At 42.0% G+C, this 64,246-nt stretch overlaps 1 protein-coding gene across 1 annotated transcript; it reads left to right on the forward strand.

Moving 5' to 3' along the window:
- Positions 1-43,513: 43,513 nt before the first annotated feature.
- On the forward strand, positions 43,514-59,153 carry TMEM233 (transmembrane protein 233). The gene is made up of 3 exons (XM_071445501.1): positions 43,514-43,874; positions 51,551-51,685; positions 57,346-59,153. Exons 1-3 carry the CDS (start codon positions 43,686-43,688, stop codon positions 57,355-57,357), a joined length of 336 nt encoding a protein of 111 aa, XP_071301602.1. The 5' UTR covers positions 43,514-43,685; the 3' UTR covers positions 57,358-59,153.
- Positions 59,154-64,246: the final 5,093 nt, after the last annotated feature.

A 64,246-nucleotide genomic window follows, 5' to 3' on the forward strand; every position in this document is an offset into this window, starting at 1 on the left:
TATATTCTCTTCCTAAATGACTTCCAAAGCCACTCTTTGCTGCTCTATTTGGTGCTGATCAGTTCAGCCAGAGTGAGAAATATTTATGGCTTTCATGCAGTGCACTTATCACATTAGCAAGATAATTAAAGCTCTATAGCAACTGTCTTGTAATTAAACCCCAAACATATTCTAGTCCGATTCCATTGTGATGGAACTGATGTCCTTTTCCAATGAGCAGAGACTTGAAATAAAGGATCTCTTCTTCCACTCAGGAAGCCTCTCACACACGTAGGACCAACACAGTTTTAGCTTAGAGCATATGGCTAAAAAATTTTGTCCTTTATGCTGCTTTACTTTGTGGATACTTTGCCTTGGGTAGGGTAATGTATTTATGTGCTCAAGAAATTGAGAGCTTTTGTGCTGTAACAGGAGATATTTAACTTTGCTGTCAACACCTGCAGTAGGTGATAGGTTATCTACAGATATCTACCATGCACTGCTTCCATTTTTTTTTTACTAGGTTACCCTGAAATGTTAGAAATTAATTCCTGGAGTCAGTGTCAGCTAAAATGACAGTGGATCAAAGCTGTGAGACAAATTGCTCATCACAGTTCAGGGAGCTGACTCCTCTGTGCAGGCAGCTGTACATCACTGGAGGCTCCTCATCCCCCCAAGCTCTACTCCACAACTGCTGCCAGTGCTGGGGAAGATCATAGGTGGATTTCTGGAAAATAAGCTCATTCTAAACACTCATCAGAGGCATAGCTGCATCTTGGAATTGTTATTTGTTTGGTTGGGTTTGTTTCTTGTCACCCTGTTTAGAGCCTGTGTCACTATGCAACAGCCTGAACTACATAAACAATGATGTTAATCCATGAAAAATGAGAAATTAAACCTTGGCAAGATTCTAGTGATCCCTGTCCAGGTTCATCAGATGAAAGCTCTAGTTTTATTTTTTTTTCTGGCTTTTTCTAAAAGCTCAGAAGCACAAAATTCATTTAGCTTTGTCTGCCAGTCAGAAATCACTCTTGCTGATAGTGAGCTTGCTTCATCTCTTAGGGAAAGCAGATAAAAACATTTTTTAAACCCCCCCCAACCCAACCCCCTAAAAACCTTTTCCAAACAGTCACTTTGTTTCCATTAGCTCACCAGTAATGTTCGAATCCTTCCCTTTTGAGAAGCTGCTCTCAGTGAAATACTGTGTTTGTAATTTTTTCCCTTCAGGTATTTCCACTTTGAGCTGTTCTCGTAAATTAATGTTCATTTTGATTATCTGTGTGAGATCTGGGTTGGTGTGTGGTGAGTCAGAGCATGTTTGCTGTGTGAGCTGGAGGCTCTCAGCACCCCTGGCTTGTCAGAGAAAGTGAGAGAAATCAAATCTTTGTGCCTTTGCTCTGAGGTCAGCTGGGAGACACCGCTGCTCGAAACCAGCGATTTAACGGCACTGTGACATCCAGCCTTAAAACGAATGGGACACGAGCTAGGAAATCAAAACAAAGGCAATGCTCACAGAGAATGGGCCACAGATGCAAGGCAGGCTGTGTGTGCAGCTGGCAGGGCCATCACAAACTGCTGCTGAAAATAGCTGTCCTTCAGAAAGGCAAGCTTGACTGGGGCTTATTCCCTTATTTACGTGTCAGACCTTTAGCAGTTTGGAATGAGTGTCACTTGTGAGTGGTGTAGGGTAGAACCTAAATACTAATATTTTTTAAAGTCACAGGTAGGGCTTTGTTTGCAGTAAACCAAACAAATCTAGACCAGAATGTTAACAAATACAAACCTGTGTCCAGCCTGGATGTGTGTGCCTGAATGCTACTTTTAATGTAAATTACAAACACATAATAAAGAGAGGTCATTTTGAGTTCTGTATGTTACATTTAAATTGTGTTCTGTGTGTTGCATTTAAAGCACATTCTGCATGCATAGCTGTAAAGGGTGATTTGGAGTTTGTATCAGGATTAAAGGATGCTCTGTAATCTTGCATAAAATGTAGCCACTAAGATCTTTTTCTTGACATGTTCATCTGTCTCATGTTTACTGTGGATGGAGCTGGTGCCAGCCAGTCTTTGGATACACACTCATTCTGCTGTTGCAATATGGATCATATTCATCCCTGTCAAAATACATATTCAATCAGGATTTTTATTCCAGCACAGAACTTGACCCTTTGACAAAAATACGCTTGAGTGAAACTAAACAGTGGCTCAGAATTTGCTTATCTTTTGGTTTGCAAACTCTCTATTTTCACTTTACTTAGAGAATGTAAATATTTCTCTACAAAGTGTTATTGGAAAAATATTGTAAGAAATATTTAAGCATTTTAATATTCTTAGTCTGCAACTTACCTCCCAAAATGTACATTTGTTTTAAGGAGGCAAGAGGAGTGGATGCCTGGAAAAGTAACAGTGGAACCATCAGACCCATATTGGGATGTGCACGTGGTGAAAAGATGACTTTTTTAGGGCTGGCAGATGCACTCACTTTACAGGTCATTAAATTTCTCATTATACAAACTCAATCATCTGCGTTTTTGAAATAGGTTTAGAATCTCAAAAAGATTAGACAGTGTGAAAAATAAATGTAGAAGTTGAAGTTTCGATAGACAAAACATAATTTGATAAATTCCATAATGATCCTACAGAGGTTTATTCCTGTTGTCTAACTCCTCCATATGGAGGGTTGCAGTCTGACCTTAGGTATATCACTGCATGCAGAGTAACACCAAACAAATTTTGTATTTGCCAATCTGCTGAGAGATTCTGATTCATCTGCCTGTGCTCTTCAAGGAGAGAACCTTGTAATTTGTGCATGAGGATATTGTCTATCTGGATGTGATGAGAAAACTGCATCCTTTTAAAAGGATGTCTCTTCTGCTTACAGGGCTGGTTTTGCACCCCTAGTTCCTTCCAGAGGTGAATTTAACCATAATTAGTTGCTTATTCTACCAATAGCTTTTCTGCCCCTAAGCCAACTGAAAGAACTTTTCTTTGGATCAAGGGAGTTCTGAGATCTGGGTTTGAAATGATGTCTGTTACAAAGCACAGCCAGCTCTTTCTTCTATGTGAATCTGTCATACTTGGCCAGCTGTTGTTTGAGACAGTTATTCCAGGAAGCCTGTCATTGTATCTTTTTAATATGTTTTTCTTTGTTGTTGGGGGTTAAAATGATTTTTAGTTCTTCTGAAAAATGTTCATTTCTGTTTGCAGAATGAGTTTTTCTATTTATGGACAGTATCAGTGGGGTGGTTGATGGTTGCTCCCAGGACCTCTCAGGGAATGCTTTTCTGTGGGAATGGGCTCAGTGATGACAATGGCTTTGGCCAGAAATCCATTTACTCGCTAAGTGGGATACAGCAGCTTACAGGAAAAAGGACTCCAAAGCTCCTTTCTTTCACCTCAGGCTACATAGCAAGTCTCACTGCATTGTCTGTATTGTGTTGGCACTTGGATATTTTTTTTCCCATTATATGTCTGATAGTGAAATAGAAAGTAGTTCATCTTTCTGAGGGTTTTTTTTTCTGGGCCAAGGATAGTACTTGTAGTAGAAGTCAGCTCTGTTTCACTGAAAAATTAATAACATTTTAGGCATGCCTGTACTTTGGTAAGACCTATGCAAAAACTGTAAGATGTATACTCCTAGGGGGAAAAAATGTCTTTTAATATTAAATTTTCAATTATTTTAAAATTCTGGTAACTGTGACTGTGGTTTTTGGACAACAAAGATGCTCAATTTGCAGGTTTGATCCCTGTGTGAATGACCTATAAAAGTTGGTGCTCAGTTACAGGCCAGCTTATGGTGCTGTAAAACTCAGTTTCTGCTAGAATTTCATCTCGCAGCTATACTGTGAAGAGGATAAAGCAGATGATCACTGTCAGACACCTCGTGAGGAGCTGGTGAACAGATCAGCTGAGCCAGCCATCCCAGCATGTGTGCTGTGAATGTAGATGCAGGATTCTGGAGATGGAAAATGACCACTCTGCTCCCCTTCAAGGAAAAAAAAATGCAAGCAAAGGTCACATCAGAGTGAAATTTCATTTACTCAGCCCATAAAATGAACACATTTTCCTGCTCACATATAGGTGCCAAGACTTTTAAAGAAACTGTTTGAAACACTGAAGATCTTAAGGTCCCCAAGGAGTTGTGATAAGAAAGAGAAAAAGGCAGAGGGCGAGGTGTCGACAGCACATCTGAAATCTGCTTTAACCCCAGTGCCCAGCAGCCACATGAAGAACAGTTGTGGAATGTTAAACCAAAGCATGGTTGAGGAGAGGGGAGGAGGTTCAGCAATTTGCCTCCTCACACATTCCTCAGTGACAGTGACAAATGCTGGAACATTCAGCCAGGCTGTGTGAGGGGATCCAGGGCTTCCATGCCGAGATGGAGGTTTTGGGTTCACTGCCCTGCTTGGAATTGCCAGGACAAGGCACTTGTCCTGTTCCACCCCCATTCTTCAGCGAGACAAAGAGGAAAATGCCACACTGCTGCTGTGAGGATTAATGTCTTAGAAGTGCTGAACTACTGTGGGAATGGGGACCATGTATTATAAATTAATTATTAAAGATGGGCTGTGAGCCTTCTCTGCTGCTGGATGCCAGTGCAGCCCCTCCATCTCTGCCATGCCAGAGGGCTCTGTCCCATCCAGCCCTGCTTAGCTACACACACATGACCTCTGGGTGTGAGTATTCCTGCTCAGTCCTGGGAACCAAGCCAAGGGAGAGGTAAGATCTTGCTCTGGTTTATTAACACACTGACAAGAATAAGTGCTTGCCTTGAACTCAAACTGTAAAGAATTCCTACACTGGTGTTTGGTAAATAAAAGCCAGCATGGGAGAAGTAACGGAGATTCAGGAGGAAACGAGAGGTCTTGGGGATTCTTCTTTCTGATTCCTGAGTCATGATGGGATATTTTGGGAATTGAGCTAATACCCTTCATACCCTTCACACTCTTCTTTCCCTTTTTTTTCTTTTTTTAATTTGGTAAAAGGATTGCTCTGATTGTTCTTACCACAGCTGTGTTTTAGTTTTGTGTTACTTTTCAACTTTGGTGTTCTTAGTCCTCTACCAGGTGGCAGCCATCATGCTCTTTATTCCATGCTTCTTATTGATTTGGTCAAAAGTAATTAAAGAGATAATTTGTTCTCAATTACATTTCCTTGAATTTCCTGAGGCTGGAAACTCTGCTCTCCAGCTGTGTCTTCCTCCAATTCTTTCTCAAATTAACTTTGCTCTCACTCTGAAATAAAACAGAATAACATGTTCTTTTTTTGTTTGCTGCTTTTGGATTGAATAGAGAGTCTGTGCTGTAGCAGATATCGATCTGATAATTTTATTAGGTACTCCTGCCTTGGTTCATGAACTCTCATGTTTTTAGCATAACATTGCAATAAGAAATCCTGTGTTAGACTAGCAGAAGTAAGAAACCAATTTTTTTTTTAAGATGTTTATGGATGTTTCTGGTTTCTGAGTGTCCTTTGTGCCTGAAGGGTTCTTTTCAGCACTTCTGTAATCTATTTTGAACTCTAATAGCAAGGGGGAAGTGAGCAGTATTATGGTGCAGATGAGGTTTTCTTCTTTTCTGTTTAACAGTGATTGCATTAATTTCTAGTAGAATGGATTTTTGGCAATTGAAAATGGCTTTGGGACATTTGGTGTTCTGGGAGATTTGGCAAGAACATTTGTAATTTTGACTTAACTGGGGGGAAAATATCTAGAAAACATTAGCTAATGCTGAGCAACATTGTCATTGCCAGTAAGCAACCAAAAATGTGCATAAACGGATTTGGGAGGCTTGCAAATATCTAATTACAGGCACAATGTCCAAAGACCACAAAAAGGACAGAAACAGATGACAAAGGTGGTACAGAGAGATGTCATACCTGAAAACAGAAGGAAACTTTTTTTTCCTTCCTTATTTGTATTGTATCTTTCCAAGGATGTATACTTCCAAGGACACGTTTTAAGATTTTTAAATCATCTGAATGAAAAGAGTTTTTAAAGACTATAAAGATGGCAGATCAAATTATGTAGTTGCTTAAAGGGTTCTAAGTTACTGTAGGGTAAATGCACTAATAGCAATAATATTGCAACTGTGATTCATTTGATCCAGTTATTTTACAAAACTTACCAACCTTGCCAGAACTAGTAAATAATCCTTGGAGACAAGAAAATAAAAAGATTTCTCACAGGAGTATGAGAAATGGAGGCAAATGGATGGAATAAACAATACCAAACTATTCAAGATGGTTTTACTATGAAAACAGGGGGTTTTTCTGTACAGGTGCTTTCCATGATATCCATAATATCAGAATGCTTTTTTTGATATCCATAATATCAGAATCCTTTGTGGATGTTCATGGAAGTGTTTTAATTCCCATTCCAGGCACAGGAAGTGGAGGCACGATGAGCTGTGGAATTCATCACAGTCAAGAAAAGGCCTCTGCTAGCTGGGATAAGGTGCTAAATGTTTTATTTAGGGTGTCAGAGGAAATTCCTGACAGAGATGAAATTGAATCTATTTATTCCGAGTTTCCTCCTCGTGCTCTCACTAGCAGGCAACCTTTGTCTGACTCCTGAGCTGTCTCCTTCCATTTGGCTGATGTGTCTCCACTGACAGTAACATGTTCATTGGAGTGCAGAGGGACACCCAACAGGACTGGAACTGCTTTACTCATTAAAACTGCCATGGAAAAGCAGTGGGTGAGGCCCCTTTCTGTGGGTGCTGGCACCATTCTGACCAGAGCAGCAGCGTGGGAGCTGCTGCAGCAGCTCTTACCAAGTGCTCCCCTTGGCAACTGAGATCCTCAACTACAAAGTGCTTTGCATTATTGATATGGCACAGCCTTAACAAATCAGGTGTTTTGTCTTTGTGCAGATTTAGCTGTGGCTTTTCTCCTTTTTTTCCTAAGCACTAAGATAGTGTTGCTCTGAAAGAAATCTAAATTTTCTGCAGTCTATTCCTTGTCACGTCCTTTGTCTTGGAGCCTCTTGTGTTTAATTGAAAATTCTCTTTTGGTCCTGATGTCTGTTCTGTGTTCCCACTTTCTAGTGAGAGGGCAGGATGGGTCAGTATTGAGAAGCAGCAAGAAAAGAGGAAATAGGGGGGAAAAAAATCCTGAGTGCTTGGCTAGAGCACTGTCTTTAAAATTCAACATTTAGAATCCTGCCTGCAGAACTGCAGCAGCCATCTCTGTATGTAATGCTTTACAAAAGCTGCCTAAACATTTTCATAAAATCAAAAACCACATTTTTTAAGGTCAATCTTGCATTTGGGTGACTAAATATTGTCTCGTGATGAGGCTGTGCTGATTTATTTTCAAGAAAAACACATTGAGTTTGCAAATGTTATCATAATACTCCTGATTGAGTGATATATTGTCAGGAAGAAGAGTGCAATAGGTGTGTCAATCTGCTAGTGTTGACACTACATATAAACTTAATGAGTTACCCAGAATGAAAAAACATCATTAATTCAGAGGAAAGAGGTTCTTTCACCAACTTAAACAAACAAACAAAAAAATTGGAAAAATCTCGAAACTTACAGAATGACATCTGCAAAGATGACAGGTGTGTGACACAGGGATAATGTTAACAAAAGGATGGATTTGTCAGAATTGAGCAATTTTTAACCTCCAGAATTATCTAGAAGAGAAAGTGGAAGTATTTGGGAGTTGTTAGGGTGAAATTTCGAGTCTACAGAAGAGGGGTTTGACTGAAAGAAAGAATTATTTTTTATTTTAAAGAAAATTGCAGGAGCCTGCAATTTTCTTTCTGGAGATGAGGAGATCACGGGAGGAGTGGTTTGAGGCAGGGAGCAGGAATGCCAGGGGTCCCTGTGAGCTCTGGTCGCCTGCAGGTCCTTGGGAGGGCATGGAGCTCCACCTGCTGCAGCAGCACTGCAGCCTGGCTGCCTTCCTCCCACCTGCAGCTGCTCCATCCCAGCTCTCAAACATCACCATCATCATTCCCACAGAAAACTTTCGGGTCATTTCCTTATGTAATCTCACTTTATGATAATGTCTCCTGTATTACTTTATGATTTTTTTTTTTAAATTTATTGTTTCTCACATATGGAGCTGTACAAGCTTTTTCTTTTTTTTTTTTTTAACGTCAGGAAATGATCATTGCAACAGGCTTGAAGCAAATTAGATGAGCTATAATAAAAGTCTTCTTAAGTTGAAGACACTTTAAGTTGAAGACACTAAAAAAAACCCCACCAACACCCAAGCTGCAAAGACTGTTCAGATTGTCACAATAATGTATTGTTGAGTTTAACAAACGAGACACTCCAGCAGTGTTCTCTGGCTTTATAACTGCACGGCAAATTAAAAAGAGAGAGTTCTACTGTTCTATAATTACGTCCCATTTTAAGCTCGGATTGCACCTTTCCAATTCATGCTGCTGTAATGACAGATAATATTGAGGAAAAGAAGTTTTTCCCTTCTGTTTCCCGAGAGGAAGGCGACGGAATCACCCCCTCAGGGCCTGAGGGAGGGCACGGAGCGAGGGATCCCTCCCTGAGGGAGGCCGGGGCTGTCACAGCTCTTTCCCCTTCCTCTGGCAGAGCTCACTGGCCAGAGGCAGGAGAAAAGGAAATATTGAGCCTGAGAGAACAAAATTGCGATCTTTGTGGCGTTAAACACTTTAAATAATTGCGGTTAAACGTCTCCAGCCTGTGCCTGTGGTCGCTGGCGCTTTCCCGCCATTGAAACCTGAGGGCTCCGTTGCTGCCCACCCTCGGCCCCTCAGTGGGGAGCAGGCCTGACAGACTCAATTTGTATTAATTGTGTCATCAGGGAGAACTAATGGTACCTGGCTGCTGGCAACACTTCACTGCTTCTGGAAAACAAAACAGAAAAATGGGAATAAACCAAGTAGGTGTCTTTAACAGAGCAGACTGGAAATTCCCTGTTCCTGGAGTATCCAAGTCAGGCTTCTTCTAATATTTTCTTTAAATACAAGGTGTGTAATTAAAAAAAAACAAAAAACAAAAACCACCCAAAAAAACCCGTAACAGAATAAGCAGTTCTGTGAGTGTCACTCTGTTCCATGCTGTTTGTGGAGCAGAGGTGATGAGAGAGCTGGCACAAGTTCATGGATTTTGGGGGTGTTGTTACATTTTGTGCTGTGGGATGGGGCTGAGAAGGCGCTGTTCCAGATTACAGATGTGCCAGGGAAGACAGCCTTAAGGAAATGGTAACTGAAAAGGAGAAAAAAGATCAAAGGGTGTTCAAATACTTAGAATTTATTGGATTTTCGACTGAACTCTCAAAAGCCATGTCCCTTGATAAAAGTTGAATATTACTCAAAATAGGAAAACTTCAGTTTTTAAAACCAATTTGCTTCTGAAGCAACTTCTCTGAAGGTGTTCCACCTGCAAAGTCTGTTCCATCCATCTGGCACCTTTCTACCTTCAAAAGTGATGTGAAATTTAGAAAGGCTTATCAGAGGAAATCATTACTTGTCTTTTAACATTATTTATGGGTAGATCAGTTGTGTTCATGAGTGTACAGGAATGCAAACATTTATGTTTTTATGCTGGAAATAATTTTTAAGTGCTTTGTCTAGTAACTAATTTCTAAAATCCAGTCTACTTTTGAAAGCCTATTTCCACAGATTAAGACATTTAATATTCTAAACCTGCTTTTTATTACAAATTGTTACAATAAATAACTTTGATCCCTGGGGAAAAAGAAAAAGTCAAATTGTGATTATTAAATTTATGTAATGACAAATATTTAATTTTTATTTTCCTTACACAGTTCAGTGTTAGACAATCTCCATGCTGAATGTGTCCAGTAATCTCTGATTGGCATTTCCAGCAGGTGAAGGCTGGGTACCCAAGCCACTGCTCCTTACATTTTGAACCTTTTCTGCTGAAATCTTAGATAGGAACATGATTTTTTTAAAACTTTTATGCCTTCTTAAGTCAAGATTCCAAAAAGCATCATGTTCTCCATTTTTTTAAGTACCTGAATGTTCTCAGGCTTTGCTCTGTTGTGCAAAAGCTGCACAGCAGAGCAAGTGTTCCAGCCACAGCTGTGAGTCTGCTGGGCCCCTTTTTTGTGCATTTGCTCTACCTGGAGTACATGGACACAAATTCTGAGGGCCTGGAGCTTTGGATTGCTTGGAATCAGTGAATGAGTCCTTTGATCTAAAACTAGTGCAGGAAGGAATTACTGTTTTCATGGTCTTTTTAGCCTGAACTCTAGACACAGCTGAGTGATCTGAACTCTTTTTTTTATTAATCTACCTATATAATTTTTTTTAATAGGCAGGAATATGTCTTTTTTTTTCCACTTGAAGAAACTGATGGTTGAGGGAGTTCCAAAATTGTGCTTGTGTCTGACTTAAGGGCTTTTTATGGGTCTGTGCCTTCCTTGGGGGTGAAAGCACAGACCTAGAATAGAGGTTTATGACAGAGTGTACCTTCAGGGAAAAGCAGCTACAAGTAAGTAATTTTGTATTCCCAGGTTTGGAAATTGGATATTCTTTTTATGTCAGACACAGTAGTCTATATAATAGACTCCCAAGAGAAAAGTTACATTTCTTAAGCATTTAAGCATAACAATTTATAAAGCATACATGCATTTTGCACAGGTACTTCCTATGTGAATCTATTTGTGCACCAAAGACACTTCCTGGCATACAAAGTTTTTCTACACCAGACTGGTGGAGACACTTTTTCTCTAGTTTGCATCTCAGTGGAAAAATTTATTTGCACCACTCGGTTTTGAAAATTATGTGTAACTTTTGTAGTTTGTTAATCCATGAGCACTCAGAGCAGCCATTCTTTAAGTCCAGGCCATTGAACAAGGTCTTCTCCCTGCCTGGTATTTTAATGAAGGTCGTGGTTGCTCAACTTCCTGCAATCTCTGTCAAACTTGAACTCAGACTTGTTTCCATGCTGGTGAGATGACACAATGCTGTCACAGGTGATGACCAGCTCAGAAAATATTTGGAACCCTGAGACTGCACATACCTTCTCTGTGCTGAGCTGTCCTTAATTAATGCTGTAATGTTTATTTTCAATTTGGTGACTTTCAGTCTGATCCACAGGAACCAGGGAAGATGCTCTTCCCCTTAGAGAATTTGGAATGGATCTGAGTCAAGGGAAGGAACCCAAAGCACACAGAAACCTTAGTCAGCCAGGGCTGTACAAGGTTTATTCTTTTCCTAGAAACCATCTTCTATTGCCACTAGACACAAGAAACCTCCGGTCCAGCAGGACATTTCTTGTGGTCTCATTTCAATAAATAAATAAACATTAGAAACCAAGCAGACAAAACAAAACACCCACATGCAGCAGGGGTCTGTCGAGAGGGGCTTTGGCAGAGTAAACTCCCATTTAAGCACTGGTACTCTTCATATGTAAAGTGTGTTGTCACCCAGGTGTCACCATTGCCACTGCAGGTGCTGCCTAACCTGACAGCCCTGAGGTTTCATTCTGCTTTTCTGTGGCACTCACAAGTCCTGCTTGCACTCCAAACTTGCCTACAGAGACCACTCCCTCTGTTTTCTCAGAATTACCTTAAACACTTGCTAAACTGCATAATAAGCCTAGGAGTAGGTGACTCGAGGGTTTTCTAAGTTTTTCTGGAAATTTCTGACTCCCATCAATGGATGGGAGAGTTAATCTAAGGAAAGAGATTCATTTGCAATTGAACAGCAAAGAGTACAAAAAGATGATTTACATCTGGCAGGGTTTAGTTACAGCCTGCTGCAAATAAAACTGACAAATTACCCCTGCCAGCCCCAGCAGGGTACAAATTACACGAGTGTTTACAAGCTTCTGAGACTTTAAGTCTTTGAAGAGCATTCACTAGGGGGAAAAAAAGTTGAATTAAAGCAAGCAGCAATAAGACAGACATCTATATAAAGGCTTAATAATTAGGTTAAATCTAAGCAAATGTGGCAGTCGAGACAACGTGGGATATTGTAGCAGCACAAGTTGGAGAAAAATTGAGCTCTTGCATTGTTTGAGATTAAGTGCATAGAAGTCAAGGAAGTTAAACCAGTTTCTTTGCATGTACTGCTGTAGAGAAATCAGAGCTTTACATTTCACAATAAAGTGAAATTTCAGTGGTTTAAATGTTCCCAAATTTCTTTGTGAGAGCAATTTCAAAATTTTATACCATTTACTTGTGGTAACATTAGATTTCACATACTTCCCTTTCCCTTCTCTGCCCCCAATTATTTTTATTATTCACTTAGTCAACTGAATCAGTTTTAGTGGATTTTCCCTTGATAAACTTAACTGAAAATAGTAATAAACTGTAAACAAAATAATAAATCCTATGTATTTTGAAGGCTGGATAAGCCATTTTAGTAAAGCATGACTTGGTTTTGCCATAAATGCACTGTTAGTTATGTTTGCCTTCAGTCATTATTCTCTGCTAAGTTTCAGAGGGATTGTCTCCTTGAGGACAAGTTAAAGTTCTTTTGATGATAACCTGCCAAAGATCACTTTACTTCTTGATCTACGAGTTGCAGGTGCTTGGAGCTTGCTTTTGGTTGCTTTGCATTCTTTATTTTCAAATTAGTAGGAATAGAAATAGCTGCAAGTGTTCTGTAGGATGCAACTTCCCCTCATTTAATTGGTATTAAAAGACCTGCTCAGCTTAAATAGTAACACATTGATTTGTAGGCATTTAGATGAAGCAAGATGGAGCACTCATTTCAATGCAAGTTACAGGATTTTTTACACATAGGTAATATTTGTTCTTACTATTTTAATTGAATTATTTTTCTTTTTAAAATCTTATTACCACTCTCAAACTTTTATGAATGCTAATCTGATAAATCTTATCATGCCTAATACTCAAGTATGTGCAGGCATTGTTCTGTTCACCTCTGCAGCACTGACAGGTATTAGGTGGATAAATATTATTAATCTCATGGCTAAATTATGGAAGTCAAATTGGGGGTGTAAGATTAATTGTCACTTTTTTACAGCTGCAATTGGAACTTTGGGTGTCTCAGGGAAGTAAATACCCAACTCATCTTACTAATTCCTCTGTACTCCAGTGCTGCCTCTGCTTCTCTGATTTTATTTCTAATTTCAAAGTTGCCCTACTAAATTAGAATCTCCAGGGAAAGACTTTTTGTGAGCTGCAGCCCATTATTCTGGGGGAGTGCACTTGTTCTCTCTAACAGCTGGACTGTTTAGCCTGATTTTACTGAGGACATTTGTTTCCTGGGCCACATTATGATAAATGCAGACTCTCCTTCCACTGAATTTTTAATGGTAATGCAATCTGCAAAATTATGTTAAATGTATATTTTTTAATGATGTGAATAGATTTGATCTTAATGTGTTTTGATGTCATCTTTTAGTCCATATTTAATGGGCTGTGGTCCTTTATGTACATTATCAGCAGAATTATCTGTTCAGTCCTGACCAGACCTGTCCTCCAACCCACAGAAGACCGTGGTTTTTGTGAAACTGTTCTTGGCTATAAAATTTGGGTTGTAGAATCCCTTTTATTCCTGATGCAGAAGATGGAAAGAGCCCAATTTAATTTTAACATCCCAAGCAGAGTTTGAAGGGCTGGTAAGCAAGAAACCCCCTACCTGTTAAACATCCCTTGGCCATCTTCTTCTAGTCCCACAAATTTAACTTGCAGCTGCATTCAAAACTAAGTTCATGTGCCTGGGTGGAAGCATTGTCACAATGAAATCATGTTAGCCATTTCATCTTAAGGGTTTGTTACTTTGGCTAAATCTAGAAAAAAAGAAACAGTAAGAATGGCAAAGAAATCAAACCCCACAGACATTTTAACCAAATATTGAAATAGGAAGTTGCAGGAGAAGATAATTTCAAATAAGAATGACTATGCTGCTGGTTTGGATCAAAGGCCATGTCAGCAATGCTTCTTGTAATAATTTCAGACATTAAAAAAGGAGAATGGAAAGTGCAAGAAATAGAGAAGAAAACTGGAGTTTTCTTCTCCAGGGCAGCAACTTTTAATCTCAATTAAAGCAGTCAGGCTAGCAGAGCAGCATGCTAATACTTACTACAGAGAGTCAGTGAATACAAATGACCTTTGTGGATTTGGTTTTTGCTGCTTTTCCTCCTGATTGAAAAGGACACCCAGCAGTTGTCTTAATTGGATGTTAATTGATACATATTCACAGGAAGTAGAGTCTGTGATCTTGCAGCTTGTTTGTATGAAAGAGTATAATGGAATGAAGTGTGAGGAAGTTTTTTAAATGATCACAGTGACATAGCAGAGTAGTAGGAATTTTAAAATTATCTCAGAAATGTTTGAGGAGTCATTACCGGAACAGACTTAGCTGCATTCGCACAGCTTTAATATTCTGTCTTACACATTAAAAACATAATTAAACTAAAGATAAACCTTATAATTATGACCTCATACCTCCTGTCAGTAATATTCTCTTACAGTTTCTTGAGTCCTCATGATGATATAAAAGAGGATGATGAGACAGGATGCAAACTACTCATCTTTCAAAACCATCAGTCACTATTCCCAGGTATGAAGTGTTCCCTGATGATGGGCACAGTCACTCCAGAGACCCCTGTTCCCTCCTGGACATCCTTCTACCCCTACACAGCATGGAGACATGGGAAGGAATTTGCTTACTACTTCCCAGTGTTGGATTCAGTGGGTTGAATACAGTGTGGCAGGAAAGACACCACCTTTGTCCTTGAGCATTCAAATATCTGTGGCTTTGAGCTAAGAATTATGTTTTCATTTCTATTGCTATTTTTACTAGAACTGAGTAAACTCAAACAGCACAGCCCTTCAAAATGCCATTGAGCTCTGAGGGGAGATCCTGTCTTATTGCTTTGTTCCAGTGACACCTGTAAATGGATACAGAAATAATGTTAAGTAATCCCTGCTTGCATGAGGATGTACTGTATGAGAACCAAGAAAGTAGAAGTCTTTCTAATTAACAAATTGCAGAAGCATTAAGAACTGCTACACAGCAAGAGAGACTACAAAACTATTGGAAGCTTGTAGTGGTTAATCCATAAATAAAAACAGGTTGCCATAAACCACTTCTGAGACCAACTCAGCCCACTAAGACCATGCAAGTGTATTGGACATACTCCTGTTCACAAAAAATTGTATTTAAAATGAAGCATATTGCTTCAAATGAGACTGGCTGAAAACACTTTTTTTGTGTGTGTAACTGGAAACTTTGCAAGGACAGTCATCTAAGCACAGGTGCCATGTAAAAATGACAAATTGTGGTCATCCTCAGTGCCTAAGAATTGACCCCTTTGAGCTGCAAGCCCAAAGGGGAAGTGTCTGTGCTATTCCATGAGCCAGCCAAGCTCTGCAAAGGGCACATGGAACCTCTGCATGGAATTAGCCAGAGTCAGGGAAATGCCTCCTGTGCTCCTGTTTCCCTGGGCTGTGCTGGTTAGATAAAGTGAAATGTCAAACTGCTGGAAGTTCAACAGTGTTCAACCGGCTGCTTTTTCTGGTTTAAATTAGGAACTGGATTGCTCTTTAAAATGGTTTAAGTTTCCTGAAGGCAGATCTCTAAAAGTCACTCTGCATGCAGAAAGCCCAGCCTCTCCTAATCCATCCTTTCTGCCTGGAACAACAGACTGACTGTAACCTGAAGAGCAGTTTCTCCTATTTCCTTTCCTGATAGTGGCTGTGGATCTCCCTTTAGTACAAAACCATTTCAGTGTGATTGAAATGGCAGCCTGTTCTGACAGATTTTAATGTGTTATTTTTGGAGTTCTAGTTACGACCTTGTCTGTCCTTACCTGTGAATCTGTCCCAGTGCTACTCTAATATATGCAGACAGAAGATGTTTAATGTTTAGGAGTGTGATAAGCTGGCATCCCTTAGTGCATATATTTGCTGGAAGGTACAGTGGAGTCTATAGGAACAGGCAGGAAAGCAAAAGGGAGAGCAAGGCAGTGCTGAGAAGGTGAAGTGTTTATCTGCCAATTTTAGTTTCCAGTGTATTTAATACTTTATAATGTCAGTTGCTTGGAAACCAGTGTTTTGTGCCCTTTTGCTGCTTGGCAGAAATCACTCTAATTGGCATGTTTCTAGCACTGTCACTGCTAGCAGTTTGCAGCATTTTTTTTTTTTCTCCAGAAGCAAAATTTTTCTTTTACATGAATGATGGCTCACATTAATTAGACAGCAGTCATGGGGAAAGACAGCCATTTAAGTGTATGGATGTATGAACCATTATCTCTATCATCAATCACTGGGAAAGACTGCTATTCCTATCAGCATTTCTGTCTTTCCAGAGGCTGTTCCTTTGAGTCTCAATTCCTTTCCTTTTAGGCAAAAATACTTGTTTATGTTTGAGATTTCTTGAGTGGAAATAGTTCATCCTTATTAGATTTCTCTACTTATCTAAACACAACAGTGTAATTCCACATTTCTGGTACCCCAATGACACATTGTCACTGGATGTTAGAACAATGCTGACATGTAAAATGAGGTTTCCATTATTTAGCAGTAAAATGTCATTGCTCTGTAAATACCCTAATGTAGTAAAGCAAGACATTAAGTCATGAGAATTGTTTCCTATTTTCACATGAAAGTCTTGAAGCAGCATTATTTCCTGGTGGAGGATCAGGGTCCTCACTGAAATTCTGCTTAACAAGAAGTGAGTTTTTTTGGTAATATGAACATAAAGTCACTATTGTACATTATTACAGCTAGAAAATGGAAACCCCAGAAATTGCCACGTGATTTTTTTTTTCTTTTGAAGTTTTGGTAATAGCTTACCCACAGCTTTTTTGAGAAAAAATTATAGCAAAGCTCTGAAATCTCACAGGTCTATTTTTATGCCCTTCATCAATATAAAACTGATTTTTTGGTGCTGCTCTGGAAGTACTTCACCCACTCACCTTTTTATGTACTCTTCCTGAGACAGGGTTTCTGTAACTCCTAGAAGCCAAATGTGTTTGGGCTTCTCAGTGGTAGAGAACCTCCTCATTTTCCAGTGAGAGGTTCTGTCTTATTTCACAATGGAAGCAGCATCTGTGTTTTAGCATCTTTGTAGTTAATTGAAAACCACTCTGAGACACTTTAAATATGCAGCACTACGTGAATACATCTACCTGTGACATCTCCTGTCACAGTGTGGGTGGTGTTTTGACTATTGAAGATCTTTATTTCCTGCCACACAACCTTCTGTGACTGTACCACAAATTTGCTCATGTCTTATTTGAACTTGTTTCTTGACTTATTTCCCAGTCAGATTTCCATGGATAATGTGCATCTTTCCCATTATGCAAATCCTGGTTTTGTTTTTTAAACAGACACTTGAGTACAGAATATTGTACTTATCTGCAGGAGAATAAAATGGGAATCAACATCTGAAACAATGTGGGTATTCCAGATTGTTTGTCTGTCTTCAACTGCTCCACACAGATGTTGATGTGCTGCTACTTGAGTTCCTTGGCAGAATCATCAGTGGTTCAGCCTGGTAAATGATCACAGATGTCTGAGTTTCTGGGGCTTGATACCTGCATTTAATAGATTTTAAATGTCATTATCATCTGGTCTTCACTGAATTAAAGAAAAGTGGGTGGATGAATGTTTACCCATTTGGTTCTTAGTGTGTAATTCTTCAAGCATTGAATGGGAGCAGTCCCCACTGTGTTCCTGATTCCTTGTGTGGGCATCTCTAACTTGGCTGTGAACACCACTAAACCAGAATTTTAAATTAATTTGCCTTAGTATCTACATTTGAACTGTGAGTAGTTGCAAGCTTTTTCTGTCCACATGCTGAGCTTTTAGAGCATGGCCCAAATGCAGAGCTCAGTAGTAGGACTTGCTGGCTGAGGCTCACTGCCACATAAATTCAACTTCAGGGCTTTTGGTAATTTCAGAAATAAATTTCAGGATAATGTGTGTGCCCTGTAATAACTCACTGAATAATTTTAAAGTGAGCAATGCCCTAATTCTCCTTTACAGTGAGACTGCCTTACACTGCTCAGGAAAGGTGATAGAACAGTCCTAATACAAATAAATTTGGGACATACTGGCATGGATATAAATTACAGTGCTGAATGTAAGGCCCTGCAGTACTGAGTGAAATGGTCAGCAGCTCCAGTATTTGCTGATAAGAGAATGGAACTGGTGTAAATCAGTCACTGTTGACAGCTTACAAGAAATGCAGGGTTTGCTCTCCCATTGCTCTGTGCATGCTCTGTAAATAAGAAAAGCACTGTGTACATATGGATTTTATTTTACCTTGGCAATTCCTGCAGTTTCATAATTATTTGCTATCTAGCTGTTACAGCACCTTGTCAGAAAGTTAAGGGACATGGAAGAATTGTTTTAGCCATTAGAATGCAGCAACAGCTCCACTGGAGTCTGATGTGTTCCAAAGCAGATACATTCAACATATATTTTGGGGACTGAAAGGATTTTTTAAAAAGTGTCCTATTAAAAGTGAAACAGCAGTGAGGGCAGTGGTGTGTAATCAATTGAAATCTGATTAATGCAGTGTTAACACTGTGCTCCTGCAGAGAATTGCCGTGACATCCTGAATCCTTCAGCTTGTCAGAACTTCCATTTTACTATATGTTCAAAAAAACCAGACCCTCCAGTACCATGGTGCCCCCAAAAACAGGTGTAGATTTCAAGTTTAATCTAAATGAAGTCAGCTTCCCGCTCTCCCTGCTTCCTTCACTGGATATGGCTTTGAAATCTTCAGGGTCCAGATGCTCACTGTCCTCATTTGAGATTTGTGATGGGATCACAGCTCATGATGGCACGGCTGCAAATGATGCAAAATGCTCATTTAGAAGATTTGTAATGGGTTTTAATACAGTTTTAGTCAGCTCAGGAAACAGTTCAGCTGTATTTGCTGCAGTTTCAAAGTTGTTGCCTCCTGCCCTTTCTGGTTTATAACAAAATGGATTGCTGTACTACATTTTCTGCCACAAAAAATACTGACTGGCAATGGTTGAAGTTGCAGTGTGAATTAAATTGCACTTGTTTTTCACCTGGGAAGCTCCTCTCCAGTTTGCCACTCCTGCAGCAACTCAGGCAATGCCCAGCAGGGCCTGGCCTGGTGCCCAAAGAGGAGCTTTTATGGCTCCAGCAGGGAATTGCTGCAGATGCACACTGAAATACTTTTATGAAAATAAAGGAAATGGCCTTAGCCTGTGCTCCCAGTGGCTTTCAGAGCAGTGACACACAGGTTTCATTTATATTTACAATTGGCTGTAAGCCTCTGGAAAAGGCTGGATTCTTTCTAACAGTGTCTGGAGCAGGAGATGTTCTGTCATTAGCGTTGTTGATGTAACGGCTGATTCCATTAAAGAAAGAAAATTGAAAAAGCCATTTTATCAAATGGTGGCGAAAAATTTCCATGATCAGAGAAATACCTATGAATATATTGCTTGATAGCTACCTAATAACCTTATTTACTGCTTAAAATATTTGTTCACCAGGAATCTTGAGCCTTAGAGAGAGAATCAAGCTGGTATAAATTGTCTGCAACTCTAGCCTCAGGGAATGGGGCAGAGGGAGATGAGCAGGAAGAGTGAGAGGCTGAAGCACCTGGTGACACCAGGATTGCATCAAACTGTGGAGCAGCCAAGGGCTTTGCAATTTTCTTCCCATTTTCCTGGCTAATCTGTTCAGGCTGGAACCAAACCAGCTGAGCTGAGCAAGGGGTTGGCATCACATCAGTCCCTTAATAACCATCTCTCGCCTGAATTTGTTTTTGCACACCGTAGATCTGACATTATCAACTATAAAATTTGATCTTCTGCAACAAATACAACCTTACTGTGATTCCTTTGAAGGCACTGAACATGACCCAGGGTACTTAAACAAGTAGAAACTATATTAAAAAAAAAGGTAAATGTCCAACTTGTCCTTATCCTAATGAAAAAGTTTCTGACATTGCTATCACAGCTTCCTAATATTTTATAGCACTTAAATGATAACTAAGACAATTTAGTATTTCCTTTTATTTTTATGAGTAATTTCTTAATCAAAGGCACCAAGAATCCCAAATCCTAGCAGTAAAAGTTCAATTCCCCAACACTTGAATAGTCAATTAACTGATGACCTTGAGTCTCTAAAGGATTTACAGAGTAATTTAGGAAGTGCATAGTTACACCAAGCTCTGAAAATACACTTGCAACCAATTTTCTGAATGTGCAGTACACTGCTGGGTCACTCCTTTGTGCATGTCTTTGACCCTTATCTGTAATAATATATTCCTGCAGAGAAAACTGGAATTATTCCACAGTACGTTATTACTGCTCAGAAAAGTCTTTTAATGTTCATGCTGATAAAGATATTAATGTGGAAGAATTAGACATATCCTTTTGTCTGAACGGCACTTGAAAATCTGTGTTGTGACTACAGTTGACTGAAGCTCAATTACTTTAATAAATGTATTCCAAATTTCACCTTGATTACATTTGCATTTTAATGAAGGATTCTCGCCTACTTGTCAAATAGGCAGCCCAGCTAAATTTATTAAGTTATTGTATAAACAGGTTATTGTGATGACCAAATTTAAATGGAGAAATATTTGATGTCATATTCCAGCAATATGTGGTAAATCTACAGTGTAGAAGAGTGCATTGGTTATCTCTGTATTTTAATTTTGAGTTTATTTTACTGGGGGTTTTTAAACAGCCCATGAACCTTTAGGATTCATTCATAAATACCCCAAAAAATGAAATTATGAGTAGGTATTTTGATGTATTTAATCCAGATGGTTATTACAGCTCTTTTATATGTTGCATTGCTGTTAAATGTACTGGTTTTTATTTCCTTTGCTATAGTTGAGAAGGAAGGAGGGAGTAAACTGCTCCCTTTGAGAACTGGGGAATTTGGTGCCTGAAATTACAGAATCACAGAACATGCTGAGTTGGAAGGGACCCACAGGGATCCCAGAGTCCAACTCCTGGCCCTGCACAGGATCATCAGCAACAGACCATCACCATATCCCATGCCCAAGAGTGATGAGCACCTCGTGGCCTTTGGGTGCTTTAACTCCTCTGGTAAGAAAAGAGAGTTATTACTTGTCAGAAAAACAAATGAGGCCCAGCTTTCAAGCCTGGATTGTGTTTAAAGGAATCAATACAGTTTGATGACACCGGATTCAAAAGTCAGCAGCACATTCACTGGCAGGGATGTGTCCTGTAGTGTGGGGTAAGATGCTCCTTGGACTTGGATCTGCTGCTACATCCTTACTACCATTTTACTCTGAGGCTGCAGAGTACCTGTGTATCAAATCCCTTTCACTGCCATCATCTTTGCTTGTTCTACTTCTATTATTTTTTTAACCTGTGTTGTTATTCCATAGGCAGCACAGCACGGTCGTTTCTTTATTTCCTTCTCCAGCAGTACTACCCTGCCTGTTCCCTCCAGCTCACTGACAGGCTGCCCTGGCACCTTCCCTTTTCCTCAACACTGCAGCCTTCCAAGGGCATGTGGAATTCAGCAGTGAGCAGGCAGCTACAGGGCAGTGACAGCAGAGCCCACACAGTGAGGCCAGTACTGCTAGAAATTAGAATTAGACAGGGTGGTTTTGAACCAAGGACTGGACAAAGTGATGCCAGGCTCAAGACATCCAATAGTTCTCCTGTGTGATGCTGAAAGAGATGAGGGAAAGTTCTCCCAGTTCATACTGGGGTATTGTTGTCCTTTGTTATCACAGTGCAGAGGGAGATACTAATGTTGAACTCTTGAAAATAGAAGAATGTGAAATCACCTTTAAAAATTAAGTTGGTGGGCAACAGAGAAATCAATTAATTTAATAGTGTGTGATCAGAGCCCTGCCCAAGTTGTGATGATTTCTGGCAGGCTCCACCTCAGTTCTGTGAAGCAAGGTGGAGAATACTTTCATATACTTGGTCAGGAATCACTGAGGAGGAAGAGCACACAGAAAGCAGCCCAGCAGGCTTGGGACACATGAGAAAGAGCTGAGCTCCAGCCACCCAAATATTCCTCTGATGTGGAGGAGTCAAAGGAACAAATAAACATGTAAGTCAGCTCAGAGGCCTTTGGGTGATCTGAGGGCAGTGATTTTCAAAAGCAACAGTTTCCAGTTTCTGTCATTCCTTGCTATTGAGGCAGTTCCCCTGGATGGACTTGAAAGGGATAATGCTTAAATTCTGGGTAAGTGAGCAGCTGTAAACTTGGCAAGCGTGGAGGGGAGAGTGCTTGAAGTGGTTTTAAAAAAAGGACCTTTAGAAGGCAGGAGGAAGGTGAGTGAACTCTGGAGAGGTTTCACAGCTACCTCAGAAATGAAGAAAAACCTGGTGAGCTTGTGCCATGCTTTTGTTTTCCCAGTGTGGGACCCCACAGCACTAAGAATAAAATAGAATTATACTCAGCAGAAGTAGCTGGGTTTCTTCATGACTCCACACCTATTGCCTACAACCTTCTTCAGGTTTTCTCTCCATTTGGTCACTGAATTGTCCTCAGTCCTTTGGCTCCCATTGCACCTCTAATGCCCATTGTAACACTGGAGTTGTCCTCCACCTGCCAGCCCTCACTGGATGATGATTCAATCCTTGCTCAGCAGGACAGGGGGACTCTTCTGGAGGGTACAGACCTTTGGGGCTTTGGTGCCTCAAAAGCTCATCCGTCTCCAGCAGTCTTTGCTCATCACTTTGCTGTGGCTTTTGTGACTCCCAAGTACCACCTTCCTCTCATGAACTGACTCTCAACTTGGAAAACTCACTCTCCACAGTCATCAGAGACGCCATCATGCTCTAGTCATGAACTGAGACAACAATATGTAGCCATTAATAAAAAATAAGAAATAACATCTCTCCTGAGAGTAAAAAAAAACCAGACAAACAAACAAACAAACAAACAAAAAAAACCAGCTCAAAAAACCAATCTAGCAGTACAGACAGGCTGAGTAATTCTCAGCAGAAAAGTATCATATTTACTAGAGTGACACTGAGTATCCAGCATTCTAAATGGTCCCTAATTGAACAATTAGAAAAGGTGGGAAAGGAACAAAGTATTCCTGAGAGACAGTGTGATGGAAGGAGAAAACAGGTCAAAGAGACTCATGCAGTGAATGAGCAGCGCCCACAGCCTGTAAAAAGCTCAGCTTTCTGTTACACTGCTTTGGCCAAGACTCTTCTCACTGGGGTGAATCTTTTCAACTTAATATTTACTATTTCTGTGCTGACAATATGGTAACCCAGGAGAAACTGAACAGAATTTGAAGCACATCTTGAAACTCTGGCCTCAGGTATACAATGCTACCACCTCCAGTGGCATGATTCCAACAGAAAACAAGTGAAAACAAAAATGGAATGCCAGCAGTGTGTCAGCATCTGTTCTCAAACAAATCAGTCACATTATTTCCTCTGCCTCCAAATCTGATTTCACATAAATGCTTAATTACAAATAATAAGCAGTAGTATAAATTTGTGGATACAAATAATACTGTATTATAATTTATAAAGTACTGTAAGCATATTAGAAATAAATGAAAATTATATATCCTGATAAACATAGAACTATCCAACTCTCAATATTAATAAATGCTAATAAGTGCAGTCATTAACAATTTAGAAATGTATCTAAGTATTCTTTGAAAAGCTAAGAAGGGGAGGAGGTGTGATGAAAACAACACACAGTTTTATTGGCTCTGCCTTCATTTCATGTACTACTTTTTAAACTTCAGTCTTTCTTCTTTCCCACAGGAGACAGACACATGAGGAAGTCAGGAAAGAAAAGAAGAAGAAAAAAAAAGATGACTTTACAGTGGTTTATTACTTTTTATGCCAGTGTCTGGATTCCAAACTACCCTGGAGCAAAAAGGTAAGTTTGAAGGAAGATTCATGTCCTGCCCTCCATGGTAGGACATGAGTGAAACCCACAGTCACACAGACCCATCACAGGTACACCCAGAGCTGCTGCTCAGCTGTTGAAATTGTATTCTGAGAATTTCAGGACTTGGTGGGGGTACAGTCTGTCTTTACTGACAGCAACTGTCAAATTCTAACATTAAATGATTGAATCCTGAAGAGCACCTTGTGTGTGCACATGTGCAGAAGCACAATCATGTGTCATTTGCCTTGCTGACATTCACTCAGCAAGTTCTAAACTGCATAAGATGTTCTATGTGGTGTAGCTTTCAGGATTGGGCTCATTTTAAGGACAGGCTGTGAAAATTAAAATTCAATCAGCCAAGGTAAAAGTGGGCCTATGAAAGAGAGAGAGGAAAGTGCTTGTACCATGTTTGTTTCTCTGTACTTTGGATTAGTCACTAACACACAATCTGGTCTGTTCTAAGTTCATTAACCCAATTGCTCAGCAAATGTGTCTTTATATATTTACATGGAACAAGCTGAATGCCAAAGATAATCTTGGTTTGGAAAAAGATGAGCTCAACGTTTTAAAATTGCACACTGTTTTTACTTAAATGCAAAACTTAGAAGCTCCTACAGAATCCAAAGCCCCAAGAATACACAGTGTAATGGGATAAATGTCAGAATTCTCCAAAGTTTGAAAGCACTGGGCATGTCATCAAGATAAACCCATTGGAAATTTCACATCCAAAAATATTCTTTGAGGACACAGAGTTATGTATCAATACTAGAAAAACCTTGAGAGATGCCTAGAACCCACTGGGACAATTAAAAGCTCCTGCTACAGAAATAATTGGATGTGTCTGTTTGAGCCCACATGGTGCCAGCTGGGCTTTTTCCCTGGCTAGAATGTAACATGTTGGTTTCTCCTCTTTCCACTGAACACCTTTTCCAACAGCTCTGTGCCACACACTGGCTTTTGGAAGCTTTGGCTCTCAAATCCAACAGTTTGACCCATTCCATGCTGACCTGCTGGAATCCAAGGGGAAGGAGCCGGGTGCTGGGAATCTTTTGTCCTTTGTATGTTGTTGTTTCTCTCCTTTCAAGAAATAATAACCATTTCAGTGGAATGTTATTAATTCAGTGCCATGCACCAGAAACAAATCCTGGATTGGCTTTGTCCCTGTGCAGTCAGCAGGGAGTGGTACAGTCAGACCTGCAGCACAGCATCCTCCTCTCTTATTGCAGAACCAGGAGAAAATACTGAGATCCCTGCCAAATCTGTGTTTTCTTCCCTTTTTCTCTTTTGGCTAATAAATATGCAAATTAAATACATTTTGTAATAGATGTATGTATATTCCCACAGCCTTCCCTTGAAGGGTTATCCCACTGAACTCAACAGGAATTCCATATACATTATCATTACAGAACAAAGCCAGCTATTAAGTGATATTTAGTAGCTGATTTTATTCTATCAATTATGTATGACAGTGATGGGTATTTTGTAAAAGATCTCTTGCTTCTGAACTTTTATACTGCCAAAAGTAAATAGTAATTTAGATTTTCAACATTTTTTTAGTCAATACAATAATGTTGACATAACGTGTATTTAAATTATTCATGAGTGGTTGGTAAGAACAGTGAACAGTTTATGCTCTGACTTGCAGGGTAAAGCTCTCCAAAGCTGTTGTGTTTTCTGTCTGTGTTCTCAGCCAAGACAAAATGTGTCTGTGTATAACAGAGGCATAAGAGTAGCATTATGTAGAATTAGCCTGATAAATTGGAGGACAGAAGCAGTCCTGGTGTGTGTGGTGAATGGCTTTTTGACCCCTTTACATATGGGGACCAACCAATAGACTGGGAGAAAGGAGAGTTTGTCAGGAAGACTCCCAGGTACAGGCTGGCAGCAGATTATAAATGCACAGAACCCTGGATTTTCCCCAGGTTTTCCAGTTCTGCAGCCCCTGGTTCCTTTTGCCTCTGACCACTTGAGAGACCTGACAGAGTCTGTAACTGTTGGCTCTCAATGCAGTTCACTACAAAACTACATAATCTTAAATCTTTTTGTTTCCTTCCAAGTCAAACTGGACCAGAAAGGCACGTTTACCATTTAGTACTACTAATTACTTTTTAATTGATATTTATATTAGCGTTATTAGGCTGACAGCATGCTCTGCTACACTCTAAATTACCACTCAGGAAGGAGATCTTGGAGCCATTTGGGGAGAGTTCTGGGACTGTTCAGGAGCTGTCAAAAAGGCAAGAAGAACCCTAAGAACGAAGAGGAGGCTAAAAAGAAAGTATTTAGGGTAAAAATATAAATATTTTAAGTGCTTTATCAGTTCCCATCCTTCCCATTCACCCAGGCTGGCTTCACAAGTAGTAAAGTTTGATAAAAAAGTGGTGAGATATGGTAGAGATCTGAAATGACTTCTACATGAGAAGCAGTTAAACAGACTGAGGCTCTTCAGGGCAGGAGAGAAATGACTGGAGACAAGGTTATGACAGATCTCTCTAATGTCATGGAGTGCATGGAAAAAAAGTGATTAGAGTGGTTATTCACAAGTTCCCTTGACACCAGATTTATTGCACACCAAATTAAATTATCTGGCAGAAAATTTAAAGCAAAGGGAAGTGTTTTCAAGCATGATTAAATTTAGGAAATCATTGCTACAATATATTGCTGGAAGTACATTCAAGTGCAAGCACAATTTAACAGAATAGAAGGAAAAACAATTAATGGATTACAAGTACAACTGCCTTGTAGCCTCATACCCCAAATTCACAGATCTTCACAGATAATTTTGAGAGCACACACAACCCTAACCCACATGGGCCCATATTTATATTTCAAAGCTGGGAAAGTGATTCTGCAGCAGGCAGATAATCTGTAGATACAGCTGAGCGTGACTCCAACAGAAAGATTTCTTTTAAGAATTCATGACTCAATACAAAGCCTTTTGTCCAGCGCTGCCTTTGCTTATACAAATTGGATTTTTCAGTGCTTGGTGGCTGAGTGAGGAGCTGCATTAGTGCAAAGGTTAAAATGTTACATCATGCTGACAGAGGTAAATGTTGAGGCTGCAGTGGTGGCAGCTGTGGTAGAAGAACAGGTCACTGCTGAGGAAGTATCATTTATCACTCAGCCCCCACCCAATCACTCAAAGGTTTTACAGAGCAGATTAGAGTTCCAAGCTTGCTTTCTTCACCCCATCTTACGAAAAATTAAAAATCTCATTTTCCACAGACAGGGAGTATGTGATCCAAATGTACAAAATGCAAGCTTAATTTTTCATGGCTCCTGTGTAATGAGCAATGTGTGTGTGCAGACCAGTTCAGATGACACACATTTCTTTCACAATGCAAAGGAAAATGTGGGACTTGTATGAGAGATTAAACACTAACTGGATATTTTTTCCCCAAAGCTTCCCAGACAGCAGTTTAGCTTTGCCTTCTCTGTAAAAAATGTATTTTTTAAAGAGGATATAAGTATTCGTGCAAAGGATCTTCCTTATAAAACTTATTCCTGAATTTGGGGCTTTTCTTTGAGGTTGATCAATGCCTCTTCAACTGATTTATCACTGTTAGATCTCTGCAGAACAGGTAAATATAGTACCCCATTTCACAGATGATTAACTAAGGCATAGAAATCAAAGTCAGGTGAAATTACTGAATCCTTCTTTGCTTTTTTCCTCTTTTCTAATTAATGTCTCACTAGCTCACAGCTATGGAAGTTAATATTTCAAAAATATTATTATTAATACAGACAAGCTTGATTTTTTTGTCTTCAGTTCCTCCAGGTGTTGATGAATGAAAGGACTGGGCTCTTCCAAGCAGGGTTCTGACTTTTACCATGCAGAAATAGCTTGGGCTGCTATTTAACACAGCCACCATTCCTCTTCTGCATGCAGTGCTTCCCAAAAAGAGAGGAAAAGGACCTTTTGAATTTGGGGATTACAACTTCAAGGTGTTGTGTGCTCAGGGAAATGTCACTTATGACCATGTGGGACACACCAAGCACCTTGGAGGACGATTTAGGATTTGACAGCTAACACTGGGATTTCTGCCAAGGAGCCTGACAGGTGTTTTACTGCATGAGTGATTGGAGGGGATAAGACAGAGAAAATGGGTGTGCCTGTCTCTCCAGGGGATTGGCACCAAAGCAGCAATGAAACAGCAGTGGGAAGGACAACAAAGATGTTAATTTGAAGGAAAACAGTGAGTTAAATTGACTTTGCAAGTGTTCCAGGGATGGAGAAGAAACGCATTCACCTTACAGTGGGAGGCAAAGCCAGTAAAGGGTATTTTTGGAGAGAGATCTGCTCAAAGAGGGGGAGTCTGGAAACTGCAGCCAGTGAAGGACTGCTTGAGGGTGTCTGGAGTGGTGGTGGATGCTGATAAGGAGACACAGAGATGTAATTAGATACCTGATGGTGTTAAATGCATTAAATTCCACATGACATTTAAAAGAAGAATGGCAAAGTGATACAGTAGGTTTAGGAATTCACCAGGCTTGACAGTCATGCCACTGGCACAGCATGGCACTGAAAACAGACTTTCTTCATAGTTTGTTCAAATCTACCTTATTTTCTAATACACTATTTTTATAAGCATCTAATGTAAAAAGTATTTAGTGTCTTCTACTTAATGGCTGGGGTTTTTCACAGCTGAAAGAACAAAGCTTATCTTTTCAACAGTGATTAATGAATTGGGTGTATTTGTATTTGGGTACCTATCTTGAAACCTCTCTAAAAATCTGCTTTTCTTTGAAGAAAGTTTAACTTTCAGGAATACTAAGTTTCAGGTTTATTTAGGATGTCTCATTCAGGGCAGCATAAGTGCTGGAAGGGAGAGAGCAACCACTACTGAGCTGGCAAGATTTTACAGAATAGTTTTTGTCGTCCCTACAGGTAAAACATGAAGAGGTGTCAGAAGGTGTCCATAAACAAAAAGGTGGTTAAGAAGGTTGGACTGCAGGTATGTTACCTGATGGGTTTCTGCATGAGGGAAAAGCAACTGATCAGAACAGAGTGTTTATGCCTCTTTCTTTTCTTTCTTTTCTTTCTTTCCTTTCTTTCCTTTCTTTTCTTTCTTTCCTTTCTTTTCTTTCTTTTCTTTCTTTCCTTTCTTTCCTTTCTTTCCTTTCTTTCCTTTCTTTCCTTTCTTTTCTTTTTTTCCCCCAAACAACCTAATTCAGCATTCAGTAAATTCAGATAATATGTGCAATTTTTTTTTGCATGGGTGGCAGAATAACCATTTTGCTGCTGTGCAAGCAGGATGTGCTTTCTGGAAAACACTCCATAAATCTTGCCTTTGCAAATGGAAGAAATCCTGTGCTCCAGCAGCTTGGTAGAAAAAGCAATGTTCTATCTTATTCCTGTGGAATTGTTTCTATTTCCACCGGTGCTTTTTTCTGTAGTCTCTCTATAACATTTCCAGCTAACATGAGGTGTGTTCCCTCATCACTCAGTTCTGTGGTGGTTTCCACGGCTTTAAGATCAACATGACAAACCATTCTTACAAACAGACTTTGCTGAAGGTTTTGTTTTCCCCCTTGAGGTCAAGAGAAATAAATTTTATACCTGGATAGCCCCATCAAGTGTGCAATATTAAAAGGGTTTTACCAGCACCTGTAGAATGTCTCACATCCTGGAGAAGGCACGGTGTGCATTATTTTAAAGGTGGTTATGTCCTAGGGTTTGCTGCCAGAAGAACTACAAGGTGAACTTGCCATTCATTAAGGACCATGAGAGGGTAAAACCAAGGAAGCAGAGGCCCAGAAGGCAGGGTGAGGGCACAGAACTGGTTCTGAAGCACATCATGTGCTGGACAAACTCAGCCCTCTCCATGCAAAGCACTTGGCATGCAAATGTCAGGGAGCATTTTCTGACATGAGAGCAGCACAGGCCACAGAAACCTTGCAGCACTTTTAGTACATCCCAGTGCAATGTGAGGGCACTTCCCTGCCAGGATGTGACTGGAGTGAAAGATGACAGCAATCCAAATTCAGTATCATTTACCTTTTTTTTCAATACATCAAATTATTTCATAAATTTGAGTTTAAAAACTCCAGCTGTACATTATATTAAATTTTGATTTTTAGTGAGAATAAGAGGTCTTGCTGTATGTTCTGAACAACGCCGGTGCTTGCCACAAAATGGTTACTACAGGATATCAGTTTCTTGCTTTAGCTGTCCTGAAAGCTCTTCCATTAAAAGCAAATCCATCTCATTGCCAATATGAGGCAGAAGATCATGAAGAAGCTGCTTGATCCTTACATGACACCCCAGTGAGCCTTGAGAGGTAGGAAGAGATTGGTTTTTGTAACTCTTGCAACACAACTCAGCTTCCTTTTGACCAGTTTTTGTTTTCAGGCCTTTTAAAGATGAAGTTATGTGATTTGACATTAAAATAAAAATATAGGAATGATGATGGACAGTTTTATGACTGTGTACAAAAATACATTACAGGTTAACTATTTACAGCAGTGTTTTGGGGTTATTTTTGAATGATTTTTTGGGCATATACAGTGGATATATTTACTCTGGATATTGTAATCCTTTTCACCCAAAAACTGAATAATAAATTCAGCCCACACACATTTCTGCAGTTTGACTCTGAAGATTTTCTTACCTACAGCCTAAAGTTGATATAAAATGTAAACACTTTTAATATATTTGTAAAATGGGGATGTATACAGGATACTGCAAAAGCAAAAGCTGGTAGTAATGCCCACAGGCAGAACATAAAATATGTTCTTCACATTCATTGTTTTCTGCCTTCCTTAGTGTCTTCCCAGTTACCTCTGCAGAAGTATGAGCATGTTTCAAACACAGATTGTTTTTGGTTGGTCGGGCTGGTTTGGCTTTTTGCAGCAGGCAGGAAGGGTGGTATTGACAGGAATAACAGGCTCTGAAACAAATGAAGGATTTTGGAAGTGACATGGAAAGATTAAGACAGCTGGGCATGAGAACTGAAAGAGAGCGTGATGAAGATGGACAAAACCGATAAGGAGGCACAGAACCCCTGGGCAGCTTTGACTTTGCAGCACAGAACAGATGTGCTCAGCGCCCTGTGCCAGCCCTGCCCTGCCAAGGGCTGCCTGTGAGGACTGAAATCTCTGGTCCTGCTCTGACAAGGCTGGTCACCCCTCTCGTGGAGACACAAAGCCATGACAGAGGCGTTGCTTTCCCCAGGCGCTTGTCTCGTTTACAATGGGGCTGGTTTTTCCATGCTCTGCCTGCCAAGGAAGCTGAATCACAGAGGAACACTTGACTGCTGCGTGCTGCTTGTCTTGGCTCTCTCATGAAGTGAGAAAAACAAACAAATATGAGCAGTGCAGTGTAAGAATGCACAGAGCAGAACTTCCCTTCTCAAAATAGCGCATGGAGGGGCTATAAAAGGGCTGTGTGTGACATGATTCCAGTTACCTGGATAATCCAGCCAGGGATAATAAGGATTTGGCTGTACATCCACACCAGCAGGACACTACTGAGTGTAGAACTGGCCCTGCTGAAGCTGAGAACCATGAGTTTCCTTTTCTACTGCTTTAATGAGGAAATTTCTCACCCCTTTCCTCCTATCCCAGTAAGATGTATCCTAAACTGGTGGGAGGCAGCTCTTCCTCATGATGTGCTGCCAAATCCTCTGCCTGTGCAATGGAAGCCACAGCCCAGTCATGCACAGACTAGAAAGGTTTGGAGCATCAGTCTTCAGGACTGTCAAAGCAGCACTGCAGAATTTAGACAGAACATTTAAAAATGGCAGTCTTTTCACAAGAGTTTTATTTTTATTGTAAGCTGTAATTCTCCTCCTGTATCTCTGCATTCAGAGTGAAATGGTAAAGGCTGCATGTTGCAGAGCCCTTACATCAGTGAGATTTATCTCAGCACATGGAGAGAGGAGAATGTTGATAGCACAGGGAAAAGGGATAGTAAAGATAATCAGAAAGTGTGGCAGAACAGGCACTGATTGCACTGGAAAATCCATAGAGGCCAAACAAAATAAATAGAGAAAAATGAAGAGGACAAATCTGTAGTAAAATGAAAGCATTTGTTGGGATTTTATTATTTCCTTTCATACCCAAGTTTGTCATCCAGAATTTGATGAACAATGAAGAAGCCCTAATTTCAATGCTCAGCAAAGGGAATTGGTGCTCAAGTCCAATAAAGAAAAGCTCTTTGGCATTACTTGCTTTAAAGGTGCCTTCCAACCCAAAACATTCTATGATTCATTCAGAATTACACTGAGTGCTGCATTCCCCATAGAGCCATTTTTTCTGTGGAACTTATGGAGGCTGTGAAGTGGCAGAAATGCCAGGCAAACTCTGAGTTATTAATCAGACATGCATTTGTTCCCAAAGCTTCTCTTTTATTGCTGCTCTTTCTGTTAAAGGTTTCCTGTATTGCTTGCCTGACTCCCAGAGTGTGTGAAGGGTGACCAATATGTAAAGAAAAACTGGAAAAATATGGAAGAATCCTGATTTGAAAATTCACCCAGACACCTTTTTTAAGGCTCTGGCTGCTCTGCAGGTGTGTTCTCCAGAACTGCTGCAGCTGTGGAGGTGAGAGGAGCCCCGTTCTTGATTCCCTGTGATAGGAGGGTGGGGAGAGCAGGCAGCTGTGGGTGAAATCCCTGCACTGAAAAGCCACCAGATTAAATCATTTAGGATCTCATTAAATGAAGATTCATTTTTTTACAGTACTTTGAACTCTTCAGGGGAAAGATATTATGACAACCACTGTCTTATTAATCAGTATCATTTGATTATTATGTCATTATTGATTTATTTACTGCCTCAGTGTAAGTGACATCTGTCATAAACTGTTAGGACACTCGAGGAGAAACATTAACTTGAGCTCTGGGAAGGGGGGGTGTTCCCAGTCCTTGCATCCATGAGCTGGTCAGGTTTTGTAAATTGTCACAGACCCTGGAATCCTCCAGACACCTTTTGCTTCAGCAACGCCGAAAACAACAGCTCCTTCTCAAGATGTTAAGCTGGGCTCAATTCTTGTCGTTCTGGCAGTTATTGTCCGGCGAGGAAGGACACAAGGGAGGGAGCAGAGCGCACTGACAGCGTTCCCCAGGAACCTCTGACCGAATGGCAACGGTGCCACCTCGTGTTTGCTGCTCCCATCACAGCTGCTCCCCCGCCTGCGGCACCGACAGAAATCTCACCGGCAGCAGGTTATTCTGCATTTTACACACACCGAGGGTCTTCGTGCTTACAAAGGCAAGCTTTTAGCACCCACCGCGTCCAGATCAGACTCTCTGTATTGTCTTGATGTTTTATAACATTCCTCTAACAATACCTACTATAGGAAGCATCTACTCAGTACAGATATCCTGATTTCCATCTCTAAACAGCATTAACTCTATCTGTTCTTCAGTTTTGCTCTCCTTTATACAAACACAGGGCAGCTGTAGGATTTAAGACAATTTTTTCTGCATTAATTATTTTATTTTTGTTATTCAGATGGAGGGGGCAGTTGGCATTGAGTTTATTCTGGAGTTATTTCCTGATTATGGATTAATTCTTGCCTTACTAACATCAGTATTGAAACACCAAGCATCATTAGGTGCATTTCCCAGGTTTCCAGCTGAAGGTACATTTTACATTTTCCCCTGATTACCTCAGCATATGTTTGCCATCACTTTGCAGGGAAAGGCAGTAGAATGACACCACTGAACTTGTAGACAGTGATAAATATGTGATATTTATAAACCTGTCTGGGCTCAAATGTGTATTTCCCGGTGGGTCACAGTTGCTGGATGATGGAATTGGTGACCTAGAGATTTTCTTAGCTGATAATTTTAATGAACTGCTTCTCTGCCTGTCAAAGCTTCCTGAGGGCACACTGGGAAGAAATGCTGTTTATCCTTCAGCCACAATAAGGGGAAACAAGGCCAGGTGAGCACAGTGACCATTGATGTGTAATATTTTACTGATTAATGGCCTTATTTTGTCCTTCCTCATTATCAAGAGGTAATTGTTTCTCAGGGAAAAAGAACCAAGAGCACAGATAAGTAAGTCCCTAAAGTTCTGTACAGCTCCTGCTTTTCTCTTTCTATATGTGGCAGTGATAAATTAGCACTTGTACAGGTAAAGAAATCATATTTTCCCCTGTCCATGCTTTTCTTTTCCTCCATCTCAAAATCCAGTGGAAAAGCTTCCCTACACAAACTCTGTGGGCCTGATCTGGTGCTCAGGGAAATCAATTGCAGTGATTCTGGCAGATAAGCATGACCAGGTCTCCTGATCTCTGAAACCCCAATTCCAGCATTTCTTTCTATTTCTTTAAACTTCCTTGCAGCCCTCAGCAGGTTTTGAGAGAGCCCCCAGTTCTGCTGTTCTTCTGGGATTATTTCACCATAATCTGGGTCAAGTTTCATTGACAGGGCTGTTGTGTTACCCTGTGGCCAACAAAAAGAAATCTTAATTTAGCAGCTTGGAAGCTCCTGGTTAAACTGTGGTTACAGAGGGTGGAACCTCCATCTCAGTCCTTCCTCACTGTATGCAACTGCAGGCAGAGTTTGTGAAATTTCATTAATAAATGAAATTTATTTATATATCACATATTAAAAAATAATGAAAACAAAGGGGCTTGTCCTCAGCTAGAAGGCACGAGCCACACTGCCAAAATCCAAACTTTATACCAGCTAAGGAGGCGACCTAATGTGTCTGCCTGCATGTAAGATGAGAGGATTGTGCCAAATGTAATTAGCTAATGTCTGAGCAGCCCTGTGAGCTCCCAGAGCAGGATGTCAGTGTGAATGTTAGGAGTTTCTAATGGTTTTCTGTTATGTATGCTTTTGCTTGATGATGGCTCTTCTCTCTCCTATTGCCACAAGGTTTCTCTCTAAAAAGAAAGCAAATTGTCTTTTTTGTTTCTCCAGCATCATCATAATGAAAAATTTTCTGCTTCTTTCACTCTGAGGTGACAAAGAGCTCCTCTGGAGCAAAAAAGCAGCTTTCCTTTTCCTGCTTCCTGAAAAGCTGGATTTCCTCAGGCAAGATCCTCAGCTCTACTGAAGTCTTCATCTGCCAATTTAAAGGACTGAAACAGAACACTGAGAGGGACATACCCAGATAAAAAGAGGATTTGAGCCTTTTAAACTTCAGAGGGCTTTTCCCTGCAGATATCTTGGATTCTCCCAAATACTTCCATGAACAATCTCACAGCCTTAGACTCTCAATTTCAGCAGACCCTTGCAAGGGAGGTTCAAAGTAACCCATTTAACACCTGGAGATGCACCAAGAGTGCAAGCAGCTTGCTAAAGGTCACCAGAGTGTGTGGTGGAGCTGCTCAGACCAGAGCTCTGTCCCATCCTGCTCTGACTCTCTACAATTTCAGCTGATGGAGCAGTCACTAACTAATTCCATCAGCCAAAAGAAGCCATGAAAGCTTGGATTGGTCACTTGCTTGGAGGGGATTCAGACAAGGAACTGTTTCCTGCTGTCCATTCCCAGTGTCACCCAAACCCCTCCCTCCTCAGGTCCCACCTGTGACACTGAAATAAGATTTGCCTGGGTGTCACTGGGCAGAAAGCTCTGGTTCCGTGAGAATTTCCTGGGTTTTGGGCTGGCAAGTGCTTACAGGAAAACTCATCAATTAAAGGAGTAAATAATGATTCTTTCAGCACTCACCCTTCCCTTCTGCTTCACAAGGGTTCTGAAATTATCATCTCTGTTCTCTTTTCCTAGGAAGGATTTCACCATTGTAGAAAAGAAGCCAACCATCCTCTTTTATCAACAATAGTCCCTCTGTGTTTTATACTGGACATCAAAAGCAGCATCTTATAAATAGGGATTATAAAAGAAACATCTCTGTCTTGGAGATAAGCTGTTTTATTAAAAAGAAATGTCACTGGAGGGGTATTCACAAACTGGGGTGCATCTAATCAGAATTTCAGATTTATATATCACCCCTCTGTTCTGCTGTCTTGTAAGTTAATGGTACCACACCAGCACATTAAAGAGATGGAATTATATTTAGCCTGGCATACTAATAACAACAATTCTTTCTGCTAAGTTTCAATCAATATCACTGTTGTAGCATTGCAGAAGATGAAAACTCAGGCTTACAAACTCCAGGATATTTGGGATCAGCTCCAGCTCCTGTTAAGGTCAGTGGAAAGATTCTTGTTTACCCTGATGAGTGTTGATGGCTGTAAAATCAGAATAGATTATTATCACAAGTGCCATGGCTGATCTTGTAACCAGCAGCTTCATCTGGTAACTGGGTCTGTGTGGGCACAATCCTACACACAGAATACATTTCCCAGTAGGAAAACTGACCCACCACATCAAGAAAATTATCAAAGACAGACAAAAATGGGACCAAATGCAGCTGGGAAGAATTCTCAGGTGCCCCAAGCTTAATTTTCTTATTTTGAATCAAAAACAGCTGATCATGAGAAGCTGGGAGGAGGTACCAGGGCCTGAAATACCCTGAAATTGCCCTGGTTTTGTACTTTTCTTAATCATCTGAGCATCAAAAAGGAGCTGTAGATGCATTTTGATCTACCTGATGTAGTATAAGTCAGGTCCTTGATTATTCTGCAGTCAAAAAGGGAAATAAAGGGTGTGTTCCACCAGAAGGGAAAAACTCACTTTTGCACAAAGTACAGCAACCTTGGAACTGTTTCCCCTCAGAATGTGCCTCCCCAAGGAGCTGGAATGCTCCAGCTCCACAAAACTCCTGCAGGCTTTGGGCCAATGGCTGCATCAGTCCCACACTATAACATTATTTTTAGTGGTGTCAGTCCTGATTAACAATGCCCATTTTCAAGATTCTGATTTTCCATTGTTGATCAAGATTTCTGCAGTGCACTTCACAGGGGCAAGATTAGGCCTGAAGTAGGGGAAGGCTGAAAAGAAATCCTTTTCTCTTTGTTGACATCTTTATTTTTTTTCCCCCTTGGCAAATGGTTGTTTCTTTCCCATGTACATTATATGGCTTCTTATTAGGGTGGCTGTATTTTAGTACATTACATTGTAAATTACACTCAACCATTACATGATAGATTTGGTCATTGTGTCATAAATTGTAGCAGATTTTTAAAACAGCTTGTCCTGGTTGGCCACTCCAGCATCTAATTTATTTCTAGGACCAGGTTACTGTAACAGTCATCAAAACATTGAACACAGAGGTTTCATTAGGACATTTCTCAGAATATTCCAGCAAATCCTTGCCTTTCAAAGGCTGGTGTTCCTTACCTGTGGCCCTTCAAACAGAGGAGGGCAGGTTGAAGCTAAGGGAAATACACATATTTTGTAATGAAAACTTTGCATTAAAACAATGTCCAGCTGTTCCCATTTCTTGTAGGAAAAGAGGAAGAACTGTGACACACATAATCTAAGTGGCTGAGAGAAAAATGGCAGAAAACCAAGCTTTTCTCCTGTAAAAAAGCAGACTTGATTACTGCAGGCTTCTAAAAAGAATCCAGGGCATGAGCAAGGGCTGAAAGTTGTTCAACTTTTTGGAAGCCCTCTACAAATTCCACAAGAGAGTAACCAGATATTCTCACGTGTGAGGTGTCAAAGGAAAATACTGAATCTATTAAACAAGACAACCATTTAGCATGGAAGCTCTGTGGAGATGAGCAGTGGGCAGTCAGACTCCTCAGTCATGGGTAAGGAGCTGTTAATCTTCCTCTACAATTGCAGTTTCTATGTCTAAAGGGGAGCAAAAACCCCTCAATCTCACAGAAATCCACAAGCTCCTACAAGTAGCCCTCCAAGGAGCTTTTGCCCTGTGACAAATGCATCTGGATTTTTGACAGTCATGCAGCATAGCATGGCAATTCTGTCCCAAACCAAAATGTTTTGGGATATTATTTATCAATCTGATGTGCTGGTGTCTGTACCTTGGCTTGTCTTGGTATTAGAGGACAAACACATTGCATTCATGCATTTGAACTTCTTAAAATTGTGATAAATGGAATGTATAAATTAGGAAAAATAACAAGGTCCTGTTATGTTTACAAGCAGGTTATTTCCTGGTGGGTTCCTATCCCACAAAGTGTCTCACTTGCTTTTTCCTCATTAAATGATCTCTGACACAATAATTACCTGTGCCCTGAGCCATGTTCACCAGTGCACCCGAGGCCACTGCAATTACATTGAAATAGAGCTGGAGTGGCACTGATCAGCCAGATGCAAATTTGATGACTGCTCTAATTACTCTATTTGGGAGCCCTTAATGAAAGAAGAGACCGGGTGTGTATGTGTGAGAGATGCCTCCTTTGGGATGCTACACAATGGGAAAGTGCTAGGTATATTAAATATTTATAGAACAATTAGTATTCAGCTCCTCCCACAAGTTCAGATGTGAGTCCAGATCCAAACTTTCCCTAATGGGTGTATTTAGCCTTTTGTTCAAGACTTATCCTGCTTGTAACATAGCTGTGCACTGCCCTGCCTTTGTTTTCCTGTTGCTTGTGTTGTGTGAAGCTGGAGCTAACCAGAGAAGTCTATGAAAAGATTCCAGGCTGACTGTGGAGTGGGAATTAATTAAATGAATTGTCTGTGTCAAATACCTTTATTAATGGAATATGAGATAATTAAACAACCCCAAAATATTTCCATAAATGCTTGAATTTGTGAAAAACACTCAAAAGAGGAATATTTCAATATTTGCCTCTACAAATCAGTTTGTAGTTTCTTTGATGATAGAAATACCACTCAAATTGGCAAAATTGTTCAAATTCTTAAACTAATAAGTTTGTTATAAATCGTTTTCATGAACTCATAGACAATTAATGGTCAGTAATATTTCCAAAAGGCTGAATTCACAGCATTGGATTGCACAACCACATCTGAAATGAATCCTCATAGCAGGAAATCTGGAAAATTAGGTGTCCAGTTTAAAAGAAGCATATAAATGAGAAGGTATCTGCTATTAAACTCCCTTGTAGTAACTCTCCATGTGGATTCTGAAGGAAATTTGACTGAGCTGAGCTTTGATGTTCTGTTTTCAGAGCATTAAAGTGAGGTAAGATAAACTCCTGCCCTTTCAGTACTACAGCAGACTGTCTTGGCAGTCTGGAGAAAAAGGAGAGAAAAAGGAGAAAAAACTTTCAAGAACATGAACTGGTTTGCAGGGAAGTGGAGCACTGAGATAAACCAGGGCTCCTCCCAGCACAGCACAGGTCACCCATGGCACTGAGCAGATGCCCAGCACTGTCTGAGCTGCTGGAACAGATCCTCTAATGTTCATATCTGACTTCATCAGACAGGTCAGAAGCCAGGAGACAGCATGGAAAAGGACAGATCATGGAAAACACCCAAAGACATCTTCACGAGTGTTTGAGCTCTTGCAGGCTTGCACAGTCAACTTACTGACTTCAAATTGTGATAGCATTCCAGAAGGTTATCACTGGATGAAAAAGCAATCTCAGACTGTGAAGGTAACTTTCATTTTTATCTGAACATTTCACTGGTCACATATTTATTTGCCATGAATAATTTAGCATAGTTAACAGCTCATCACAAATCTTTGGTGTTTCCAAAGCCACAGCCCTCAGCTTTGGCCCACAATGAAAAATGGGAATCTGCAGCTGCAAGGATAAAATTGCAAAGTTTGGTTTAAACTAGGAAAAGCATTTCTCTCACAATATCTGTTAGAGCATCAGTGCACAGAGTAGAGCCCCACAGCCACTGCTGAGTCAGTAACACAGAAATACAACAGCAAAACCAGTCCTGACCCATAATTTTTAAGGAAAGGAATGTGCATCCTTCCAGTCATTACAGTTTCCACTGCTTATTATGCCACAAATTAAACTCTGTCCATTTCAAGAGCAGGAACAAGGAGCTGTTTCCTTTGCATAGTGTTGACAAGTAATTTGATTCATATATTCATTTGGAATTACCAAATGAGAAGTAGTTTAAGCAGCCTCCCAAACCTCTCCCTTTTCATTTCTCCTCATGCTTCAGTTTAGTGCTCTCAACATGTCTGAACAAAATGCTTCTATCTACAAGCTTCACTTTACAAACAATATCATCTTTTAGAGCAGCTAAAAGATACTAAAACACCTAAAACCAAAAGCATAATGGCTATTTCCCAAAGCCTGCCAGTAAACAAAACTTTAACAAACCAAATTGTGAAGGTATTTGTGTTTAATACCTCAGGGGAAGAAAAAGGAACGTGGGATGGAATGTTTTCTGCAGCTGAAGTTCAGGCAGAAGTTAAAAAGACAGTTCACCTCAGTTCACTATAAATAGAGGCTCCCAAGCAAAGACCTATCAGTGCAAAGCGAATTTGGACACCAAAATGTACAAAATGTACCAAGGAAAGAACTGATTTAGCAGAAGACCTGCAAAGAGGAAAAGCTGGAGACACTGGTGGCTGCCTGGGAACAGACAGGGAGCCATTTCTCTCCAGTGGCTGCTGGGGTGGCACAGATTTCCTTCCACCTTCACAGCACCAAGAACCAATATTGCAGCTCTGGCTGTGCTCCTTCATAGCCACAGTCCCTGAGTTTGGGAAGTGTTGCTGAGGGGCCTGGCAGTCCTGAGGATGGGCAGCCAGCAGAGAAGGGAGATCCCCACACACTTGGCAAGATCAGAATAACCAGATACAGAATTGTCCTTGAAAAGAGAAGGGTGGGTTAGTTTTCCACTGCTCCCCTGCAGAATATTTCTGTAGAAGGACTTATTAAACCAAGCCAAAATACTACTTTTTGGACTATGGGAGGCCTCCATCCAGCCTCTTGTGTCCCATCTCCAGGTGATCCTCCTTTTGGGTAAGGGGAAGAGTTTTATTGAGCAATGTGACAGAAGAAACAGCCCTGCTGTGTATGCATCATTCAAACCCCATGGGCTTTCTCCAAAACAGGGATGGATTTTACTACCATGGGATATTGTGATGAAGTATATAAGAACTTTAAATTACTGTGCAATGGATGCAGTATGAGAAATTTAGGCATTGAATTACTTCATTTCCAGTTTATATTTTTTTCTTCCCTTTGAAGGTAGGGAGGTTCTTTGTTCTCTCAGTAAAGACAAAGCATGGCTAAATGTTGGAAGATTGTGAGACTACTTTTTTTCCAGGTAAGTAGAACTCAGCTTGGAGCCTGACTTGCCCTTTGGCTGTTACTGTTTCATGTCTGGACGTACATGTCAGCCCCAATGAACCCCTGGGCACTAAATTGCCATTTTTGGTCTTTATGTGATCTTGTGTGCAGACACTGGAACTTCTTTGCAGGGCCACTCTGAGCTGTGAACATGCCTTTGAGGAGAGTCCTACCAGCCAGGAATACAGCAAAATGTGGTGGAGAGACCATATTCCACCATACAAGGAATCCTGCTGGCAAGCCATAGCATCTGAAATCAGGAGACTTTTCCAAAAAAACCCATTTTGCAACTGTCATGTCTCTTGCCCATCTGCTTTGCCCATCGTGATAAGCAATTTATCCATGATCTTGCCTTACTCATATCCCTGGAAAAAATTGCTGCTCTGTGCAGAGTGATCAGTTTCTCTTTCAAGTTTCAGCATGAAGAGCAAGGCTGTAAGCAGCAATATTGGGTACTCTGACTCATTCCCTTGGAAGGCTATTTTTATGATTGTTCATGGAACTATATCTTAAAACTCTCAGGTCACGTTCTTAAATCACTTTCACACTTTCTGCCGAGCCGTCCCAGCGCAGTGGTTCTCCCCTCTGAGGTTACAGCCTCTCCAAGGGCTGGAACTGCCCTCCCTCTGCAGCCTGAGAACCCAAAATGTTGGCTGAGGACCTCCTCCTTCCTTTTCCTCACCTCGGTAAGTGGCTACAAGTCAGTGCTGTTTAAAATTTAATCAGTCTCGTCCTAACAGGACAGAGTTCTTGGATTTTAACCCATCTTCTACACAAACCACTAAATTCAGCCACACTAACTGCCTCGTGACAGAACCTTTATCTCAAGAACCTCTTAATGAGCTCTCATTAGCACAAATTGGCCCTGAATATCTCACCACTTCCTATCTCCTGCTTTCTCTGCAATCCATTAGCATCTGTTAGCAGCCTCGTTTGAACAATTAAACTTTAGGGTTTCTAGAAACACACAAGAAACACCAGGTTCTACTGTTAGATCTGTGTCTTTGAGAGACCTGGGAAGGGATTCACATGGTCCAGCTTAACAGAGCCCAAATTCCACCTGCACTTCATTGTCCTCAGAGGAAGATTTAACACAGGTTGTTGATGTCACTGGTGACTCTGGATCACTCTCTTGGAGGTCCCCTGGAAAAGCACTAAAACTCAATGTCTGGTGTTAAACAGGAAGAATCTACATCCTTTCCTCACAGCTCAGGGTCATGTTTCTCTGGCTGATCTCTGCACACAACTTTGCCTTCTCCTCAGAGTTGATTTGCCACAGTTTTTTGTTGTCCTTGTTTATGTCCATCTTGGATGGCTCAAACTGCCCTAAGCAGCGGGATTTTCACGTTCATGAGATAACAGGTTCTTATTAACTGTGTTTCAACCACCAGCAGGCAAACTCGAACTCTAAGCCATTACAATGGGTCTGAAAGTGTGCTCGTGGATTAAAGGCTTGAGGGGCCCTGGAAGATGCTGATCCCTGGCAGAGGATATGGACTCCATCCCTACTGAAATCAGCCCCAGCAGTAATTGTGTGCTGTGGTGTGAACTGTTTTTCCTGCACTTGTCTGGTGACTGTGTTTAAAGTCCCCTGAGAACAAACAGATCAGAGATTTTACAGCTGCACAGAGCTTGTGCCTGAACATTAATGGCTACATTGGCAAGCAGATGGGAGCTGGTCTTTCTTACTCTTTCCTAAAGATGTACCATCTTTTCTTTTGACATTTTGATAGATCAGCAGATTCTCACTCTGTGTTATATTCCAGGCATGCAGCTGAGAGACGATTAATGTCTATGAAAGTGAAAACACTGCACCTTTATTCCTTATAAAAGTCTTTACTCTGTCACATCTTGTAGGATAACATCCAGAACAGGGAAACGGTGACTCCATTCAAGTCAATTGCAAAACACCTGGGGATAAAAGTCTCTCATTCATAAAGCTGTAAGCACACCTTACTATTTTTTTAAACTTTAATTAATGAGATGCTCTCAGGACGAGCCAGTGAGAGCAAAATCTCAGCTTCAGCCTTCATCTGACCAAAAGTCTCTATTTTGTTGATACAGGTGTGAAGGTTTTTCTAGGACCACGTAGCAGAAACAGCCTATTCCTTTCTCAGTGTAGGCTGCCATGTCACTCCTCACCAACTTGAAAACCATTATGGAAATAGATCTTTATTTACTTGTGGTCGTTTGGGTTTTTTCCCCCCGTATGTTAGGTTTTAGAGATAATATTTATTTCCTTGCTCCCTTTCGTGCATCCCCCACAGTGGGTTTCACCTTACAGATGTCATGTTCAAGTAATAACAGAATGATTTGCTAAAACATTGACCTCAATGTTTTAAATTCGTTAGTTTCTGCTGCTCTTCAATGCTTTTTGCTAAGTTCAGCAAGAGGCTGAGGTGGCAAATTCAGTCCAGGTGCGAGGAAATGGCTTTGCGGGCTTTACCCCGCTTGCTGAAGCGGCTGGGACACTTGGAAACGCGAGTTTAAGAACGCAGCGCAGTTCTCCCGGGGGTTGTGCAAACTCGGCTCAAGTCCTTTAACTGCAGGAGCTGCAGAAGTTCCCTGAAGGCCGGAGCAGCCGCGGGTTTTGCTGCCCGGCCGCGCTGCGGCAGCGCCGGGGGCGCTCCCGGGGCCGGGCGGGAGCAGCGCGGGGACCCCGCGGGGCCGGGGCGCGGGGAGCCTCGGCGGGCGGCGTCGGGCCGGGCGCTCTTCCCATCGCTCCCCGGGATCGCTGAGACCCGCGGCAGCCCCCCCGCCCCGCCCGGCCCCGTCCCGGGGCGGCTCCCTTGGCTCGGCGCCGCTCGGTCCCGCCTGCCCGGAGCGCTGGGCTTTCCGCGCCGCCCGCCCGCCGCACCGCAGCCCCATGTCCGCGCTCCCCGCCGGCGCCGACATCAAGCGGGCTCTGGAGAACAGCCCCGAGACCAACATCGAGGATGAGCTGCCCGACGAGCCGCCGCCGCCGCGGCCCAAGAACTACCTGCTCCTCAGCATCCTCTCCTGCTTCTGTCCCGCCTATCCCGTCAACATCGTCGCCTTCGTGTTCGCCGTCATGGTGAGTAGCACCTCCGGCCTGGGCTCCGAGCCGGCCCCGGCAGGGAAAGGGGCAGCAGCCGCCTTGGAGCCGCTTGTCCCGGGAGCTGCGGACACCGGGTGAGGCAGCGAGCCTGGGAGCATCAGCGGGCGCGGGCAGGGGGACCACCGAGCTATCCCAGCAGCGATGGAAAACGTGGAGTGAAAGGCAGTTTCCAACAAGTTTTCACTGTCAGGTGGCGGGTTTATTCCAGTTAACGGGGTTTGTTGCATCAACTAAGCCGCACGCTGAACTGGACAGAGTATCTGTGTGAAAGTGTCAGCTGGAGAACAGAAATCAGATTTGGTTTCTGCTTTAGTTAATCAAATATAATAGGAGTGCCTTTTTTTCCAGTAAACAGGCTCTTTGATACTATTTGTTGGAATAATACAGATGATGATAACGATTGTAGGTTGTTGGCAATTGCCCGTGTAAATTGAGTATTAAACACACTGAGACAACAGCCTTACTCCTACAATCTGAAATTGATACACTTTGTCCTTAATAACCCAGCAATCCCCTTAACTTCCAAAGGATTGTTGGAACAGAATCTCCTTCTCTGAGTTAAAAGTTGCAGAGTCAGATCCAGAGTTTTCTAGTCATATACGTGATCGGTGTTATCAGTAACACTGCAATGTATTTCTGTTGTTTAGGAGCTGAAAAAGGTTTAAAACATGTTGTGTATTTTCATCCTTTTCTCTGACAGCCAAGCTGAGAAGGTAAGTAAAAATGTAGTTATTTCTTTTTGCAATTAAGTATAAGAATAGCTAACTATGTCTAAAATATCCCAAAACACACTTTTGTAAAGTGTGACAAGTAAAGATTGATGAGAAATCACATTGCTACATTGCTGAAGTTTGAAAACTACTATTCCAAAGCCATTGTTCAAGTTTTGGTTGGTTTTTTGTTTGTTTGTTTGTTTTTTGGGGGTTTTTTTGTTTGGTTTTTTTTTTTCTTTGTAGTTAAGTATTAGATGTCTTCTTTTTTTTTTTTTTTCTTTTTTTTCTTTTTTTTTTTTAATTTTCTTCCTTCTGTGTTTATCTTCTTTGTTGTTACCTTAACTATACAATATGCTTTTTCCCTTATTTTGGGAAGATTTGGTTCTGCTGGTACTCAGCATCCTTTCTGTCCATGGACACCGAGGGTGCTATATAAAGTAATGAGAGCTGATGATGTGGGGCTGGGAGCGTCTGTTCCCTGTGACACTGCTTTCATCAAGGTGCTGGGGCTGTACAGAAGTTAACTGTCAGGGACAGAATTTGGCCTCTAAAGATTTTTGCACCCCATATGGAGAAATCTCCACCCACAGCCTGGTTGAAGTTCATGCAGGCTTCTGGAGTCAGGCATCAGTAACTGTTACCGGGGGATTTGAAGGAACCAGGGTGGGAAGAGCACTTCCTGAATGCTGAACAGCCTGTGCGGGTCTCAGCTGCTCACTCCCTTACAGGGGGACACAAAAACCAGACCAGTGACCTCCCCTGTCTGGGAATAGCATCTGTTTCAACACATCCTACCTAAAACCTCTCCTTTTCTATAAAAATAGCATGTCCAATTTCCTTTCCACAGCCTGACCCCCCTGCCTTTCCAAGCTGCAACCTGTAACTGCTGCATTATCCTCAGCTGCAGGTTCTGCATTGTAGCCTGGGCTGGTTTTATTTCCACTTCTGCTGGGATCTGCACCCTCCCACCCTTTCTCAGCTGGAGCTGCTAAGGGTTAACACTGAGATACAAGAGTGGGTTATATTCTTTTCTTGCAGAAGACACCTTTACAGTCTGCAGAGCTTACCTGAGACCTTGGGTCAGATTTAAAGCCTCTCACAAGTGGATTTTCTACAAATTTCCACTTCATAAAATGGACCTAAAAGGAAAAGTCCTGTTGGCTTCTAGAGGGGGCATGGTTCAGCACCCTGTGTACCTGTGTCATGTCCTCCTTAACTGTTCTAAATTCAGACAATGTTTTCACTCTAAAAGTAGAGTCTGGGCTCTAACACACCCCCAAAATAAGTGACAGATTTGTTTTCAGTCTCTTCTGTCTCTTCTGCTGCCCCATTTACAACTCCAGCACTGGTTTCCTCACTCCTTTCTCACCTTTGGAGGCTCAAACCTCACCGTTACAGATCTTACCTCCTTTACTTTATTTTTAGAATAAACCTTTTGCAAGTTCTCCTTATTGCAATAATAACTTTCCTTGCTCCTTACCTGTCTGTTTCTCATGGCAGGGGTCAGAGGAGAGCTGGTAGAAAGGGCATTATTGGCATCACTGTTTTGCCATACTGGCATTACAAGAGCCCCCCTCCAATAAGCCACTGACCACCTGCAGGGTGAGCACTGCCCAGCATTTCTGGCAAATGGAGTTCTGTTTTCCCCAGGAGTCCTGGCTGTAGGATCACTGCTCTCAATACCTTGTGCAGCCCCAGATGCCATCAGTTCTGCTCCTTGTTGCTTCCAGCAGCTGGGTCACTGTGAGCAGCTGTGTCACACTGCTGTGCCATCAGTTGGCTCAGTCACCCCCCTCAGCTCTGCCCTGTTCTTTGCATACAAGTGTACCCACAGGCAAGAGTTGGGGGCAGGTACCAGGTCAGGAGGCTTCTGTGGCACAGGAGATTTCTCTGGTGTGGGGCTGGGGGTGGGCACTGTGTCACTGAGCTCTTTGGCTCCTTGTCTGCAGTGATTAACCCAAAGAGCTCTCAGTGAGCTGCCAGCTGTGTCTGAGACCTGGCTGGGGTGGACTGGTTGTGTCTGGCTCATGGGGTCAGAGCTAGAGGGAGGCTGTGGAATAACTCTGGGAAATGAATCAGATATTTTCAATGCCAGCACTGAGATCTGACAACTGAACATGTTTTGTTGGCCCTTCTCAGTACCCCCCTTCAGCTGTCTTCATTTCAGAGATCTCTATGTCAGACTAGTTCTGTAATTCCATAGGGCCTTACATTTGTAACAACCTCCAAACAGTCTCTCCAAAGCTATTTCTCACTGATTTTTGCTCCAAACTCCCTCTTGCTGTTGACACATTTTTGTTTAATCATTTCCATGCTTCAAACAACATATGTGGTCAAGCTGTGACAATCTTGGCTCATCTTTCTCTGATAGTAACAAGTTCTTTGTCTGCATTTGTTGCTGTTGGATTCAGATGCCTTGTCTTTATATGGGTTTCCCTAAGCAGAGACAACAAATTAGAGGGTGGTGGAAGCCTTGGGGACAGGAAAGGATGGACCTTGCTTTCTCAGGGAGCCACCTCTTAACTGGGATCCTCACAAGCCATGTGCAGTGTGTTGGCTGTGGCCAGCTCAGTGACCAGCAGAGTGACCAATGTTTCTGTATTTAGAAAGTTTACTTGCAGAGTTTATTATTTATACACCCCTTGTTAGGTAGCTTGTAGGTACCTGGATATCTAACACCATATGGGACAGCCTGTACTCACTTCAGGAATATTAAACAGCATATTTAATATTCAGGAATATTAAACAACAGGGCTCAGCAGCTGCTGTTAAGGCATTTTTCCATGGCCCTGCCTTTGCAAACTGCTAGGTTTTGGTTTTTCCTCACCAGCATCCTGCAGAGCCAACTCCCCTTTCACGTGTCCTGCTCAGCACCTGCCTGTTCTGAATTGCTCCCCAAGTCCCCCCTCTCCTTTGTGTTTCCCTGTGAGCTGTTCCTACAGTGAGGAGTCACCCTGAGTCAGCAGGCCTGGTTCTTCCTGAGGTCTGAACTAGACAGTGTCTCCTTTCCAGGCACAGCCAATTAAGGTTCACCCAGCCTGGCTTATAGAGCCTAAAAAATGCTGATCAGAGAACCTCAGTCTGGTTTGCCCAGATCTGTAAGAATTGTAGAGGAAGATTTCTGAAGCAACTCAGTGTTCTTTCATGTTTTTGCCATGATCAGTGCTCTGGGAGTGTGGAACAGAAAATACACATAAAAAGGGATTAATATTGTATAGCTAATTCAGCACATTTCTGTTCACATGAGGTTAAGTCACTTTATTGTTGAACTGAGAATGTTTTATAAATAGATGTGTGTGAACCTGGTGAAGTCACTGAGATTACTCAAGTAAATAAACAGCTGCAGAACTGTGGCTTTAATTTACATTATGACTTCATAGCCAGTGAGGTAGCAGAAACCTGAGAAATCATATGGTGTTAGGTTGAAAAGGGCTGAAATTTGTTTTAAATGTTGGACAGACCAAATGCCTCATACAGATAACATGTTCTCAATATATTGCCCAGCCCTTGGAATTAGATAGATGTAATAGTTAAAGCTTTAACAGTTGATGTTATCACTGTCTAATGTTGAAAACTGGAAGCTTGACCAGGAGCCCTTTGAAGTAGACGGAAGTAATGAATTTCAAAAAGCTTTGCATCAGACCCCAACCACTCCCTCAAACCTCTTATTTTTTTATTGAATGCTTTCTAAGTTATTTCATTTAATTTAAACCTCTTCATAGAGAAACTTTGGTCTCCTTCCTGACTCTCCCAAATCCTATTCTTTATCATTAATGTTGTTTTCCTCCTCTTCATCGTGGATTTATATTAAAATGACATTATTTATTAAAGTTTCCACGGTGAATTATTTATGCAGTACCTGCAGAAATCACATGGACATTTTCCAGACTTCCTAAATACATTAGTAAAATGGCCCAGAACTGCAAGCTGATGGTGTCAGGTCTTGCTTACAACTCTGTCTCACTTTTGAGACCACAAGCCTGGGGAACTGAGTCGCTGGTGTCTGCAGAACCCCTCTGCAGCTGCCATGCAAGGGGAGTGCTTTGATAAGAGGTGAGCACAAAGTCCAGGGCCAGGGTGTCTGTGGTGCTTTTCTGCGTTTCTCCCTGCAGCCACAGTGGCACTGGTGGTTGTTGGCAGACACAGGAGGAGGTCAGTCTGCTCAGGGCCAAGCTGAGCTGTGTTTCTCCTCATAATCCTTTTAAAGACCTTTCCAAATGTGCTTGGAGAAAGCTCTTCTGCAGCCAGAACTGCTGGGGACAGTGGAGTGGCTTTGGTGAGAGGACAGTGCCAGCCCCTTTGTAGCCGGATCAGGGCTGGCACTGTCCTGTTTGACCATGTGCTCGTGTCCATCTCTCATTTCCACATCTGCCCTCTTTCCCCATTGTGTGCTTTCCAACCTCAATGAAATCTGACAGCAGAGCAGAGGTTTTAGTGATATTCTTTGGGGACACAAACCAGAGAAATGTTTAGGCATGTGGGCTTCCTGGAAGGGAAGAAATGCATCAGTGCTCTCTTTAAGGACATGAGTGCATCAGCATCTCAGCCTTTCGTAGGCTCCAGAGAGTAAGTACCTGCACTTATCCTTGAGATGCAGTTCTAGGAATGCAGGCTGTGTTGCTTTGGGACTGTCTGGGCTGGGCTGATGCTCCTGCAGTGCTGACACCACGAGTGCACCCAGCCCATTAGCTCCGTGTGCTCACTAATTGACACAGCACACACATCGTGCCCCTCATTGCTTTCCTGCTTGGGAGAAATGGCTCTACAGCAGTGCTTGGTGTGCTCTGAACTTCATTCCTTTCCTGCCCTCCACAGCCTCAGCTCGTCACTCTGTTGTTCTGTTTGCTGCAAAAAGTGATTTATAGCTGAAGCACTTTCATTATAGCACTTGGTGGTACCTCATACAGTCTTCTAGAGACAATCTGAATTCTTCAGTCCAGAGAGCAGTTAATTTGATCAGGTCCCCATATCTCTCCCCCTACTCTTCCCATTTCTCTGATACCTCCTGAAATATATACAAGATACTAAAAACCATGTTTGACTAATCTGATTCCCTGAGGAAGTATGCTGAGTTCAATAGTGAAATCTGATCTAGAAATCTGGACTCAGTGTTATGGCTTATGAACTCAAACTCTCATGATTTTACAAAAGAATTCTTAGGAATAATGCCCTTTTTAATGCTTTGATAGCATCTCATTCTTGGGAAAAAAATTCTACAAACTGTGTTTAGACTCATGTACTACAGTACTTCGTGTGGTTCACTGAATCTTTTCCTTTAAAATGGTTTGGTTAAACCAAAAATTAATTCAGAAAATCCAATAGTCTGCCTCACAAAAGCCTAGAGGATCAGAGTGGTCCTATCACACATTGCAATCTGAGCATGTAATGAATGTAAAGCATCTGCTAAGTCATGGGTGGGTAGAGAGAAACTCGAGTCTCTTGAGATAATATGGGGATATCTGATGCATACCTCAGGATGGATATGATAATGATTATCAGTGTTGTCCAGAAATGCAAAGGAACAACACTTCTAGCCCATGAGGATGGCACTCAGATGTTTTGTTCAAATGACCTATATTTCTTCGGTTTGTATTTTTCCCACCACTAGCAAACTACCTATTAATTCTTCAAACTTTGTTTGGAAAAGTAAAATATTGGAAAAATAGGTGATTAGTAAGCTTTTTAAAGTTTTACTGAGACTTTCTCTAAAAATGCAGCCTGTTTATGCTCTTTTTGATGCTTATAGTCTTGTAAAGCATAAGAATTTATCTCACTGCTAGTGAAGTGGCCAACTAACAATTCCCATATACTACAAAACTATTTCCAAAGATAAAAGCCACTGGTTTCTGCAAGTGGGTGGATGTTGGTTTGACAGCTTTTATGCTGGTATGTGTGGTATTTTCAGGGTCCCATGTCATTGGGAGGAAAGATGAATCTGACTCCCTGTTCTTAGAAGGCTAATTTATTATTATATTATATTATATTATATTATATTATATTATATTATATTATATTATATTATATTATGCTATACTAAAGAATAGAGACAGGATACTTAGAGAAGGCTAGAAGATACTAATGAAAAATTCATTACTCTCTCCAGAGCCTCAACACAGCTGGCTGTGATTGGCCATTAAGTTAAAACAAATCACATATTGGATAAACAATCTCCAAACCACATTCCAAAGCACTCCAAAACACAGGAGAAGCAAATCAGATAATATTGTTTTCTTTTTTTCTCTGAGGCTTCTCAGCTTCCCAGGAGAAGAATCCTGGGCAAGGGGATTTTTCAGAAAATATGATGGTGACAGGTGTGTATCATATAAATCACTGAACAAAACAAAACAAAACAAAAAAAAAACCAAAAAAAACACAAAAAAACACAAAACAAACAAACGAAAACAAACAAACAAACAAAAAAAGAGCTGTAGCCTCAATGAAAGGTACTGAAAATTGTTGACAATGGAGAGAGATGGGGAGACTGGTGATCAGAATCCAATTTTATTGTGGGACACAAACACTTATATACTATTGCAAGGAGACTGGTAATGTGTACTACAATGATTAGGTTAAAATCACATACACAAACTTATGCATATAACAACATCTCTTGCTTGCAGAGTTTAATGGGATTTTCTTTTTCTGGTAAACCTGTTTGATTTAATCTTCTTGCAATCCAGGTCTAATTTTCAAAGTTCAGTTTGCTTTTGCCAAAGCATCCTGTTATCAAATCTCTTATCTTAACCAGGTCCAAAGTCAATGATCTGTCTTGTGTCCCCCAACATTCCAACAGAAAATGAGTGGGACAGAAAATTGGACTCCCTGCTTACCTTGGCAGTGGACATTGATTTGTTCTGTTGGTTCAGAGCTGTTGTGCTGCTCTGCCAACAGGTTTGTGTTTGAAGGGCAGAGCTGTGATTCCCTGTTTGCCCTCTGCAGGCTCTGAACAGTTACAACCAGGGGGACATAGAAGGCTCCAAGCGGCTGGGTCGCAACGCGCTCTGGGTGGCCGTGGCCTCCATCATCATCGGCCTCTTCATCATCGGCATCTACTGCGCGGTTCACTTCACCACGGTGAGCAAGGGCTCTCACAGCCCTCCCTGCAGGCCTCCAGAGCAAGGCACTAAGGGCTGCCAAAACCTCCTCTCTCTATCTATCCAGGGATGCATGTATGCTTTCCAAAAGGATTTTATTGTATTTTACACTTTAGAAAATTCTGTTGACTGTGGTTAAACGCAAGCGACTCTGTCTTAGCAGCAGGTGGTTTTCTAGAAACTCTTGCAGCTCCAATATGTTTTTCCAATTTTGGCCAGTTGCTTTTTCGTTTTTCTCCTCCTCAGCTTCACCATCTTTCAGATCAAGTGACCTGAGATCTTTAAATTTCAGGTAACAGAGTCCCCAGGTGATAATTTTCAGTCTCATGTCTGGCCAACCAATCTTTTAGCTCTGCAAGGAGGAGACAACAGTCAATTACTCCTCTACTGTTTGACAGTAAAACAGATGACCAGAACTATATCAAAAGTGATCAAAAATGTCATTCTGACTGATGTCTCTGTGGGGTAAGGCCCTTCACTCTCCATGCTGTGTTATTGTCCTCCCACACCTGCAATAATAGAAACAAACAAATGAACAAATGAATCTCTGGGGTTACCCAAATGGATTACTGGAAAAGGGAACAAAAGCAATTGAGGGTATTAATAATCTTTCTTAAGGTTGTGCAACAATGTGTTCTTTTCTCCACAGTACTGTGCACTTCCCATTGAAATAACCAATTTAAATGAATTTATTATTGGCTGGTTTGGTTGGAGGGCATTTCAGTGCACTGTACAAACTTATGCATAAGCTATAAACAGAGAACACCCCATTTACCACTGAAATGAAGACATCTTTGGGGAGTGGAATGCAGTAACTGGTTAAACGTGTACAGCATTTTCATACAAAAATTGAAGTACAACATATTGAGCTGCAGGGAAGTTACTGGACAGGGGGTCCAGCTCTGTGGGACATTATTAGATGGTGCTGCAGACTCTAAGTGTCCTGTGCATTCATTAATTTTCTGTGCATTTTGCAAGCAAGAGTCTTGGTTCAGCTTGTGTTCAGCTCATTCAGCGCTGGCAGATTTAAACCCAAGGCCTTCAGGCTGGGGGTGCCAAGTTTTGTAATTGACAGCAGCAGTAAATTCCACCACCTTGCTCATCATTTCTCAGGCAAGGAGAGCAGCTCAGTTATTTTTTCAAAGTAGGGGAGGGAAAGGCAGTGTGAGGAGTGGCAGACAGCACTGCTCTGAAGCATTCACAGTGACCAGGCAGCAGCAAACCAGTATAATAGAACTTTGTTTTTCCTATGAGGACTTTTTAAATTGGTTTTGGTTCTGGGTTTTTTTTTAAAGAGAAAACTTTCTGTTGGGTAGAGGCAGCCAGATGCCTGGGAACCCTCAGAACACTGCTGGGATATTAATTTCTGTACATAGTTTCCACAGAGCTTTCTTGGCCAAATGGCACCATGACTTTTGTGAGGAGTCCAGGTTCACTGGATTCACTCTTCTCTCTGCCCTTCCAGCCTCTTCACTGCTCCCCTTCTCCCTCTCACTTGTCACCCTCCAAAGAGCTTCTAGGAAAAGATTTGATGGCAACAACAATCTTTTGATGTGAAAATGAGTGAACAGAAGCACCCAGCTGGTCTTTCCACTCTCCGTGCTTACCTGGGTCCCCTCTGTTGCCTTACTCCTGGACGTTTTTACTTTATACTAAATTGTTTTAGTCTGACATTCCACTGCTGTGAACGGCTTTTCACACCCCATTCAGTGACCTCACACCCATTTGTGCCTTTCTCATGATTATTTACTGACAGCCACTCTGCTTCTGCTGAAGTGAAGTGATGGTAAATTAATTCTGTGCTAACTTTAATATATGTTTCAATATTAGTAAGGTAGCACAAAATAGCCTTAGATACAATAATATGGCAGATTTATTTGATCACCATTAAGCACAGATTTAATGTTTCCCTGACCTACACATGCATTTTTCCTGCAAGTTAGACTTCAGCAATATGCAGGAAAAGCTTGACCCTTCCAAGATTAATTCCTATACTTTATCCACTTGAAATTAATCTGATACCACAGTACCCAGTTCTTTCTGCTGACATTCCTTGTGGCTTTTTTTGGTCTTCAAGGGATAACAAATCTCACTGCACATTACCTTGGGGAGATACTGCTGCCAGCATCAAAGATGCAAAGTGTACTGAGAACTCAAGTTCTCTTCCACAACATGAAGCCTCTGAGAAGCAACAAAAGTGAGACATCCAAGTCTGGTTGGCAGGGGGGAATCTCTATCAATTGTTACACAACTTTTCTTATAGGTACAGAAACTTGAGTCAGGCTCAGCTGGCTCTGAATCCTCCTTCAAAACAACTCCACATGCCTCAGCCAGGAGAAAAATATCAAGTCAGGTGTGTTGAGGGTAGAAATGGTGGAAGTTGCAGAGAGAGGAAGAGCAGGAAATTCCTGCTTTGAGCAAACAATGATTTTACACCACCAATAATACTCCCAAATGTACCCCCAATAATAATGGCAGACTTGGGAAGAGGAAGACCCTTTCACTTTTCAGCAAACCCCCACTTCCAAGTGTCCTCATGTGCCTTCCTTGGTTGGTTCAGTCACAGAGCAACGGTAGCACAGGAATAACAGCAGCCAACACCTACACATCTACTGCAGGGAAGAAACAGCCTTGACTTCTCATTTTGAAGATTTACTCAGAGCTAAGGCAGCTTGGGGCTTCTCCTGCTGCCTTGGAGAGCCTCATTTGTCTCAAACACTGGCATGTTATCTTTAGCAAACATATATTAAGATATGTAGTGATACACATATTTATATCCTGGAGCAGGGCCCACCCAACACTTGGGAACCATCTATGATCTGCAGCCATGCCCCTAAATGTAGGCAAGGGGAAGCCATCACGTGCATCACTGGAGCTGACAGCCCAGCAATAAAACTTGTGTGTCCTGATCAGTGTGAAGTGGCATGTCCCTCACCCTGCTGAGGGCTCTGAGTGCAGAGCTGTGCTGTGTGTGAGATCAGGGCTGTGCCTCATTCCACACTGGGCCAAATTTATTCTTACTCTTCCCCATTTGCTTTCAGCCTCCCCTGTCAGCTTCCCCTGTGCCCCTGCCTTGCCAGTCCCCAGAGCTGAGTTACATTTCCAGGGCTTGCTCAGATGTAACTTTAGCTGGTATTTGTGTCACCACAGTCTGGCCCTGCCTCAGGCATGTTGTCCATCAGGAACTGCAGTGAGAAATGGGATGTATTTGCCTTCCCTGAGGGGACAGCACTGTGACCTGGAGCAGGGCAGGGCTGTGTGCCACAGCCTGTGTGTGCCATACCCTGCTTGCTCCCACCCAGTGCCACTGTTCTCATCATGCTCCTCTCAGAAACCTTTCCCCAGACTTGCACAGGCTTGGAGTCAGCCTTCCCACCTCTAGGCATTTTGTTCAGCAAAAGGTGGTGATTTTGTCAGTCAGTGAGGGCTCTCAAGTCATTTACAATCTGTGTTTTCAGAGCAGCCTCAACGTTTTTGAAGCAGATTCCAAATTCTTTTTTGGTTTGGGTTTTGCTGACATGAGACACCCTCAGATTACATTTGAGTTCTGCTGGCAGGGTTTAGGGAAACAAGAGCCTGGGCTGGATCCTCCTTACTTAAGTGAAGGAGATCCTAGATATCCCAAACCCAATTCTTAACTGGATCTAAACATGTCATATTCTACTTCATGCTGGCATGTGAGTAGTTCAGAACAATATTCAGCTCCTCACAGCACATTACTAGACCACCTCTAGTGTCTGAGTGACACTTAGCAGTGCTGCTCAGGGCTGAACTAGAGCTCACTTGAGTTTTGCCACCCAGCTGAGCCACAAGGCATTTAATATACAGCCCACATCTTCTGTGCTCCTCTCTTGTGGACTTCTGCAGTCTGGACAAGTAGGAGTGAGCCAAGCAGAAATGTGGAGGGTGAGTGAGAGGTGTTAGAGAGAAGTAAAAACTCCAGTAGACTGAGACAGCAACAGTTTTGCTCTGAGGAAGGAAGCCAAAACGCTGTGAGTTTGGAATTTTATGCAAACCATTAGGATATTTCAATGCTTTCGTAGAGGAGCCTGAACTTCTGACCCCTTCCTTAATCTCACTTGATTTAGAACTCCGCCCCAGGGAAGCCACAGAAATGCCACCTGTCAGCATGGCTTCCAGGGAACACAGAGCCAGCCAGGCTGTGAGGAAAGCACCAGCTTGCACTGCTCAGAATCAGAAGGGTTTTAAATCAAGCACGTGTGCAGTAATGCAGCATTGGTAATTCCAGGTAGAAGGGAAAGGAGTAAGTGTTTAGACTGTGCACCAGGGACGGATGTACACGCACAGTTTCCTCACTGACTTGGAAATAATTCTTCAGGAGGAAAAGGAGTGCAAGGTTATTTTTAGTATCTCTGCTGTCCTGTTCCTGAAGCTCTCAGAAGCCTTTGCAGAAATTCCCCTCAGTGACTGCCTGTCTTTCAGAGACAGAACAAGCTGAAGACCAGCACGAGGACAGGGATCACTCAGCCAGCCTCCAGATCTTTACACTGGCCATCCTGCCCTCTGCACCTTACCATAAAAATAAACAAGTCAGGGTCTTGTGCTGCAGGGACTGGCCTGCCAGTAAGGGATAGAGCTCCAAGCCTGAAGTCAGGGCATTCCTGTTCTTTAATTCTTGGTGTCCACCCAGCCAGGGAGCTCATACTGCTGCTTTTCTATTGTAAGGGCACATACTGATTATTTCCTTGATCCTTACCTTGTTTTACTGGATTTGTGAAAACATAGGAGCCTAAAGTCCTCTACCTCTCTCTCAAAGTGTTCCCTCAACCGGGAGGCTGATCAGTGGCACAGTGTGCAGGTGCACAGACAAGGTGGTTACATCAGCCTGACTGCAAACCACATGAAAAATCCTGGTCCAGAAAGAGCTGTTTCATCTGTGCACAGAGGAGATATTCCCACAATGGATTCTACCCAGTGGAGCCATGAGTAGCATCCAAGAGACAGTCAGCAAAGGCATTAATGCTGTCTGCAGGATATATTTACTGGGCAGTGCCTTGGGTCCCAAATCCCTCCTTGAGGAGCTGCTAGAATGTATCTGCCTGATGGAGGAGATCCCTCAGACTCCAGCAGAACCCAGAATCCAGGGATATTTCAGGGCATCCATGGGTATTATCTGAGAGCTTTCCCCTACACAAGAATTTGAGGGAATTCCTCAGATCCTTGCTCTCCTAATGCAGATGCACAGGACAGGTTTCCCAGTCCTTTTAAAGCATGTTGTGTGTTACTGTGGGATTTACCAAGTTCTCCATTGCTGGAGGGTTGTTCTTGTCTGACTGCTTTATGTACCACTCCAAGGAAGCAGAGATGCTGTTGACCTCATGAATCTTTGTCAAGTAAGAGCCCATTTCCTGGAATGGAAGGCCCTGATTTGCATTGATTCAGGTAACCAAGTTTAAAAATTCAGTTCAGATTGACAGATGACCAATGCCATTAGAAACTCAGCTCCTTGACTCAAAACTGTATTGAGCTGCTAGTCTAGAGGGATGTTTGTTAAGAGAACAAGTACCACTAATGTGGCATAATGTATCCATTAGATCTGTAGAATTAATAATTTAAACTCACAGGGCAAACTCTCTGTCTTCTCCTCCTCTAAACACACATATTTCTGTGTCCTTGCAGCATGCTATCTGAAGACCAGGACTGCACTTGGATGATATCAACATGTAAACCTCTGGAGGGGGAAAAAGAAGAGATGGAAACCATTCCAGACTGTTAGCTCTGACCCTCTAAGTCTGCAGAGGCATGTTGCTGGTGAATGAACTGATAGCCCAGTTAGTTAATCAGCATGGCGTGACCAGGTTTTCAAAATTATTTATTTATAAGACATCTCAGTATAAAGCAGCATTTTCTCTTTTACCCTAATGTATAATGAGATCTTGCCCTAAAAAAAAAATCCCTTTTCTTTCTCTTTTCCATGGAATGTATGCTGGATCTGTGATGTTCCCTGGCTGACCCCAGCCAGAAAAAGCCAACATATCCAGACTGTTTAAGGTGCACAGTGTCAGATCTGATGCACAGCCCACTGAAGCTAGTAGAAGAACTCCTGTTACTTCTGGCAGATTTTGGATCAGGCCATTAAGGATTTTTTCATTACTTTAAAATAGTCTCAACATGACACAACTGTCCCCATGGGTTTGTGATTTTATCCTGCTCTGTGATTTTACAATGCCGTGGGCGCACTCTGACTCAGCAGCTGCTTTCTTTTGTCATCCTCAGCTTTTAGAACTTTACCTTGGATTTTTAAACACCTGGGACCGATTTCAATCACTTGATTATTAAGAGAGACTCTTGTTCCATAGCATCCATGTTTTTCTTAATGATTTATTTTTGTTTTGTTGTCTTTCATTGTTGCACTCCCTTGACTTAGCTCTTGTCCCTCATTAAATTTGCACTGATCATATTTTCCTCTTTAAACCTCACATATGTAAAAAGTTCCTATTTTTTTATCTGACAAAAGATCTTCTTTTTCAACAGATGTCCTTCATCCCTTTGTTGTTGTGTTTCTAGCAAGGCACATCGTTTCATTGTGTTCTGCTTTGTTCATGTGGGTTTTGTTTGGCTCATCCTCTCATCTCTGTGACTGTGTGTCACTGCAGCTAGAGATGGACAGACTTCTGCACCTCTGCCTAGTTACAGACACACTTCCTGATCCTTAGACACTACTCAGTGAGCAGCCTCGGGTTCCAGAATTGATGGCCTCTAAATTACTGCAGTTTCTTGATACCTTGTGCATGGGACAGCTGTGTTTATTAGCTGTTTCACAGAATATGATTGTTTTGTCACACAAATATCCCATGTTAAAAGGAGTGAGCTCTGGTGAGCATTAAGATGTGGCTGCATCCTCAGCAGTTGCTGCTCTGCTTTGTTACCACACCTTCAAGAGAGCTGTGCCAACTTCCTCTCCCTGCACCAACATCAACCTGGAGCAACTGCCCAGAAATCCAGGGAGCTCTGCAGGTGCAGGTGAGAGAAGAATCATCTGTCAGGAGTTCAACAGCCTATTAAAAACGAAAAAAAACACCCTCCCAGAAACCTTTACCTGTTAAAGCATATGCCTGGAAGTAGCATGTATTTTTGTGCCTTGATATTATATTTTCAATGTGCTTTTTCGCTTTCCTTCCTGCCAAATTCTGTTTTTCATTGAAGTCAGTGAAGCATTACCTCTCCTTAATTCCTGCAGTATTAAACTTCACAAACACTGGTGAAGTCAGCTGATTTATTAAACATTTACACTGATCAGATTTGTCCACATGGGAATCTTGCCACTGATTTTGATGATCCCAAGAATTGGCTGTTCTGTGAACTCCTCTTTGGTTTTTGAATACTATTTTAATGGTCTGATATGTCTTGTGGGAGCTTGCCTTATTATCAGATATGATAGAAATGTCATTGACAAGTGGAATAAAATTACTTTTAATTCATGTCTATTCTGGTATGTGGGAAGTGTCTTTCCTAAGTTTTGTTGCCTCTTCTACTGGAAAGAGTAATATCCCTTTTTCTAGCCCCTTGGACCGTTTCAGAATGAAGTGAATCACAGTAAAAGGAGGTTTCCAAAGTTGTGTGGGCACCAGAGGATAGGGATAGGCAACTTGAAGTATTATTTTAACTGCCTGACAAGGGTTGAGATCAATAGGAGCTAGACACCCAACTTGTTCAGACGCTTTTGAAAACCATACTGGAAATCTAACTTGCTTCTTGTTCCTTATAAATATCTTTGAAGTCTCACTCTTAATATAATTGAGAATTGAGCCATTGTACCTTCAGTGCTTCTGAAGATAAATGTTGGTACCTTACAGTGCTATTGATTGGTATAAAAATAAAGGCTTTATATTAAACCACTTAATGTGACAGAGAGGAGAGAATGCAGCAATTCCTCTAATGTCCTTAGTGCTTCTGTGTCATAGGTAATCTTATTTTTGCTTTACTAATGTATTGGTATTGTTTCTCTTCATTTATTTATGTTTACATAAATTTTCAACCATGTTTGGGAAGTGCAGCTTGTGCTGGAAAGAGATCTGGTCCTTGTACAACCACATTGTTCTGATGTGTGACAGAGACATCCCAAAGCAGGCAGCAAACACAGGGAGCACAAATGACATTTTAGTGCCCAAATCAGCAAGGCCCTAGTGCCAGCAGTGGGAGTGGAAGGCAGAATGCAGATGTCTGACTGAGGAATTTGTGCCTGCTCCATATTTAGAGGGGCATGTATACAAATTCCATTATCTCTGACAGCTCTGGGAATGACCTGTTCTTCATTGTCACACATCTAGATTTGGATTTGGTCCATTATTCTGCATTGGACCCTCCTTTTTTGGTAGGAAAAAACCCATGTTATACGATATATGTGCTGAATGATGTTATTTGATGAAACAGAGGGAGGTGGGAAGCAGTAAGATGTATTCAACTCAACATCTGTGTCCTGGCTGCATGAACAGAGTCTTCCTTCTGCAAAGCTGCCTCAGGCTTCCACTTTTTGGACACAGTGTCCTCACACACTGAAGGCACCAACTAATGCCTCAAGTCCAGCTCCCTTTTCTTTCCTGCACATATTACAGGCAGAAACAGATGGCAACTTGAAATTGCTGGCCTCAGCTCCTGGATCATGTTGGCACCTTTGGCTTCTTACAAGGCAGCTGCATTCTGCAAAACAGCCCAGTGCACGTATCTTGATATGTAATCCTAGAAGAGGCTTCTAAATATAAGTGGGGGTTCTTTGCTGCTGTATGAAGGGGGTCAGCCAGACACTCAAAACGTGGTGTAAGTTTCTTCAGATTGCACAAAAAACAAATTATCTCAGGGATAATATGAAATTAAATTCTTGAGGCGCCTCCTTGCAGACACACCCAGGGGTTTACAGCTTTCCCCTGAAGATCAGCACTGGCTCTTCAATTTATGTGGTTGCAGCCAGGATCCATGAGTGGTGAGACTCCAGAAGTTGTAGCTTTTGGACCTCTATCTTTGGATATGTGCTCACAGTGTGTTCTGCCTCTCAGCCTGGAAATAGGCTGTATCTGGTTGCTGCCACAGTGTCCCTCACTCTCAGCATCTGTTCAGGTGCCTCTGCTCAAACAGTGGGCAAACATCTCTCTCTAGGCTCATTTCCTCCCCTGCACCCTAACTTGGTCTGCCAGTTATTTATTTCTGATTGCCTTAGAAGGGGGAAGATGGAGTCATCTCCCCCATTAGTTTTTACTTTGTGTGTTTGTGTGTGCACACATGCAAGAAGAGTTGAAGGGTTGACTTCCCAAAGGCAAGTAAGATCTAAATACAAGGAAAGTCACTGGATTGATGGGGGCCAAGCTGGTTAGAAGCATCCTGGTTACCTGACAGCTGTTCAGGAGCCTTTGTGGAAGATGAAGTCCATATCACCAAACCTTGAACAGATGTGGAACCTACCCTGGCTTTGCAGGAGATAGCTCCAGGCAAGGCTGGAGCCCTCAGGGCTCTGCAGGGCCGCTGCCTGACCCCCACCTTTCTGACACAGCCCTCAGTCTCCACAGGCAGCACCTTCAGGCTCAAAAACTACCAAAATGTTGGTTTCCTCTTACAATCCTCCCACCTCCAACCTCATTTTGAATTAGCAGGTCTTGGGAAGTGTGCAGAGTTGGAGCAGAGGAGGGATGCAGTGGTGTGTGAGGGATTTCTTCTGTGCACTCCCAACTTTCCATTTCCCAAGCACAACAGCACATTCTGCAGCACAGCAGGACACGTGTCCCTGAGATGGGACTGAGCCTCTGAGGAGGCTGCCCAACCTCCTCTGCTGCACTCCCTGCCAGCCTGGCAAAGGGGGCTAAATCCACAAGTGACCTAAAAGGAGGAGGGGGCCTGGAAAGAGATCAATCAGCCACTGTAAAGATGGAGGAACAAATTCAGGACCCCAAGGTATAGTAAGAAATTTCCTCTGTCTTGAACTCTTGGTAAGTTCTGTTCTGCTCCCACACAGCTCACTCTCCACAGCACTCAAGCTGCAAGAAGCTCTTGCTCATCCGTCCTTTATAATGTGATTTATGACATGTGTGAATCTGATCTCCCAGCTCACGTCTGAGGATGGCTCCTCTGCGTTTGTCATCTCTCACTGGAGGGCTGAGTCAGCTTCCACACCACTTGCAATGACTTCTCTTTGGCTAAATAAGTTTGCATCATGTCAAGGGAAAAGAACTTTGACAGATTTCAATGGATTCTTCAGGACTTTGAACTGCACAGCATGAGGCTGAAGGCATTTCTTTTTTGACACCTACTCTGAGGTAAGAGAAGGGGAAACTCCACTGGAAGTGAAGTATCCAAACTGAAGCAGGCTGCATGGTCATGGTGAGCTGTGGCAGCCTCATGTTCACTTTTCAATCAGTATTCAGTGGGGGCTTAATTGCCTTTTGATTTTAATCAAATAACAAGAGAGATAATCTAAATAGTGAAAATGAGATATTCTGGCCTAGAGCATGGTATTTGGTGAGTGCCATCCCTGACTTGTGTGCCTGAAAAGCTTGTAAGGCCACTCTTCACCCCATCTAATCCAAGACATGCATTCCCCTAACACAGGTCTGTCCTGACCTCAGACCTATCCTGTTTGGTCCTTACTCTCTTTTAAAATGAGTCAGCTGATAGAGAGGGATGGTAAGTGATATCTCCAAGGGGGTAGAGTGACTCAGTAGCAAAGATGTCACTTCACTTGACCCCTCAGCCTGTACAGCACCCAAAGTGCTGTGTAATGATTCCCAGAACTTTGACCAGCTCTGCTGAGTCTCATCATTTTAAGAGCCAAGAACCAAACTGCCTTAAAATTAACTTCTGACTAAGAAGATTTAATAGTCAGGCCAGGTCTAGCTTGTGTTTACTAAAAAAGGTAGGTGTGAGGGAGGGAGAAAGGAGCTGAGCTTTGCTTGTGGCTACTGACATGGCAACTAACAGAGACCACACGGTTCTTCATATCCTGCAGGTCTTTTACAAGCCTCTGCTTTTAAAACCTCACATTGTCCTAGGAAGGGGTGTGGCACAGTCATGACACCAGATGAAATATTTCATTATTACTTTTATCTTGTTTTAGGGGCTGTGAGGAGTCTGAAAGTGAATTTTGGGGTGGGTTGTTTGTTTGTTTGTTTGTTTGGGGGATATTTTGTTTGGTTTTTTAAGGGAATTTCTTATTCAGAATTTCTTATTCTGAATTAGTCGCTGTGTTTTCCCCTGCTCCTTTTACCCCAACAGGGGCAGAGGTAGAAAAGGTATTTTGTAGTCTTCCTTTGGAATGTGGAGGCTGGTTCAGATGGGGTGGAAGAGGGGGAGTTTTTATGCCCTTCAGGCTGCAGAGCATAAAAGGAGGCAAAAAGTCACAGATGCTGTTAAAGGGAGGAGCAGAACTCCAAGGTTCCAGAGAATCAGTGGGAGGCTGAGCTCTGCCAGGCCCTGTGGCTTGTCTTTAGCTGATCCCTCACTTCCCACATCTCCTGCACCAACAGCTGTGAGGGAATGGGGCTCCCACTCAGGCTGAGGGGAGAAAACAACACTCCAGTGAATGCAGGGACGTGCACGCAGACGTGTATGAGGAGGTGGGGGATGATTTAGGTGTTCATGGTGTGATGTCATCCAGCCCTCTCAGGGAGCAGCACCTGACAGAGTGAGTTACAGCTGATTGCTCCAGGAGTGTGCTACACCCACCCGTCAGGGCCAGGGGAGACATGAGCCAGTCCTGAAAAGGGAGCAGACACAGGGAAAACAGGGAGGAGAAGGCAGCAACAGTGAGGCTGAGATGCCTTGTCCATGGCTTCTGTTCTGTCCACAGGCCAGCAGCTCCCAGAGGTTTTGGCATGGAGCACAACCACGGATGGTTCATCACCATGGAAGGAGGAACCATCACATTTTAACAGCAGACTTTAAAATGAATGTTTGTACCTACCACAGACTGGTAACCTCAGCCTCATGATCTGCTAGCAGGCCTTACCCTGCAGTTTGTTACCACTCTGTGGTTCCTAGAAGAACAAAATCATTGCAAAGGCCAGGCCCCAGATGAAGGTACCATGGCCTGTAGTGGGTCTATGTGGCTGCTGTGCAGATCATCCCAGTGGTCCTGGATGGGCAAATGAGGGCAAGACATGGTACCCTGTACTGCAAACAGTGCTGGCCAAGAAAACTGGGGAGAACAAAACAACCAGGGTTGGAGACAGGGCATTTATGAGCACTAAGCTGTGTGAAATGCCAAAATAACAGCAGCTGCATTTTATAGCAGGGGCTGTGTGCAGGGCTGGGGAAGGGCTGCCTGCACACATTGCCCTGGCAGCCTGCCCCGGGCAGGGTGTTCGACCCCCAGGGGCGAAAAGGGAGCAGCTGTTCCCCAAAACACAGCGGGAGCCAGCGCTGCACTGGCACAGCCATCCTGGCAGAATTCATCCCACAATGTTACAGTGTGTGGATGCTTCCATTTGGTAGGAATCCTTCTGTCTCTGTGCAGGTTGCTTCTATTTGTAATGACCAAAAAGCAATTTATCTGTAAAGAGAAGGGTGACACACCTGCAGGCCTCAGCTCTGTGGC

The sequence above is a fragment of the Agelaius tricolor genome, unplaced genomic scaffold, assembly GCF_023055355.1.
Source record: "Agelaius tricolor isolate 1412-34295 unplaced genomic scaffold, bAgeTri1.0.p SCAF_20, whole genome shotgun sequence".
NCBI lineage: Eukaryota > Metazoa > Chordata > Aves > Passeriformes > Icteridae > Agelaius > Agelaius tricolor.

Excerpts from the sequence above, each read along its gene's own strand:
- TMEM233 (XM_071445501.1), top strand. The coding sequence starts at position 43,686 with ATGTCCGCGCTCCCCGCCGGCGCCGACATCAAGCGGGCTCTGGAGAAC. Across the intron at positions 43,875-51,550 it reads CCTTCGTGTTCGCCGTCATG|GCTCTGAACAGTTACAACCA; the intron begins GTGAGTAGCACC and ends TGCCCTCTGCAG.